This window comes from Amblyomma maculatum, chromosome 4 (assembly GCF_055883805.1).
Source record: "Amblyomma maculatum isolate TAMU_Amacu chromosome 4, ASM5588380v1, whole genome shotgun sequence".
Classification (NCBI taxonomy): Eukaryota; Metazoa; Arthropoda; class Arachnida; order Ixodida; family Ixodidae; genus Amblyomma; species Amblyomma maculatum.
The window spans coordinates 180,448,389-180,520,477 of NC_139347.1; the positions used below are offsets into that span (position 1 = coordinate 180,448,389).

The 72,089-nt window shown below is 46.0% G+C and overlaps 1 long non-coding RNA gene across 1 annotated transcript; it reads left to right on the top strand.

Moving 5' to 3' along the window:
• The first annotated feature begins 21,913 nt into the window (after positions 1-21,913).
• LOC146193758 (uncharacterized) lies at positions 21,914-52,979 on the top strand. The gene is made up of 4 exons (XR_014706472.1): positions 21,914-21,991; positions 29,495-29,605; positions 45,406-45,495; positions 52,783-52,979. It is a non-coding gene; the product is annotated as an uncharacterized LOC146193758 (long non-coding RNA).
• The last annotated feature ends 19,110 nt before the right edge of the window (positions 52,980-72,089 follow it).

Below are 72,089 nucleotides of genomic sequence, written 5' to 3' on the forward strand. Positions count from 1 at the left end.
AGGAAAAACGGGGTGTAACCTGTGATCCGCTGTACAGCCGTATTGTGGGCGAACGTAACAAAAGGAAGTATTGCGTCCCAGTTTCGGTGGTCCTAGTCGAAGTACATAGACAACATGTCAGAAGGGTGCGGTGGAACTCCTCAGTCAACCCATTGGTCTGCGGGTGATAGCTGGAGGTCACTTTGTGATGTGTGGTTGAGGCCTCAAGAACTTCGGCTACAATCGTCGACAGAAATGTTCAACCACGATCGCTGAGAAGCACTTGAGGGACCCCATGGCGCAGTACGAGCGATTTCAAAAAGAAAGTCGCGACCTCATGTGCTGAGCCATTAGGCAGGACAGCGGTCTCAGCGTAGCGTGGTAGGCGGTCGATGGCGGTGACGATCCAGCATTACCTCGTGCGGACAATGGAAGTGGCCCGTATAAGTCTATGTCAACAACCTGCGAAAGGAGTAGCAGGGCAAGGTAGTAGGCCAGCAGGAGGAGAAGTCAGCCGTTTGCGGCGCTGGCATTGCAAACAAGAGGCGACGTATTTTGCCACGCTTGAGGCGAGGCCTGGCCAGAAGAAACGGGTTTTCACGCGGTGGTAAGTTTTATGAAAGCTATAAGTGACCGGCTGTAGCATCATAGTGGAAAGCCTCCAGGATACTGGTACGAAGCGCTCTCGTAATAACGGAGAGCCAACGGGTGCCTTCAGAGTAATAAATATAACGGGAGAGCACGCCGTTGTCAAGTTTGAACTTTTGGAGTTACCTGCGCATCCTAGCGGTAGGAGGGTGAGAAGCACCGGTGAGAAGGCCGATTAGGGAAAGACAGTAGGGCTCTGTTCGGTGGTGTGAAATAATGGCGTAGCGATCTGGATCAGCGGCAGGAGTAGCACAGGTGATGTTTGGAGCTCTGGACGACATTGGGACGTCGAGGGTGCACGCAGAAAGGCACGAAGAAGCACTAGGTGGTGATTCTGGAAGCGGGCAACGGGAAAGAGCATCGGCATCTCGATGTTTGCGATTCGATTTGTATGTGACATCGAAGTGGTATTCCTGCAAACGCAGATTCCAACAGCCAGTCAAATTTTTGAGTGTTGATAACCAACACAGAGCGTGGTGATCGGTAACGATCGTGAAATGGCGGCCGTAGAGGTAGGGGCGGAATTTCTGAACTGCCCAAACGACGGCGAGGCAATCTTGCTCAGTGATGGTTTTGTTGCGTTCCACTTGTGTTAGAGTTCGACTGGCAAACGCAATTACTTTTTCCCGAGAAGTGGTATCACGTTGCAGAAGTACGACGCCGATGCCGAGGCGGCTGGCATCGGTGTGGAGAATGGTGGCAGCAGTGTCGTCGAAGTGAGCGAGAATAGGGTCCGAAGTGAGGGCATTCTTCAGGGTTTGAAAAGTTTTTTCGCATTCTTCGGACCAATTGAAAGTAGTACGGTCGGTAAGGCGGTGGTGGAGCGGTGCAGCAATTGTAGCGAAATTGCGAATGAAACGGCGAAAGTATGAAGATCGGCCAAGGATACTGCGTAGATCCTTAGTCCGCTGAGGGCGTGCAAAGTTCAAAACTGCAGTAAGCTTGTCAGGGTCGGGTCGTATGCCATCGCGGCTGACGAGGTGGCCCAGGATCTTGATTTCTTGGCGAAATTACACTTTTTTGTGTTCAGCTGGAGACCGGCGGATGCCGGGCACGTTAATAGTTGATCAAGGCGGCATAAATGAGCAGAAAAAGTCGCATAGAAAATAACTATGTCGTCCAGGTAGCACGAGCTTGTTTTCCACTTAAGTCCTCTAAGAACAGTGTCAATCATGCGCTCAAACGTAGCGGGGGGGGCATTACAAAGTCCAAAAGGCATGACATTGAATTCGTAAAGCCCCTCGGGAGTAGCGAATGCGGTTTTTTCTTTGTCGGCTTCGTGCATCGGAAGCTGCCAGTAATCGGAACACGAAGGTCGGACTTGGGGGATCAGGTTTCATTGGAGACCTGAAGCCTTGGTCGCACACTGCAGCCAACCACATTCCGCGATGACGATGGGTATTTACAAGAGGGAGCAGGATGAAGATGAATCAGCACGTTCAGCCATGTGGAAGATGAAGCGCCACAGTGTGTTCACAATATGAAAACTTGATAGCTCTATGGAGAGCCTGCAACCCCATTGATAGTACACAGGTGGTCGAGGTATCATAGCTGATGATAAAAATGGCCGAAGAAACAAAAGATTGCAGCCACCATTTGATAGACCTTGGAGTGCAAGAGCGTTAGCTCATGGGTTTTTTTAGTGGTCTGACATTTCTTCAGTCATCTTTTTGAGATCGTCTTGAACGCGCGATTGGCCCATTTTGTTTCAACCACTGCAGTCATGCCTTTCAACACCCGGCAGAGTAAAGCGCAATTTCGGGGCGTCGCAAGAATCTTAATTTTGCCACTCATTCATCTATCGGAGTTATAGTCCACGAATCGTTTGGTACCACACGCATATGTCTACGACCGGTTGTTCCCAAGATGCCTCCTTTGTGATCATTTTGGAGCTTAAAAGGTCGAAGATGCGACTACCGGTTCATAGCGAGAGTATATATAAAATACGTTTACGAACAAACTTATCGTCACACACCGCTGCGGCCCGTAGAGCCACAATTATAGCCGAATGGCATATAAAGCGGTACCGGACGTGGCCTGTGTCGGGAGGAAATATATATACCGGAAAGGATAATAAGTATATATATATTCTCGTAGTAATGGTCGATAATACGCCCCACCTTTTTTTTTTTTTTTTTGGGGGGGGGGGGGGGGGGGAAGCATGGGCTTATGGTGCTTAGGGTGGCCGCCATCATTGGTGGCAGCACGTGGCATCTAGGTGGCATCTAGGATGGACCCTACGACATTGAGTTATTCAACAAACTGTAGAGGGAAATATGCCCGTTCAGCCAATGCATTCGAGTGATGACCGCGTGATTGCCGCCATGCCCATACTGTTTGATGGCCGTTAAATTGAATTATGCTTGCTTATTCTGCTGATTAAACAAGGCTTGAACATGGCAACGTAGATCGTGGGTAGAAGGATAGTAACTGATGTAAACAACGGCAAAATTATCGCGGCTGAAGTATTTCTGATGCTATGTTGCATCGCGTACCTATTGTAACGTCATACAGATGTTAGGATTCTTCTGTGTTGTTATCTTAAGGCCAGTAAGCCCTGTGATTGTTACATGCTTCGCGTGCATTTTGTACGTCGAATACGCACGCACCTCCTGTGTTCCAGATTGTTTGTGGCTTATTCTCTATGACCAGCGCTCTGTACAGCAAATGTCGAAAGATGCCCGCGTTTATTTAGTGTTCCCTTCATTTGCCCTGTGTTCTTTCATAAACGAAGATCGAGACTGCTGCTAGCAGAGAAGCTTGTGCCCTGGTCTAATTGAGATGGTGATAAACCCGCGGCGTTGAAAACCTTGCGCAGCTGTTCCTGTAATGAAATCGGTGAATAAAAATGTTCTGTTTGCTTGGTTTAATTCATCTCAGAAATGGTTTGGCTCACACGCCTTGCAGTCGATATTTCACGCATAGCTGTCGTTGTGAAAGGTAAAACCAACCATGAAATTTGCAAATGTAAGGACACAGATTCTGCGCGAAGTGGAACTAACCACAACAATGGAAGAGGACTTCTCTAAATAGCTCACCGACAACGATAAAAGCAGGAGCGTGCTCCGGTTCCTTACGAAAAATAATTTACATGACTTTTTATAATATGCGTTATGGCAAGCTTGCATAAAATAAAAGTGCAATGCGGCGTGAGGCGATATACCGTATCTTTTTGGAGCTTTTGCCTTGCATATTGTTACGAAGCGGCAAGCCGATGAAGACAGGAGACATAACATGACCGATGGCGATGGTAGATGACGTTTAATGAATGTTCGCGGGCCTAGCGCGAGCGCTCTTTCCCGCGCCACTGCCCGCTTCTTCTTCCTTGTCGTCCGTAACATGACCCGGGGCCACCGAGCGATCGTCCCGATCGTGGACGAGGAAGTTTAGCGATGTTAATGATTTTATGGCATGATGATGGGCGTGTCTGGATGCTTGAAGAAGAAGAGGAAGAAGGAATAATTGAACGGCTTGCCGATACGATGTCTGATGCGTAGGTGATCCGCCTCCCTTGGAGCTGTCAACCATCCGTCACCAGAGTCCATGGGACCGATGGCTCGAGGTCACGTCGGGCAGCTTGGACGGGGGTTGCGTGTTCGTGTCCATCGGTTCCTTTGGGTCATTCGGGTCCTTCATCTCGATTCTGATTGGTATGTCTGTTCTCCTTGTCTTCTGGTCCGGGCTGGGGGCTGGGCTGTGGTAGTTCAGGTCTGGGCTTGAAGGGCTGGGGCGAAGCTGCTCGGCGATGTTCCTGAGCCATCGGTGATGGTTCCGGCTTGAAGATGGCGTCGATGCTACAAGGCGAGGATGGGGATGTCGTACGCCGCACCTCCAACCAAATGTTACGAAGCGGCAAGCCGATGAAGACAGGAGACAGAACATGACCGATGGCGATGGTAGATGACGTTTAATGAATGTTCGCGGGCCTAGCGCGAGCGCTCCTTCCCGCGCCACTGCCCGCTTCTTCTTCCTTGTCGTCCGTAACAATATAACGCATGAGGGTTCCCTCACGATGCATGACAGCGCAAGCGGTTCTTTGTTAGGCATAGTTAGTTCAGGCGTTCAGTCGTGCCCGACTCTTCGTGACCCTATGGACCATGTCACGCCACGCTTTCCGGTCTCTCACTATCTTCTTAACATCACATAGCTTCATCTGCAATGCCTCGAGAATGCCATCTAACCATCGCGTTCGCTGCCTACCCCTTCTCCGGCGACCCTCAACCTTTCCCAACATCAAATCTTTCTCCAGCGACTCCTCTCTTCTCATCAGATGACCAAAGTAGCTGAGTTTTAACTTTAGAATTTGACCCTCCAATGAGCAGTCAGGGTTTATGGTCGACAATATCGACTGATTTGATCTTCTGGCAGTCCAAGGAACTCTTAAGAGTCTTCGCCAGCACCACAATTCAAACGCGTCAATTCTTCGGCGGTCAGCCTTTTTCACAGTCCAACTCTCGCATCCATACATCACAACTGGAAAGACCATAGCACGGGTTATACGGATCTTGGTTGGTAGAGCATCCGCCTCGCATTCGGGAGGTACGGGGTTCGATCCCCAGTACCGCCGGGTACCCACCGGTTTCCAATGGGTACAAGATTTCCCCCGGCCTGGTGCTCGGCTCTTCTGGGGTGAAATGCTTGGGAAAAGGGGCCATGAACCAAACATGTTGGTTCAAGAAAAAAAAAAAAAAGGGCCACATAATGGGCTGTTGCCGCGCAAGGCGGACTTATTGTTGTCCGATGGCGGAACGAATCACTGCCACATCGGCGCAACTATTTGGGCCGTGACCCCTTTTCCCAAGCATTTCACCCCAGAAGAGCCGAGCACCAGGCCGGGGGAAAGCTTGTACCCATTTAAAAACCGGTGGGTAACCGGCGGCACCAGGGATCGAACCTGGTACCTCCCGATTGCGAGGCGGATGCTCTACCACAAGGCCACCGCTTCGGTACCTTGTAAGAAATTCCTCAGGTTGCTGACATTTTAGTGGAAATCAAGAAGAAGAAATGGGCAGAGGCAGGACATATAGTGCGAAGAGAGGATAACCGATAGTCGCTAAAGGTAACAAACTGGATTCCAAGGGAAGGAAAGCGTAGCAGGGGGCGGCAGAACGTTAGGTGAGCGGATGAGGTTAAGAACTTCGCAGGGTTCAAGTGGATGCAGCTAGCTCAGGGCCGAGTTAATTGGCGAAATATGGGAGAGGCCTTCGCCCTGCAGTTGGTATAGTCAGGCTGATGACGAATCAGGTACAGCGTTTTTCACTCACCCGACGAGGACGGAGACAAGACATACGTTAACGCCGCCACACTCACGCACGCTACAAGTCTAGATTTGTGCAAATATCCAGCCGATTAAAGGCAGGTTAACAGAACTGCCTTACTTTGGGTACATGCGTGCTTGGCTCCGACGTCCGGTTTCCGTCAGCCGCAGGTCGACGACTGTTGGCCGTCAGTGACGCTCATCCACGCACCCTACAGTGGGCACTGCCTGGTCTCCAGGGCCGATATTCTCAAGGTTGCAAACTGACAGCCGAGTATATGTCAGGGCTCCTGGGATTCTGGAATCAGCAGGCAGGTGCTTTGGAGGCCACGGATAGGGAAGCGTCAGGCTACTGCAGAGTGGCGGGATGCTGCACGGCAGCCAGACCTCGCAACTTGGTGCCCGACACGTGCTGGCTAACTGGCCTTCAAGAAACGCCGAGTTCTAAACGGACGGGTTGCAGCCTAGGAGACCACTGCCACTCCTTGTCGCCGAGCTCTCACTTTCGAATGCGCTCGTGCACCGGTCCGTCACGCGCACGCGGACACACCTCTTCGTAATGCACTCGTGGTTCTAATGCACCGGCTCGGCCCACACGCGGCCGCACTTCTTTGGTAGCGCCAGGAACCATGCGCTGACAATATACTTCATTCCAATATACAGATGTGTTTTGCGAGGCTGTCATGCAAGGATTGACTATCACTTAAAACATTCCAAGGACGGTTACAATGCTGCTTAATGCAAAATCTGAGAGGAGTAATTTGAGCGTCTTTTGGGAACGTTCTCAAATCAGCATCTCTCAAATTATTTGCCCCAGCGTTTTTTGAAACACTGGCGCAACTAATTTGAGAGATGCTCTATGTACGTATGTGCAGTTACGAAGCATTCTTTAGTTTTCTCACAAGCGAAAGAGCATCTCTCAGAAGATGAAGAAGAAGAGAGAGAGAGAAAAAAAAAAAGCCACGAACAAGCGGCGCAGAACACGAGGCTCTTGTTTTTCTTAATTCTTCTGGGAATTCTCTTGGGCTCGCGACTCCTTTTAGCTCGGTTACACCGGCAGCGGCGTGTGCCGCCGAACAAGTGCGTAAGAGGTGCGCTCAAAAACTAGGTGAATATTAATAACAAGAGAATCACATAAAAATCGCTATTATTACTTCCGCACTGTTATATGTAGGCTGCTGATTTTTATTTAGATATTACAGCCCGGAAGCTCCCAAAAAACATTATTCCTAGAAATTCGAAACCACGATTATAGTCCGGTAGCTACGGCGCTAAACGTCCGACTTCATGCGCACGCATCGAATCACTCACGTCTTGGGTGACACAAGTCAGCACATCTTAATAAATCTGACAAGAACTATCTGTCATTCTGTGACGCATGAGCCACGTAACATCTCTTACCTGTGTACGCTTGAGCGGCCTGCCGAGGCAGCCTTGCTATCGCAGGCAAGAGAGAGCAAATCGTGAGGCACGTAAGCACGGAGTCACACGTAGAGAGGGACGTAGCTTCGAAATTGACGCGTCGTGACTGAATTTTGTTGATCATGGTACCAACAGAATTGGTGGTTTTAAAAACTGACCGAACTATTACTAATGGAGGGCTACAAATCCTCAATTACAATTAGGGACGCAAGCTTAATAAGTATATTTGTACCTTGGAAACAATTTACCAGCCTAATAGTTGCAAAAGTTTTTTTGCTTTTCAGTATCTGCCAAAGTGGCATTGCAAAGCAGCGATCTTGATATATGAAAAGGCGAAATATAAATGTAGTGTTCTGCTTCGCTGAAGGATTCGGTGCGTAGGTTTCACTGAATTCGAGAAAGAACTGACTATATGAAACTCCAGCAGCCATGCCAGCAATAGGGATTCTTGATGCAGAAGAGGCATAAATAACAGTAATGGGAAACATTCTATAAAGGTTGCACATTCTCTATGGGCACTTGTAATTAAAGTAATAAATTCCAGTGGGAACGCCTGTCAAGCAAAGAGCAGCTATATCTTGATTGCTATAATTTTAATAGGAGCTATTGAGAGGCTTGAATTGAGAATGTCGCAGTACACAGTTTAATATTTGAAAACTTTTAAAGAATTAAAATGTCTTGAATTGTAGTTGTTCCCTATTAAAAAAATGAAAAATTGCATGTAGAGGACATAAATGGGCAAAAGGAATGGTTAGTACAAAAAGTACGCCGAAATATAAATGATTTTTAAGAAATCCTTCTTGAAAGGTAATAGTTGTTTTCGTTACTAAACAATGTTGCGCAAGTGGTAAGAAAACGAAACTACTTAGGCTAGGCCTTGTTTGCAGATACGGGCCCCAGTAATAACAGAACAAGAAAAATAAGATTTTTCGAAAACAGCGCAAAAAAGACACGGACAGTACAGAAGTAACGAGACAAGCACTAACTTGTAACTTCATTTTAGGAAAAGCCACCACGTCGAAAATATAGGAGCTGATAATAACCACCATCAGCCAGTGAGCATGCGCAAACAATAGTACTATCAGGATGACAGGGAGTGGAAAAGAAAAGAAAGAAAGGAAATAAAAAATAACTGTTCTGGGAGACGCTGTCATCTCCCCTGAAATACGGTGTATTTTAGAGAAAGAACCGAAGTTTGCATACCAGCCCCCAGTGAAAAGGCAAACATTGATCGCTTTGGTCCGACAAACGGCAGCAAGGGCCACAGAAAAGAACAAAGAGCGGCTTATTGAAGATAGAATAGCCTGCCATACAAATAATGAAAATCACTTCATCACTAAGAAACCTCAGTTTCAAAAAGTGGTCACTTATCTGCAGCGACAGAATCTAGCAGCGTTGCAAATGCGACAAAGAAGGTGGCTTTGCTATCATACCTGCAGGCTCCTTTCGAGAAAAAGCCCTCTGCCGTTCGTAAGAATTTTAACAAAGTTCGACTCGAAGCGGTGTCGACGCGTCGCAATTCGTCTACTTGAAGAACTCGGCCTTGAAACCTAGAAGAAAGGAGTGGAAAAGACAAAGATAGGATCCTTAGAAGGGTTTTACATCCCTAAAACACTCAAAACCTGAATGCCCTTTCAGGGTCATAGTATCCGAGAACGTCACATGGCAAAAGCTCGTGAGCTCTTACTTTCAGCGACACCATAACACATTGAAAACTGAAGATCCGTTCCTCATCCGCAGTTTCAAAGATTTAGTTGACAGTTTCGAATAGAATTCCTACTGTGCAGTGAGTGGTTTTTCAACTGACATAGAAAATCTGTATTAGTCAGTACCTTATGGGGAGTTGTTCAAAGTGCTCCATGATACGATTTCGGAAAGCGGGGAAATAGCCTTCCAGAACGGCGCGGAAACCAGCAGCGATTCGTTCCTTACCCTGTTGGAATTCTACCTTGCATCAACAGCTATCTATTCAGAAGGCCAATTCTATATTAAAAAAAAAGGCATTTGTATCGGTTCTTCGGTTGCACCTATGTTATGCAACATATTTTAATCCGCTGTTGTCAAGCGAATTCAAGCCAACCTTTCTCACCTTCCTTTTGTAAAAGGGCTAAGATACGTAGGCGATTTCTTAATTATTTTAGTAAATGCTATGCGAAAAAATGCGATTCTGTCAAGAAAGTGCTGAGAATTTTTTCTGAGCACGGTGCTGTGTTAAATTTCACTTGAGAAGCACCTACAGATGGCCTCATGCAGTTCTTAGAGATTGAATTTCACCGACAGTAATATGTGCTGGATGTACCATCCACGCACCAAAAAGCGTCTGTAGCGCTTTGACAGCGCGCAATCAAAGACTGTTAAGCGGGGGATCGTGTCTTCCTGTCATCACGGAGCCGTAACTAAATCATGCACGTATCGCTTGGCCGATAGCATTCAAGAGCAGTTTAGACGTCTTCAAGAGGCAGCTTTCCCCGTGAACGTCGTACTAGCAGTTTGTGAAAGTGTTGCAAATCCTGAAAGCTCCAAAGAGCCACTGTATTGAGCAGGGAACAGAAGTTAACAAAAACAAGACTCCTGTTCAAGTAATGCCATATTTTTATAGGTTTTTGCATAATTTCAAAAGGCTGGCAATGTATTATAACTTAAAAGTCGTTTTCTCTGCCCCATGCAAACTAGATAGCGCGATGTCATGGAGGTTGATTTCATAAGAAACACCGGGTGTGTCAGCACGCCTTCTATATATTTACTTGACAGTGAGGTTGAATTCCTGGACGGACATCTGTAGGTGTTAACTATTTCTTCAATGGCGTTTCCCTCAAGAAATTTTCCGGTTGTATTTGAACTAGGATTGTCTTCTTTTTACTTTCTCATATTTAATGCTTTTGTCGCGTTACAATTCATGCTTTATTGCTTTTACATTTCCCCATTGTTCTTAATCTTCTTGAATACGTACCTCATTCGACCCTTGGTGGTTTCGTCCCCTCGGCACCGTTATTTTCTTATTTTCTTGCTTTCCTTTCTTTTCCACGTGCTGTCATTCTGATAGTGCTATTCTTTGCGCATGCTCACTGACTGATGGTGGTCATTATCAGCTCCTATATTTTCGACGCGGTGGCTTTTCCTAAAATGAAGTTAAAAGTTAGCGCCTGTCCCGTTACTTCTACGTCGTCCGTGTCTTTTCTGCGCTATGTTTTATAAAAGTTATTGCCAACTAGTCCAAAGTATGCTTTTGTTGAAAATAAGAATCGGGCGGTGTGCATTAGTCACGTACTCATGTATCCAAAGGCCGTTACTACTTCCCAATAAAAGACTACATAAAACCTGTATCTTACTGGTACTCACATACGGAAAGAAGCGCGGTGGTTGACAAAACGCGTTTACCTTGAATGGAGCAGACGTAATCTAAACAATGGAGAAGAAAAACACGTGGGGGAAAACAAACGCCATGTGAGGAAGACCCAATAAACAATTATTTTAAGTAGCAGGAAGCAGACATAGGTCGGCCTCTAGTCGCGAAGGAAAGATAGCCGACCATTATTGAGGAAGATGGACGTTATTTGAAGGAAAGGCAAGCATAGCTGGGGACCAGAGAGTATCACATGAATGGTTGAGGCGCAGAATACTGCAGGGAGTTCCTAAGTGCATCATTGTTCCGCAGCTCGCGACCAAGTGAAATCTTTTTAGAAGATTTGCATTACAACAGTGAAACCAAATCGAGACAGAAATCGAGCGGAGTGGATTAGAACCCTACAATGTCTCCTATATCTCTGCATGTTTTACGACATTGTGCATTGCATGCCGTTGTTTTAACATATATCAAAGAGCAAAGACACGACATAAGGCAGAAAGGCTAAACATGCATGTCTATTAGCTTTAACTGCATTAAAACCTTATCACAACTATTTTTCTCAGTCGAACACGTTAGGCAGACTGCGAAGAATGGTATGTGGAGTTTACTGTTGCCATCTTTTTGTGCAGCAGAAAGAAAATAGCTCCATATATGCTTGCGACAGCTTTCATTTAAGTAAATGTCTTATTTGACGTGCACAACTAGGAAAATGAAATGAGTTAACTTTTTGAGGCGAGGTACTTTATGTTAAGCATATTGTGGAATGGAACTGGTTTCATTTCATATATTGGGTTTAACAACCACGGACTCAGCATATTGGAACCGCTCTTAAAGTGCAGCTCCGGTGTTGTTTTTTGTCGTTTTGAGTCTTTGACGGCATTACATTCCTCAGTGTGTCCGGACTCCAACACAAAAAATCGTTTTTCAAAATTCCAAGGAGAACAATTTTTAAAAAGGAAAAACAGCAAACTTTAACCGAAACTGCTTTCATGGCCAGAAACGACGTCCCAGTCGACGAAACAGTGACGTCACACAGAGTATTCGGAAAATATTCGCGAGTTGGATGGTGGAATTAAAATACAAAAATCATTAGGGAGTACAGAAGTTGTCTTAGATAGCCCGATACAGGCCCCAAAACTTCATGATCACGCAGGGAGTGGGAAGTAGCGCGGGTGTGTTGTTTGTGACGTGACAGACCTAGTGCTGCCAGCAGAAATCGTTTCAAAAGAAGCCACGAACACTGCACATTTTAAAACCGTGTTCGCGCGAACGAATTATCGCACGGCGCCCAAAACTGGTAGAATGCGTCAGGGCGGATAGGACAACCCATAGTAAACTTTTTATCACAATATTCGAATGTCGAAAAATCTCCGGAGTAGCGCTTTAAGGAGAAAACCCACGTATCATGTTTCAAATAGCCTTATTTTTGAAGATGATAGCACGTCAAAAAAAAAAAAATGCTGATACAGCACATCATATTGCAAAAAGAAAAAAAAGAATGTTGAGACGGAAAACGTACGGACCGTAACTTCTCGAAATGGTGTGAAAGCATCTCCTTTGTTCTGGTGTGTAGGAAGCTGATAGCAAACATAATGCTTTTCAGTTAAAGAACGACGACATAGTTGCTTTTCTCGAATAAAATAAAGTAAATGCAATGTACATTTCATTTATATAATACTTTTTATCAGCCTGTAATAAACAAGCGGTGGAAAATATAAATGAGGAATAATCAGAAATAATAATGGGTGTTTCGCTGTGTTCAACTACTGCCGTTGAAACTGAGCATGGCAAGCATGGTAATGCTTATTGCCATATGTAATACTAACAGGTGTGCTACATATATAGAGCATCAATTTTTCTATGAACCGTAAACTGGTGCAATGCTCGAATGCAGGATGGTTTGTGCCGTCTTTCATAATAAGATACAAGAAAATGCTTGATGAAAGAAAGTGGAAAATTTTGCGAAAAGTTCTTAAATGAGACAAACGCATGGCAGTTGTGATATTTTGTCATGTGGCCATCTCAAATATCTCGTCGATTTCAACAAGCACTCAAACTCAAATGTTTATGTTTTGAGAAAACAGCAAAGCGTATTTCATAGTGCAAAGTGCTTCATCTAAATGCCATCGCGAGCCTTCCTCTGGACGCACGAAGTTATCGCGTGCTTTTTATCTGTGTGGCGGTCAGAATAGACAGGTGGCATTTAAGTGGAATGTCGCCTTATGAATAAATCGAAAATATTTTAGGCTGCGACAGGGAAACATTTTGTAATGCATCTAAATACATAGCTCCTTAACCATGTGATTTACATGCCTGAAATAGAATAAAGAGTAAAGAAGACGAGAGTATTATTCTAACACTGTTGCGGCGTGCTGAGCGACTGGCATTTTTTTTTCAAGCATAAACTTTGTGTGCCCACTAGAAAGAGTGAGCCGAGATGAAAAGTTCAAAGGACAGTGTCCTGTGGGTGCCTCGATATTCAGAGACATTCGCGGCATGTTCATTTCCTTACGTATTGATGTAAAGGTTTGGTTTGTGGGGTTTAACGTCCCAAAGAGACTCAGGCTATGAAAGCCGCCGTAGTGGAGCACTCCGGAAATTTTAACTACCTGGGGCTGTTTCACGTGCACTGACATCGCACAGCACACGGACGTCACACCGTTTCGCCGCCAACGAAACGCAGCCGCCGAGGGCGGAATTTGATCCCGCTTCCTTGGGAGCAGTAGTCGAGCGCCGTAACTGCTGCGCCACCCCGGCGGGGCAATATTGATGTAGAGAGGTCGAGACCAACATGAATATGTGTATAGGCGTAGAGGCCTATTTGCTGGATTCCTTCAATGCGGTAAATAATAATGCTACATCTAGAACACATGTAGCGCAGCTTAAATGACCCTTAACAACTGTCGATTAAAAATTATACAGATTTCTAGTAGTACCCTGCAACGCTACATTCCTGCAATCTCTCCATACCTTTTAATAATTGCAGCACGCCTTACCTTACGGTAGCAACCCTCCGAATGGTCTTGTCGTAACCATCGTATGGTTACACATTATACCGCTATTACTACAACTCTAACTCCATGAAACACAGCGAACGGGCGAGTGATTCCGGTCGCTGTAAAATAGCAGTGCATGCATCCTTTTAATAGAGACCTTTAGCATTGTGCTGCTGCTTACCACTACCGTCAACCCCTACCGCGCTGATCTCTCTCTCTGCGGTCTCTGCGGTCCGAGTCGGCTGGCATTTAACGGGACCGTGGCGCCATCTGTCGTCCTCAAGGTGATGAGCGCATGCGCACCAACGCTCGTGTGATCGCGGCAGACGGTAGCGGTAAGCGGTAGCGCTAAAGTCTTTAAAGCCAGGCTCACACTAGCGGGAAACTTCCCGCAGCGGCGCAACGTTCATGGCGCCGCAGCGTCGCAGCTCCTCGGAAGGACGCTCACACTACGCCCGTTTTCCCGCTGCGTTTGTCGTGGAATGTAGAGGAGGCGAAGGCGAGCGGAGCGAGAAAGAGTAGTCACGTGACAAGAGCGAAGGGAAAGCGCGCGCTTTTCTCGTGCACAAGTGAGCGGGCTACTCAAGCGACACCAGCGATGCTCCCGTCGCCCGCACAGCCGCCGCCGGGAGTCATTGAACTTGGACTGACGTCACGGTCTGCGCTCCGCTCCGATTGGCTACTCCGTTCTGCGGGACGGGAAAAATAGCTCCCGACCCTATCGCTCCGCGGAACGTCAAACAAGTCAGCCTGCGGGAAAAAAAAAAACGGTTTCTGCGGGAAGCGGCGGGCGGAGAGCGTCCAGCGTTGCGCGTTTTCCCGCCAGTGTGGGCGTGCCTTAATAGCTCCGTATCATAACAGGCCAAGGCAAGTTAAAGAATAAGGTGAATTACAGCCGGTGTGAAGCAAGCGCACGCTGTTACTTTCCATCCTGCGCATGTACTGAGAAGACAGTGAATATTGTTCTGTCGCACCGCTGCACTGACCTCGACCAGATGGCTGTAAAGGCCAATCCTTATCCTCTAGGGAGCAAACTATATGAGCCAATATGTTGCGCCGCAGGGCCCGGGTTAGGATGGTGACATCTCATGATAAGGTTTTCTGCATTGGCCAAAAACCGTCGCCAGACTTCGTGGGGCGCCTATAGACCGTTTTCGCGGCGAGGAGGAAAAAAGCCTCGAACCGGAACGCGCTGCGCGGCTCCACCTCTCTGGTATGTGGGGACGCCGGTATATAGCAGCGGGGGCGGCAGGGCATTCTACGGAAAAAGGGCACATGTTGCAGTAGTTTGCACACAGAGTGTCTGGAATAGCCGCAAAGTATATAAGCCAATTAGCTGATATGAGCGATGTGCTTTCTTTCCCTATTCTTTCTTCTTTCGCCCCTTTGTTTCCTTCATTTCCCTGATCGTTTCATTTCCGCGGCCGCAGTTTAGATGCTAAGAGCGGCCACGGTTAGCCCCAATCTTTTTTTTTTTTACTCAGTTGTTTGCATTAAAAAAAATAACAACCAAAAGGAGATGATTAACAGATGATAAAAGATTAGCAGCGGTGGTATGTTCGTGTGTCGCTCTACACTGTTCCACTTGTAGCTCACTAAGTTGGGCGAAGACGAGCAGCTTCTGAATTTCAAGCCCCAATCTAAAATGTTTCGCTTTCGAAGCTTCTCGTGCGAGTTCCAAACACTGTGATTGTAGAGTAGGGACAGGAAAAAGTAAATACCCGTGCAACAAAGGCAGTCTTTTAGCAACAAGCGGATGATATTCCTTGCGGCAAATATTTACGACATGCCGTCAGGTATGAAAATATGAAAGAACCTGTCCCACTTGAAGACAACAATATACTAATAAATTGGTTGTCAGCTTATTTAGTGAAACAGCGCTACCATATTTTTTGAAAACAAGCATCTCGTAACATTTTGCTGCCGATAATAAATGGGAATATGATCATAGGAATAGCAGCGATTGTTTGCAGTAAGCAAACCTTGCGATGAAAAATGGACTATATAATTGTTGATAAAAGCAACTTTCGATGCAGTCATTATGGGACATAATTTAAGGTCACTATTCCATAGGTATCAATGTCCATTTTATCTTGTATTTGGATGTCAGCATGACGGCAGCGTCAGACAAACGCAACTAACACCCAGTCAGAGAAATTGCAGGATAGCAGCTCCCGCCGTTGACAAGCCATCACCACTCCCCGCACATATTGGCAAACAGGTGGTTGAGTCATGTAGGCAACGTTCAAATCCGATTGCCTGGTAGTGGACGCTTAACACCCTGCCTGATTGTCACTCAACAAAAGTAGCCAGGGTAGAGTAAATGGATCCGAAATGGATAATGGATACTTAAGAATAGAACTACAGTGGAGGCGTGGGAACTTCCGCAGTAGCCGCTCAAGCAGTAAAGAGTACATGAATGATCGGTTGATCCAACCAATGTAACGCGATCAGCATTGCTCCTAAACATGACATGAAACGGCTACATTCGCTTTCTTTCTTTCCTGAAATTATTACGTAGGGAACAGCAGTAATTTAAGAATAAGTCATAAATCATTTAAGAATAAAACGTAGATCGAAAGCTGCCCTCGCGGCCAGTGGTGCGCCGCTGCCTATCTGTGCCAAATAAAAGTTACACACTAATTATAATCAGCCTTGTAGCCTTCAGCCGACCTGATCAAGAGCATAATTTTTTGTCATTTCTGACCGAATGGCTTCGCTGCTACTGAACTTTTTTTTTCTTTGAGCTAGGTACTTTCAGAAAGCAAAAATTTGCATGCGAAAGCTCCAAAATGCCGATTTGCGCTACTTGTCACATGTTCCGCGGATGGGACCCCACATACCAGCATGCATGGCGGTTGTTCACAATTCGGCCGCTAGATGGCGCCACATACACAAAATGGCAAAATCGACATTAGAAATAAATCGGAGAGCCGTCGGATGATTAGCACTAGGTGCTCACGGCAAAACCAAAATTGAGACGGTACAGGGAGATATGAGCTGGGCATCTTTCGAAGTACGGAAAGCTCAGAGTAAAATGTTATATGAGGAACGCCTCAGGAAATTGGACAGTAACAGATGGGCAGCTAAAGTATTTAAATACCTAAACTTAAATAGCGTTGACTCACGATGGAGGAAAAGAACTAGGAAACTAACTAGTAAGTATGCTAGTCACAAGGACGGAGAAATAAATAGCGTTAATCGACAGGCGAAAAACACAGAAGGTAAAAATTGGATGAATTCGATGGAAAAGAAACAGGCTGTGGAATTATACCGAAAGTGGAAAAGGCTAATCAGGAAGGAAGCTTTCTTTGATAACTCAAGATGCAGTGCCCTAAGTTTTGAAGCTAGATCAGGGTGCCTTAGAAAACGCAGCTACAAAAAGAAATTTAACAATGAAGATGACGCATGTGCTGTATGTGGTAACTCCAGTGAAACAATTGACCATTTTGTACTCGAATGTAATGGTATCTCTCCAGAAGTTGATGCAGGCGCAGGCACTGTTCCTGAAGCTCTGGGGTTTAGAGATACCAGTGGCCGGGTGAATAAAGCGGCGGTGGAAGCTAGCAAAAAACGGCTGGAAGATTGGTGGCTTAAAAGTAGAGAAGTGACATAATGTTAGTAATGTAGAAACAAAAATTTAATAAATGGAATGATGGTTTAGTTAATCAATCTAAATCAATAATTAGGATATAGGGAGAAAAATGAGCATGATAGCTACTGCTACCACCCCGTTTCAAAGGGGACGCTGCTATATTCCATCCATCCATCTGGCAGCGGCCATGATAAAGCGGTCTATAGGCTGAAAGCCTTTAAGCGTTCATACTCGTGGTTCACCGGTGACCCTCCCCCGCACTGGCGCACACCATCCTCATCCCTCGGCGACAGGTGGCGTCACCGAAGCGCGTGCGTAGCTGCGCATAGCAACATTGACGTCCCTGCACTGGCAGGCGGAACGAGTATGCGACGGCCATGGAGGGCGACGGCGCTCCTTCCCAGGCGTGTCATTGCAGTCGAGTCGGATGGTTCCCGAGCGGCCATGTGATTCCGCACCAAGCAGTTCAGATCAGCGCAGAAAGGTTGATTCCCTCAACGTCAAACGGCGGAAGATAGTGAACGAATGCGTCAACGGCGGCTCTACGCCTCTCCTGGGACTAAGGCGAGAGATGCGGATCGAAAGCGTTTGCGACGGCGCAATGCTTCGCCTGGGACGAAAGCAAGGGAGGCAGAGAGGAAACGGAAACAGACGAAGCATAGCAGACGCCTCCTAGTACCTCAGCGCAATAAACACTAATAAATAAATAAATAAATAAATAAATAAATAAATAAATAAATAAATAAATAAATAAATAAATAAATAAATAAATGGGGTCATAGGCGTAACTGGGAGTCGAAGGGGCGCGGCAAAGGCTTTCGCGTAGTGCACTTGAGGCTGCAAAATTGGCCCACAGTTTTTTGTCCCCCAGCTCACATGTAGCACGCTTCGTTTATTTTTAACCAAGGTGAGGTGAAGAGGAGAATTTTGGGCGTATGACCTGATTTTGAACGTTTTGTAGTTTTTGTGAAAATCATGAATTTTCTAATTAAACAAAAATTGCATTTCTTGTTTATTGAGTAGCATTACTTTGTTGATGAGCGCCGTGTAAAGAATGTGTGTACAGGAAGTGTTCACAGTAGCTGTGTAGTTGTGTTTTATTTTCGGTACAGTTCCACATTTGTTTCTACACTTACTATAATTACTAACTAATCAATAGTTGATTAGTTAAATGCAAATAAAAACGAACTTTATGCTAAAATATTAGGTCATATATTGTAGGATAGCTTGTACAGAGTACACTTGCACTGCGCTAATTGCCTGTTCTAGGTAATAAATGTTAATTAAACAATTGTGATTACGAACTGAACTTTAAGCTAGAACGTGAGACACGCTTTCAGTTAGGAAACTGAACCTGGCTCCGCGCTTCCAGAATTACCTTTACTTTGGCGTGAGTAGGACAAATGCCTTCCGCAATCACTTTTTGACCCAAATACGTCACCCAGTCTTGAAAAAATGGCACTTGTCTGCTTCAGTGTGATGTAGTCACACAATTACTGCAACGCACGTTTAAGTGACTGTTGGCAGTCATCTATGCCCGAGCCTGCCACAATGACGTCATCCATGTAGCATCCAACTCTGGGAATGCCCTTCAATACTTGATCTCATCATGCCTTAGAAAATGTCTGGAGCGTTCGCCACACCGTACGGAAGGCGTTGGAATTCGAAAAGCCCCAAACTAGTTTTTATGGTAAAAAATGGTCTGGCTTCTGGAGCGAACGGCATTTCCTGGTAGGCAGCAGACAGGTCCAACACGCAAAAAATCTTGCTACCTGCTAGTGTTGAATACAAGTCCGCTGGTCTTCGTGACGGATAGTGTTTGGTTTCAACACTGGGTTTACTGTAACTTTATAATCTCCGCATAACCGCAGGCTACCATCTTTCTTCTGGACCGCTACAACTGGCGTTGCCCCCTCGCTGTGTGAAACCTGCCAAAGAATGCCTATCTCTACCATTTGCTTAAGTTGTTTCTTTACTCTTTCACGTAGCGCGAAGGGAACAGGCTGTGCTCAACTAAAAATCGGAGCAGCATTCTGTTTCAGCATCAACCTTGCCTCGGAGTTAACGTGCTATGCCGGGCGTACTCGAGAACAGCGAAGAAAATTTTTCACGCAGTGCTTGAACGCGACTTTCACTCGAAATCTGGCCGATCTGCCGCCACTCCAACTGAAAGCGTTCAAGCCAGCTCCGCCCAACAATGCTGGCAGCTGCCTTCCCTTATCGAGCGTTACAAAAACGGGCAGATTCATGCACTGATTGCCGCACACGACTGATACGTCACACTGGCCTTTCAAAGCTAACTGCTCCCCCGTGTATATGCGTAGTGACGTGCTGGTGGGCACACACTTCACATGCGGGAAGACAGAATTGTACACACTCTCGAGGACCATCGAAACAGCCGCGCCGGTGTCGATCTTCATTGACAATGTCTTGCCTTCCGCTGCAACGGTTACGTCCTAACCTTCCTCGTCTTCGGTACCATCCACTCCATTCAGGCGCTTTGCCTTTGGGCACATTTGCTTTATATGACCGACTTTTAAACAATTATGGCGCTTAAAAGTTTTGTGTCATCACTTCTGTGATTCGTGCTTCCTGCCACATCTTTCACAAGACGTTTTCACTGATACTTTGTCAGGATTGGACTTCGCTAATCTTTCGTTCCTAAGCTGTTGTTCTTATCCTGCAATAAATGCAACAATAAGTATGCTTCTCTCGTTTCAATTATAACGATGTCTTTTGCTGCTAGTTCTCGGTCCAATGAAATTTTGCACGCTCCCTCAAACGTTATTACTCGGCAACGAACAATGCCCGCTGGCTTTCCTCGTTCACAAGCCTGCAACTAATCTGTCCCGTAACGCATCTCGCAGTAATGTGCCAAAGTCACACTTCCTAGCAAAGTGTTTCAGCTCAACAATAAACTCTTCCACTTTTTCATGCTTAGTTGTATGCGGCGCTTATGAACTTGCAACGTTCGGCAATTACAGAGCTTTTCGGAGAGTAATGGCTTTGAAGCAGTCGCTTTACCTCAGCATACGTTTGCTCAGCGGGTGTTTTCGGAACACTCAGGCTTTTAAGGACCTCATACGTTTCCGCGCCAATCACAGTAAAAAATACAGACATATTTTTTCCACGCCGATCTCGTTCGGGCTAACAAACTGTTCAAACCGTTCCACGTATGATTCCAAGTTATGAAATTTGGCATCAAACTCCACAATCTCTCCTTAAGAAGACAGTTTGTAGTACTTATAACACGTTGCGTCCGTAGTGGCCACTTCCCTCCGTCGGTATTCCTGCTGGACTTCAGTCGATGTTTCGTTCGCTGTCGTGCTCCTTGAACAAGTATACGTTCTCGACGGTCAGACGCTCGACGAACATGGCGATGCTCTGGCTGGTCTGGCTGCCGGGCCCACGCGTGGGAGAAGTACCTCGTCGCCAGATGATACGACTGACCCAGGCGTGGACGATGAACAAAGAAATTTTATTAAAAGCACGAGGCCTGCATATAGGCCCAAGCGGCGGGATAACGCAGCACGTCACGGAGCAGCGTCACGTCGTCACAATAGTCAGCATCGTTAAAGTCGTAATATATTGTTTTGGAGAAACATCGAACTTGGCCTTTCTGAACGACTCAGATAGCTGTATTGAAATGCATGAAAATGATATATGCGGTTGGGGTATAGGCGGCGTGCAAAACGGCGGCCATGCTGCTGGTGAGGGAGTTGATACACCCTTGAGTGGAGCCGGACGCGCGCGTCGACTCTTTGCAGTGCGGTCCTATGCTGTCGTCGGGTCATGAATTCGTTTCCCTACCTTCGTTGCATAAACAGCCTCCGCTGACAATGCACTGTGACAAAACTACGGGCATCTTCTGCAATAGTTATTTTTCTAGGGTTAATGTCCAAACGTAAAAAAAGAAACCCGCTGAAACTGGTTTTATTCGTCTCTACTCGGGAAGCAATACAACCGAGAGCGCACGGTTTGAACTCATTTCGCGTTAACAAGTCGCCTAATTTTTCAAACATGAATATAACGAGTGTGAGGTGCGAGATTGAATGAATGAAACACGGGGCTTTGAGTGTATGTTCTATATACGCGGTGCGTTTTGATAGACGTATGTGTAAATATTTTTGGGTTTATACCGAAGCGCTTAGGCTTTACCAAGCGTAGAATTTATTAAATCTTGTAAGCGCTCGCTTTTTCGCGTTTCGTCAACGACGTGAAATATGTCATCGTCGTAATCCAATCAACCGTCTTGGCTGTTCCCATGGGGCCGCTTAATAAAGTTTCACCTTTAAGAGTAGAACGCGACTGCGTTGTCGGGTTCTATTTGCATTGGACGTTGAGTATAGGTCATCTACCTTTATTCACATTGGACCATTCACGCGACCTATGAGCATCGTGTCTGCCTTAAAAAACTCAATTTGTTTAGATCTTCAATTTTGAATTTTTCCTTTAGCTTCACACATTGATTTTATACACCAGAGTCACCTGATAACAGAAGGGCTTTCAGAAGCCCAGCAGCATTGCGCACTAATAAGGTGGAACGTTTGCGTTAACGTTAACGTTATGTTTTACGTGGTTAAAATATAAGGCATCATGGTGTAACCCATTCTATACTGTGGCCTTCTTTTGCATCCGCAGGCTCAATCAAATTTCATACACCAGATCACGCTTTCCTCAAAAGGATACTTTAACCAATGCGATGCGGTTGGCAGCTATCCTAGAAGCCGTGGTTGTTACAATTGGCTGTAAGTACCACGCTACAGATTTTGTGCTAGCTTTCGCATAACCGTAAGGCTCTAAAGCCACAAATAAGATATATGAAAAGCTGTCTTTATTTCGGTCGTCTGTATAGGACGAAGCTTTCACTTTAGCACGAATGTGTCACCCTTTAGTGCTTGTAAAGTTTATGTCTTATTGGAGGGCAGTTGTCTTAGGCTTTTGTGGTGTAGAGTCGAAGGGGTAATGTTTTCTCTTCAGCGACTGAGAAATTTCCGCCACAGAAACAAATACCAGCTATAGTATTCTTATACTTAAATGCAAAAGTTCTCACGAACCGGCTGTTTATGTCAAATTGGAATAATATACAAGACCTTAGATTTACACATTTCTTGCTCTAAAGCGAAAAGCTCGAGTAGCACGGAATGTTTCTCTGAAGTATTCCAAGTAGGGTCATAAGTTAAGGTTCTGCGAAAAAATCTGCTTATTTCCACGGGTCACAGTGTTCCGCACCTTCCTAGACAATGTTAAGCATAATTTAAATATGATTAATGGAGAAGTTTAGTGGGTCTACATCCGATAATTTTCTTCAAAGTAGAGTTTTCTTCACAGTAGCTCCAATAGAGGTTAAAGAAAAGCAGCACGAAAACGAAGATGAGACCACACAACACAGGCGCTGACTAGCATTTGTGTTGTGTGGTCTCGTCTTCGTTTTAGCGCTGCTTTTCTTTAACCTCTATTATGCCCCAACTAGCCAGCCAAAATGCTCTCTTCGAGTAGCTCCAACTCTTATCGTTGGTGAAATAATTTGGCGCAGAAATTACTTTGCTTCCACATAGAGCTCCACTGACGCAGGTAGTGCCCTAATGTGCACAGGGAGCTATGGACTCTATTCGTGTGAAATAAATCATGGCATCCAAAACTTATGATTGGAGTTGTTTATATGAAGTTTTGACTCCGCCTTTTTTTTTTTTCGAAGAGTTTGCCACAAGGCATAAGGTGAGAAAGGGGGAATGGGATGCAGGAGATAGAAAGTTAAAAGAAGGAGTGAAGCCCAGTTGTGCTTATGTATTCGATAAGGTTGGCAGTATAGCATTTGTCCATTGTCCATTTCTCATAATCACTATCGCGATTCCACCGCAGGCCCGCCTTCATGATTATCCGTTGCCTAATGGGCGTCGTTCGGCTTTTCAGCCAGCGGCCGAGGTTATAGTAGCTTGGTTCATATATCGAGTGCTTTTCTAACTCTTTAGAGATGATTATTTTGAACACCACGAAAGATACGTCGATGCGGTTTGCCCGAGTGGTTTGTGGAGCAAGGCGGAGATTATGCCCGAGATATATTTCAATGATGAACCGATTAAATAACTATAATTAATTAATGAACTTTTTACTTTTTTAAGGGCCACCATTATAATAGAACGAAATTGAAGGCTGTCAGCGCAGAGGCTGAGTTCACTTTTGAGATTTTCTTCATAGGCAATCCATTTCGAAATATTTAACATAAAAATACCCATTTTTAGCTCGTAAAATTGGCTTCCCACGGTTATTACCCCTTCGCGCCCACCATTTTATATTTTTTTCTGCTCTCCGTCGCGTTGGCGGTGTGGATACGGTGCTCGACTATTGTACTCAAGGACGTGGAATCAAATCCCGGCCGTTGCGCCTTCCTTTCTGGGCGGGTGAAAAGCAAGGCGCCAGTGTGCTATACGAAATCAGTGCACCACCAGATGGTTTAAAGTTACTGAGCCCTAGAGTGCGGCACCCTTATAGCCTGTCAGTTTCGGACATTAAAGCTGGGTTACCTTTACGTGTATTCTATTTCACACAGGTTAGGGAGGAGGAAGCGCGGGAAGCGCAATCCTCTTTCTTGACTTTTCCTTTTCACGGCAAATTTAGTGGCGCAGTAAATAAATTAATGAATGGGTTTCACTAAATTTTAAGAAATGGAATGTATTATAGGCTATGCAGTTCGCGTTAATGAGACGAAAAGGCCAACCAATTTCTGGTATTTAGCCAAAAATACTACAATTTACGCGAGGAGATTAATGACTTCATATTGAAAGGGAAGAACATTCTGTAGAAATATGCCTGTAACCCAGGCCCAACATTGTTTCAGTTGCCGCGCAGCAGTGAGTCAAATTTTAATTTTATTTTCTTCTAATTTTGCCATAAAGGTCTTTTTGCTGATCTGTTCCTCTGTGCTGAGCAGGCAGTGAACGGCTTTCTCCAGTTATGTAGGTTCCATGATATTTATTTCCCAGAAAATTATCTGAGTACTGGTATTTCAGGGGGTTTTAGTTGTATTTATAATTGCTTAAAATCAATATTTAGACAGATGTTCTGCATACCTAATAGCGTAGGATTAGGAGAGTAGTATTTCTTCATTGCTTTGAAGAATCGCCGCTCGAATATTATTATTACTTGTCTCCTGAGTTGAGGACAATGCAAAAGGCTATGGAACGAAAAATGGAAGGGGTAACGTTAAGAGACAGGAAGTGTCAAGAAACTACGCATGGGCAGGACATGTAGTGCGTAGAAAGGACAACAGATGGTCGCTTAGAGCAACAAACTGGATTCCAAGGGAAGGAAAGCGAAGCAAGGGGCGGCAGAAACTTCGGTGGGCGCATTAAGTTAAGTTCGCAGGAGTCAAGTGGATGCAGCTGGCTCATGGCCAGGTTCACCGGAGGAATAAGGGACAGGTCTTCGCCATAGAGTGAGTATAGTCGGGCTGATGATGATGATGTCTCGTACGGCAAGACTATGTATGGTAGATATATCAGTACAATGACAGTAGCTATGTACACTTTAATACACGGAGATGATTATTAGCGCTTTAATCAGGATGTGCTGGTGGCTAAGTCTCGACGCGCCGTCGGAATCCCTTCCCGGAAATCACATTCTGCAGGACAAAAGGGTTCTCATAAAGGCTACGCGATATCTCTACAAAGTTCACTGCATGCACTGTATGCTACTGATCATTCGCGGTCGGCAACACACTACGAATCTTTGCACTTATGCCCTTCACAACTCGCACTGAAGTCATGTGCATTAAGGATACCGTGGCTCCAAATTTTCGCTTAACACATTATATATTGGCCGCGCTGGCCAGTCATATTGCGTCTTCAGCTAGTGTTTGTGATTTTGCGCTGGTAGCACAGTGAAAGAATGTATTTGCTGGCACACTCGACGTATCTGATTGTTCACATTGCCTGCAAATTTATTTACAACACATATTTGTCTTAGAACTGATCCTTGACACCTTGCATGACATATTTGGCGCGCAAACTAGCGTGTTGGTGTTTATTTATCAATAAAAATATTTTGTGCATAAATAGTCGAATTTTGCCCTGAATTTCTTTTGGTGAAATGTTTCCAAACAGTGCTTGCAGCGCAAACGGATTCTGCAACTGCTAAAGATCCTTGCTTTTATTATTTTGATGGCAATCCATGCAAGGTAAGGAAGTGCTTATGTGTATGCGTGTGTGCATGCAGCGTTATTAAGACTTTTTGCAAGTGGCGACAAATGGATACAAAGGGACAATAATTCCGGGAACCGTAGCATATATACCTTACTACAAATTCAAAAAGCAATCATTTTATAAATTTGTGTTGAAGAAAAGGCAACAAAATTAACTTTTTTCGAACTTCTTTGGCGATTGAGCACATTTTAAAAATGTGCTTGCCTTCGATGACGTTTTTTCATTGCGATATATTATGTTATCCTTTTTAACCAATCGCATAACATTGCTACATAAATTTGATAGTAGACGTCTGAGAACTGAGCCCTATCAACTACAAAGAGAAGGTGAGAAGGCAGGGATGTTAATCAGAAAAGGTGTGCCGGTTGGCTACCCTGCACTGAAGAAGAGGACTGAGGAGATTAAAAAGGGAAAGAGAGAAGGGGCGTCGAACGCAGTCACAATTTGTGAAACAAACCAGCATCTCCTGAGCAAACAGAACAGTGCCTTGTGGACTTATGGGCAGCCGACTGCTGCGACCACAGAGCGAGAATCTTATCTTTTGTTCCCTAATTCCCTTAATCCAACAGCTTCGTGAGCTGGCTCTTTCCCGTACAAGCGGTTTGCCACCTTTACTTCTTTAATTTTCTGTAATTCTTGAAAGATTTCTTTATTTTCGTCTTTAACGAACTAACGAAATGAAAGTGGTGATCGACTAGCGAAGCAGGTTTAATATACATTGAGGACAATACTCAGAGTTATGGAAAGGGAAATGATAGAACGGCACAATATTTGAAATGAATTGCGTGGGTGCGAGAACAAGTGCACATTACTGACACCTAGTAAAAATCAAGAAGAAAAAATGGGCATGGGCAGGACAAGCAGGGCGAAGCTAACATAATTTTTGGTTGCTATAGGTAATTGATTGAATTCCAAGGGAAAACAAACACAGCAGGGTGCGACAGAAAGTTACATTCGACGAACCTTCTCACACTTGTAGGCCGAAGTCTAGGCGCGAGGAGGAAAGCTCTATCCTTCATCTATCTCGCTCTCTGTCTCTTTTCGCATTTTTGGTCTTTTCCTTTTGAATTTTCGACTCGTAAAGCGCCCCCCCCTCCTCCCCCCCGCGCCCGTTGCAAAACGCGATAGCGCGCGCTTCGTTCGCCTCGTTTGAATGGTGTGTGTGTGTGTGTGTCGTGAGCTTCGCCAGCTGCTTTGTCTATGCTGCCTTGGGCACGCAAGCTTTAGGTATCGCTTTGTTTTGTCGTGTTCCTTCATGAGCTCGTTACATCAGCATTCCAGTAGAACAACAGCTGAGCTGAGGCAGTGTTTCATTTTATGACGTCACCTTCGAAATCTGTCCACATCTCGCGACGCCGCCCTAGTTTGGTTTCGTTTCCGTGACTCTAGCGCGACTTGCGTCCTCTCTTCGAACAGTTGATCAAAGCACTAATCAAATTCGACTCTTAGAAGAGCCGATACGTCTTTGAAGACAGTAAACGAGTGCACTCAGTGACCTTTCGCCCGTGATGTACGCATCTATTAAGGCGAAGCCTTTAATGGAATAACTCATTTTCTTCCGGCGTCCTGTCCCACTATATCTGGCAATCAAATGACGTCATCGACCGAAACGCACACAATAATTATCGTTGTCTACCATGAAAAAAATAATTATAAATAAATAATTGCCGTCTCCACCTGAAATCGAACATCCATACCTTGTATCCCCAGCCGAGCGCTTTAACCAATTGCGCACGCCCGGGATCGTGAAACGGATATCATAATTCTCCTTGTCTACCGTGAGAATGACACTAGCGATGACAATGAAGCTGCAATTAGAGATAATGACAATGATGACATTAGGAATAGTAATGACGGTGCATTTTGTTGACATCATAATGAGAGCAAACGTGATGCACCGTGTGCACCAGCAGTGCTTAGGCTTTCTGCTTTGTCCCGTCGTGTGTCACTGTGCTCTCGGAATGCTTTTATGTAGGTATGTTTTACAATATTGTCACGCTCTTTTTAGATCAAAGATTCAGGTTATGTGAAAATTTTATATGAAAGGCATACAAATCTTTATTCGTGTACTTGCGCACTTTCTTATCGCTTCGGTACACACTACCAGTTCTCGAGCAAGGTCGCATGCATCGCACGCATATGCGCGAGAGCTCTCATCAACTCCCTTTAAAGATCTTTGATGTCTAATTTGCCATTGATGCTTCGAGGAGATCATTTCTGGATGTGACACTGCGACCAGCTCACAGCAGAAATGGCAATATGGGACAGGCCTTTATCCTGCAGTGGAAATACTCTGGCTGACAATGACCATGATGATAAGATGCGTTCCATTTTTTTGCGGGGTGCAAGTGGTTGATGTAATAGGTGTGGAGAGACCTGAAACATTAAGAAACCAAATACTTGAGTGACGGCAATTATTGAGGTCGTCCACGCAGAAGAAATCAACAGCCAGTAAGCTCTTCCGAACGTCATATGTAGCTGAAATGCATGTAAAGAACGTGTGTGTGTAAATTCAATAATTAGCAATTGCTTCCATATAATACTATAAGTGTTTTACTTACAAAATATTGCCACCTGGTGTCCCCATATTCTTGCTACGCCTGCAAAAAGAGGACACTGAAGTTGACTCGCGTGCTGTGCGCCGAACTTTGCCTGCTGGTACAGCTTTGTCCCGTCGTGTGTCACGTCTAGCTCTGTTGTCCGTGACATATTTTGGTGTCGGCGCAGGGTATCGATCCCAGTATATGTCCCGCACTCCTCCGCATACCCAGGATTCAGGTCCTGTGCCAACTGACACGCCTGTTCACCGCGCTAGCCGGAGGGTTTGCGCGGGTTTGCTCCAACCCGCAGGTTTGCTCCAACCTATTATTCCACCTCGGACGCCATTTGACCAAGTCGGCATCGACCTACTGGGCCCATTTCCGCTGTCATCGATGGGTAACAAATGGATTATAGTCGCGACCGACTATCTCACACGTTATGCGGAAACCAAGGCAGTGCAGCGGGGCACATCAATTGAGATCGCTCAATTCTTTATGCAGCAAATCGCGTTGCGTCATGGCGCACCGTCCCTAGTCGTAACCGATCGAGGCACCGCGTTTACGGCGCAGCTCATGCACGACGTGCTCGAGCTTAGTCATACCAGCCACCGAAAAACTACTGCATATCACCCGCAGACGAATGGCTTCACGGAAAGACTCAACAAAACCATCGCCGACATGATCGCAATGTACACAGACTCGCAGCACAAAAACTGGGATGAAATTCTTCCCTACATCACATATGCCTACAACACGGCCACCCAAGAGACGACGCGTTTTACACCATTTCGCCTAGTCTACGGACGTGACGTTCAGACGATGTTGGATGCTATGCTTCCGAGCTGCCCAGATGATTATCCACTCACGCCAGACGCCGAGCAGTTTGCTCAGCGCGCTGAGGAAGCACGTCAACTTGCCCGCATACACATTCAGCAACAGAAGGGCACGGATGCACGCCGCTACAACCTCCGTCATCGACACGTCGCCTACCATCCCGGAGAGAAAGTTTGGGTATGGACCCCGGTGCGTCGGCCCGGCTTGTGTTATAAACTCATTTCTCGTTACTTCGGACCTTACGAAGTTCTGCGCCGACTCACGGAAGTAACATACGAAGTTCTTCCAGTGGGTACTGTGCAACCTTCGCGTCGGCAACCACGCTCCGAGGTCGTGCACGTTGTCCGCATGAAGCCTTATTTCACGTGGTAGTGCGCTATGCGCTTGTTTTGTTGTCGCGTAGGACACCTTACCTCGCGCTCCGTCCCTTATTTCTTTTTTTTTAAGAGGGGGAGTAATGCCACCTGGTGTCCCCATGTTCTTGCTGCGCCTGGAAGAAGAGGACACTGAAGTTGACTCGCGTGCTGTGCGCCGAACTTTGCCTGCTGGTACAGTTTCGCCCCGTCGTCTGTCACGTCTAGCTCTGTTGTCCGTGACAATATGCTTCGCATTCCAGTTGCATATGCGTGGGCTAGCGGAGAGTGGTTTTGCATACCACAAAAATTAACTTTTCCAGGTGCGAGCCCTTGGGTACGATGGTGAACCTACAGCAAAGGGCGGCCACTGCATCAACAGGACATGTGTTGTGGATGAAATTCCATTTGGTTGTTCTGGACGACCGAGACAGGTAGGCGTATTTAGCAGTTATTCTTACAAATGTAACTGTTGTATTTCTACTCAACGGTCTTGAGCGCCTCCTGGCGGCAAACGCTTAACAACGTCAAAGGGCAGGAGGCTCGAAATGACTTTTCGTCCCGGTGTTCTTGTTTATCATGCTTCGCTGTATTCCAATGAAGCCAACCTGAGCAACCACTATGCTATCCGCGGATGGTGTGGCTCCCTCACATAGTTGCCGCAGGCGTTGCGGTAACGCATTGTACCAAATTGTATTGCAATTTTCCTATTTAAAGTTTCCTGTGAAGCGGATTAGTCTCATACGCTAGGCAAATACTAGTTCCAATGCACCCACTACTGTTGCTTTGATTAGAAGCAGGCAATGTGCACCGTTTCTGGACATGCCACCGGCTTCCACCTGGCCGGTGGCATGTTGTTGCTAGAAGCACATCAGCGTATTTCTGCCTCACAAACACTAAACCCAATTTTCCCATCTAAGCATCAATATATCCTTCTGTCTGATATTCCGCTCGAGTTGGATGCACAAGGCTTCGACTGAACTAATTAACTGTGTTTTATTCTCAAAAAAAGAAGTTTAGCATGATAACTTAGAGAACGTTAAGTTAGTTACAAACGCTAGTGTAGCCTGGATTTCGCTAACGGTACAGGCACAACGGTGAGGCGGCTCTGAAGCCGCGTGCACAGGATGTCCACACATGAATCCCCGAGCAGCCTACGTTCATTTAGCCCCCCATTCCGAGCATTGCATCCAGTATTCCATCATCACAGGGCAACAGAATGTCATGTTTAGCGAGCATGTTCTTTTTCCCTTCAACGCGGTAAGAACAGCTACGAGCTACGCTTTGCGTAAATTCGAGCTCGTGCGCAGCGAAATCCCGTGCTCGAGAGTTGTGCGCGAGAGTTGTGCGTCGGATCTGTGCATGGGATTTGATGTATGAGGAGGGAAATTAGGATAGCAAAAAAGTTTATTGGTGATTGGTAATGAATAATCTTTATGCAATAGACAGCGCGAGAGTTAATAAGGACAACGAATAAAAATTATCATAACATAACTAAAATAACAACAAACGACCAATGGGTCAAACAACGACTTGAAATGACCGAAACTGTCTGGAAATGAGTAAACTTGCTTACCTATGAGTCCCGTGTGCCAGTGCTGTGCGCGGGATGTGTGCGTGAATCTGGACACTGATGTGTCACTTTTTAATAATGGATGCATGATTAGAGAAATTATGAATGAAAACGATGGATGGTGGTCGGTAATGAATAAAAGTTACGCGATAGATATCAGTAGAGTTAAAGAATATTGAAATGAGTAACTAAACTTACCTATGAGTGGTAATGGCTAGGTAATGCTGAGTTATTCTGAGAAAAGGAATAGGAAAGACCATTATGTCAAACGACGACTTGTAGCGCCAGATTAAATGAATAAATAGTAGAATGAATAAATGTGCTTAGCTATTATTGGTAATGACTAAAATGACAAGGCATGACTCAGCACGACTGCGAAATGACCAATATCTGAAGCGACAATTCCAATGACCACACTGTAAACGAGGGAAAGAGGCATACGACGAGAAGCAAATGATAGGAGATGAAGGGCAGGCATTTGCCGTTCTTTCTAAGAGACCCTCTAATTTTTTATGATAAAGCAACTCGTTTGCCTCGGCTGCTAGAATACAACTTTGAATGCCCTTACGCGCACAAATAATAGATATGAAGAGAATAGCAAAAAAAAAATATACAAACAGATGCAGGTGACATTATGAACATGTATGCTGCAACAGACAATACATCAGGCATGCCAGTCCAATTCGTTATCGTGCCTGTGTGCTTCCTCTACATTAACAAAACATTCATAACAAAATACGTAGTGGTGACTGGTTACTCTCGAGGTATTTTCACGAACTGCAATTGATGACCAAAATCAAACAATAGTTAAGGTGAACTGTAATTGTGTAGCTATGGCTCGTTATCTGTAAGGAGCAGAAGATTACAATGAAATGCTACTTAAGGCCGCGGCACTTATAATCTGTGCCGCACAGCGGTGATGCAGTGTTAGGTCGCTCTATTACTGTGCTCAAGGAAGCAAGATCGAATCCCGGCGCGCTGCGGCCGCTTTTCTATGGAGGCAAAAAACTAGACACCAATGTGCGGGGCGATGTCAGTGCACTCTAAGTACCCCAGGTGAACGATATTTCCAGAGGCATCCGCTACGAACTCTATCATAGTCTGAGTCGCTTTTCGACGTTAAACCCAATCAACAAGACCGTATAATCTACAGTATGGCCATATTCGTCATGCTTGCGCTTCAAGAAGCTAAAATATCTCAAGAACGCAAACATGCAGGTAGTAGGAACATTCCTTGTATATCAATAAAAAAGAAAATAGAAACAGTTTACGCTAATAAGAGACCTAAATGTTTAGAACGGTGGGTTTTCGCCTTATATCATGAGTTGGAAAGTGCAGTGAGCTTTAAAGCACATTTCGTTCTTTCTTGAAGAGAGGTAAGGAATAAATTTTAGAGACATGAGTTAGACGAAGACAAGTCCACCTGTCAAAACGTTTGCTCGACTTGCGAAATGAGGCTTCCCTTATACCCTTGTTCAGAGCTCTTTGATGACATGAGTTGAGAGAAAATGCACAAGTTGGTTTAGCGCATGTTTCGACACAAAGATTAGTCATCATGGCTGTGAACCCCAGTTATTTGTTAGTGAAAGAAGACGACAGTAGCTGTCAGAAAAAGTGACATAGTTTGGGCGTCATTAGGCTTTCAAGTTCATTTAGCGTATATTTCACATCAATAAAAAGCTTGCAACTTTATTTATCTTGGTTTTCTCTCTCACTCTAAATGGCTCCAGTACACGTGAAGACCTACAATTTATATAGGCTATTCGTTCCATAAATCGCCCTATTTCGGGTACGCACGAAGAGGGGCACATACTGGCGACAGGCTTCATTAAAAAAAAAGCACAAATATTCATAGCTTCATGCCTGTAAAAAATAGCTTACAGTGACCACTCCAGGAGTTTTTTTTTTCTGCTCTGTAGGCAATGATGTGGCAGGCATGAAGCTATATATATTGTTACGGGGGAAATGGGTTTAATATTTACAGGATATTCGGGGAATGCATAAAACCTACGTACAGTCTCAACCACAGTCTCAGGAAAGGTTGTCCCCGAACGAGTCTATGCGCCATCACTTCGTTCATTTTTATTTCATTTCCTTAAAGGCCCACTGTCCACCCTCCGGTCGAAAATATTTTGTTCCCCGGTGACTATGAGACTTCGCCCCTATTACGCAAGGCCGCAAAATATTTTTGAAAAGAGTAACTAATAACGCAGTTACAGCCACCGCAATCACGCGATTCTGTCATGCTTCTCTCCATCCGTTCCCTCGCAAAGGTTTTTCACTTTCCTGCCCGAGGTCGTCTATCCTCTGCAAGACAAATTCCCCTTCCTCCTCCGCGTTTGGCGGGAGGTGGGGCGTGGCACTCCGCGAGTGCGAAAAAACAAACGGGCGAGGGAGCGCGCGCCGCTGGATTCAGTCTGGGCGTGGCGAGGGAAAAGCGCGCAGCGAGCGATAGACACCCATCCTTCTCCCGTCAGTCAGCGAGACGGACCAATGAACGTCGTTCGCGGGGAGCACTTCATTACCGTGGCTCGACGGGCCAGCGCAGGAAACGGGGAAGCTGGCTTCCCGAAGGAGAGCATGAGAGAGCTTCGATTTGTATTTTCGTTGCTTTGCGGCGCGCGTGTCACTGCAGCATTTTGCACAGACTATCTCCGGCACCTGATCGAAACACTGGGCTCCTTCGCCTAAAAGGTCCTTCCCTGGACAGTGGCCCTTTAAAGGCCCCAGGAAGGGGTGTTACATAAGGGGTGGGAAACAGTATCAAAACATTGTTATTGTACATATTTTTTTACAATTTCAAAGAACTTTGATGAGCAGGTGATAACAGCGGTGTCAGCGATGTCACCTTCGTTTTAAGTAGCGCAGCCGTCAACTTTGTCCTTTACTTGCACGTGAGCCACACCGTGCTGCGCAGCGTAATTGACGTAACAGTTTTCCCCGGGGCAGATGAAGCTCGTCCTCGAGCGAGTCAACCTGATTGGGGATAGCAGCGTTTCAGTCATGCCACTTGAGCCAGCTGAGTCGTCCGCGAGCATCGATTTGTCGATGTTACTTTAGCGATGACGTAAGTTACTTCACTTAAACGAATTACAACAACGAAGGGTCCGGCGTATTGCCACAAGAACTTGTGGTACAGTCTGCGGCGTCGCATTGGCGTCCAAAGCCAAACCAAATATCTGGGTTCTTAAGTTATTGCAGCATGAGCCGCATCATAGTAAACCTTCGTGCGGTCTTGGGAGGCGATAGTTCGCAAATGAGCAAGACGACGCGCTTCTTTAGCAAGACAAAAATGCTGCGACACGGATGGGTCATCGTGCATCGATAATGGAAGAATGGTATTCAGGAAGGTTGATGGTGAGCGCACGTAAAGAAGGAAAAAAGGAGAATATTCGGTCACTTCATGCTTAGCTGTGTTATAAGCGTGATTTACAAATGGCAAGACAGCGTTCCAGTTCTTGTGATTTGATGTTACGTACATTGACATCATGCTAATGAGAGTCCTGTTTAGACGCTCGGTATGGCTGTTTGTCTGAGGGTGGAATGACGGTATTCGGAGCAACAGAGCCGTAAACGTTCTTCCACGATATGTGCAGTGAACTGCCGACCGCGATCACTGATGATCAATTGGGGGTCGCTGTGGCGAAGTACGATTTGGTGCAATGAAAAGTTCGACACATCGGTTGCTTTGGCAGAAACGAGTGCAGACGTCTCCACATACCGGATCAAATAATCAATAGCTAAGATAATCCAGCTGAAACGTGGAGGCTAACCAAGAGAGTTCTACTTAAGTTGAGGACAACCCAGAGACTATGGAACGAAAAATGGTAGGGGTAACATTGGAAGCGTGCAAAGTGGGTCAGAGAAATAACTCAAGTTACCGACATTCTAGTGGAAATTAAGAAGAAGACATGGACATGGGCAGGACATGTAGTGCGAAGAGAGGATAACCGATGGTCGCTTAGGGTAACAAACTGAATTCTAAGGGAAGGAATGCGTAGCAGGGAGCGGCAGAAAGTTAGGTGGGCGGATGAGGTTAGGAAGTTCGCAGGGGTCAAGTGGATGCAGCTAGCACAGAACCGGGTTAACTGGAGATATATGGGAGACGCCTTTGCCTTGCACTGGGTATAGTCAGGCTGATGATGAGGATGATGATGATGATGATAATCCAGCGATGGGCCTCAGACGAATTGGAGAAAGGACCAATCAGATCAATCCCAATTTTCTCGAAAGTCAACTTAGGGGGCTTTACTGGTTGAAGAAGGCCAGCAGGTGGCATGGTGCTTTGTTTGAGGCGTTGGCAAGGGATACAACTTCCTACATAGCGCTTCATTGTCGTGTACAGCCTTGGCCAATAAAATCATTGTCGGATCCTCGCGAGAGTGCGCGCAAAACCAAGATGACCTGAAGTGATGTCGTCATGCATCAGATATAGGACAGCATTGCGGAGAGAATCCGGGACAACAAGCAGAAGACGGGCACTATCAGTTCAGTAGTTCCTTTTGAAGAGTAGACCATCTTGAATAATAAAAGGTGTAGATGCAGCATTGCGCGCCTTATCAAACAACGGAGTAAGTTCATGGTCTTGACTTTGCTCTTGCCGGAACTTTACGAGGTCTGGGAATGTTTAGCTCACAGGCGCTAGGCAGTCGTCCAGATCATCTTCACCGACTGCCATGCAAAGAAGAGGAAATCGGGACGAACAGTCAGCATCGGCGTGGCGGCGACCACTCTTATAGGACACAGAAAAGTTATATTCCTGTAGACGTAATGCCCAGCGGGCCAATCGACCGGAGGGGTCGCGCAGGCCAACAAGCCAACACAGGGAGTGATGGTAGGTAATTACATTGAAGTGACGGCCGTATAAATATGGGCGGAACTTGATAACGGCGAAGATGACGACGAGACGTTCTATTTATGTCACTGTGTAGTTGCGTTCTGCTTTCGTTAAAGTGCGGCTTGCATATGCGACGAAATGCTGGGCACCGTTCTGGAGCTGGATGAAAACCGCACCAACGCCCACGCCGCTCGGATCGGTGTGAACCTCGGTGGTAGCAGCCGGATCGACATGGCTTAACACAGGACCAGATGTGAGCAGAAATTTCAGCTGTCGGAACGATGACTCGCATTCGAAGGACCAAACAAACGGAGCATCTTTTTGCAGAAGGGAATTGAGCGGATGGGCAATTAAGGCGAATCCTTGGATGAAACGGCGGAAATATGAACAAAGCCCCAGAAAGCTTCTCAAATGCTTCACGTTTTGAGGTTTTGCAAAGCCTCGCACAGCAGCAATCTTTTGGGGATCAGGCCGAATACCTTCCTGATCCACTAAAAATCCAAGCACCAAGGTCTGGCGTTCACCGAAGTGACACATTTTACAGTTCAAAATTCGTCTGGCGTTTCGGATACAGTCCTGCACAATATTAAGTCGCTGATTATACTCTTGTAATGTTCTTCCATAGATGATGACGTCATCTAGGTAGCATATGCAAACCTCCCATTTTAAACCATGCAGAATTGTGTCCATAAATCTTTCGAATGTCGCTGGTGCATTGCACAGTCCAAAGGGCATCACGGTAAATTCATAAATTCCACCGGAAGTCACAAAGGCTGTCTTTTCTCGGTCCGACGGATGCATCGAGATCTGCCAATAGCCAGACCGGAGATCTACTGACGAGCAATAGGACGCAGATTAAAGACAATCTAAGGCATCGTCAATACGTGGAGGAGGATAAACGTCCTTTTTTGTAATTGCATTTAACCGATGATAGTCCAGACAAAATCTCAACGAACAGAAAAATCGGCTTCTTAAGCAAAGTCAAGCACAGAGGCGTAAGAGGCCAGAAGTTCACATAACTATTGCTGGTCGGATACCGAAAGCGATTTGTTTATCATCCGGGTTATATTCGCGCTGTATTCAGCATCCACACGATGGTGCGGATGAGGAGACAAATACCGAATATGTAGCCCACCTGAGGCCGGATGGTAAACCAACTGGTTCTGACAAAATGTTTACAGTCCACAAGAGGGCACACCCATCTATGACGTCGAAGACCGCCACGGGGCACTAGTATATTTTTCTTCACGGCATTGTTCATGTCAGCTTCAACAAACACAGAGTGGGTGCCTGCTCGAGCTGTGAACCGGCACAAACATTCTAGCCTTAGAATGTAACACTACATCGTTGGCGGCATAAAATGCGCCATCACTAGAGCTGGGCATCTCCTCTACAAAAGCAGAAAGAATATTGCGGCGCAGAGAAATTTCGCTGGCTGCGCAATCGACCGTTGCTCCATAATTGCGCAGAAAATCAATTCCGAGAATAACATCATGGTTAGCTATTGCTAAAGCTACAAATTCAACTCGAAACGTTTCCCTAGCATTGACCACTGACACGCAGCAGAGACCCACTGTACACAAATGTTCTCTCCCAATACCGCGAAAGATGGCACTTCGGTCCCAACCTAACATTATTGTCGGTCCAAGGTGATTTTTAAAACTGAGTCTCATCAGGGAAATTGTGGCACCAGTATCCACTAAAGCTAACGTATTTACACCGTTTACAGTAACATGCACGTTGTTCTTCAACATCACAGTAGGCAAAAGAATGGGCGGAGATGACCGTTTCGCGACCTCACCTCCATCAGACGCTCCTGCTAGTTTCCCGATGGTGGCGTAGATGAGCGTCGACGTGGGGACGGGGACCGTACTCGGCGCGGGGGTGGTAGTGTGAAGCTGCGGTCAGAAGTGGGAGAAGCAATGCGAAAGACGCCCGGGCGAGGCTGTAGTGGATGAGGTTGACGCCACTCAATGTTGTCGTGATCACGGAAACCTGCCCAAGGGCGGGTCCAAGAGCACGAAGACTGCTGTCGCTGGCGTTGACGAAACCGCGCTATGTGCCCGCGGCGGCCGGAGTTGTAACAAATGGGCGACTCACGAAAAGCGTAGGCGCTGGATCCGGAGCAATTCGACGGTGCTTGAGAGACGATGGGAGCTGTATGACGCACGTTTGAATATGGAGGAAAGCGGCTGGTCAGAGGCGAATCATCATCATCATCAGCCTGATTATACCCACTGCAGGGCGAAGGCCTCTCCCATATTTCTCCACTTAACCCGGTTCTGTGCTAGCTGCATCCACTTGACCCCTGCGAACTTCTTAATCTCATCCGCCCACCTAACTTTCTGCCGCCCCCTGCTACGCTTTCCTCCCCTTGGAATCCAGTTTGTTACCCTGAGCGACCATCGGTTATCCTCCCTTCGCACTACATGTCCTGCCCATGTCCATTTCGTCTTCTTAATTTCCACTAGAATGTCAGAGACTTGAGTTATTTCTCTGACCCACTCTGCAAGCTTTCTATCTCTTAATGTTGCCCCTACCATTTTCGTTCCATAGCCCTCTGAGTTGTCCTCAACTTAAGTAGAACTGTCTTGGTTAGCCTCCACGTTTCAGCCCCATGGGTGAGTACAGGCAAGATGCAACTGTTGTATACTTTCCTCTTGAGCGATACCGGTAAGCTGCTAGTCATAATCTGCGAGTGCTTGCCAAATGTGCTCCATCCCAATCTTATTCTTCTTGTTATTTCCTTTTCATGGTCCGGATCTGCGGTTACTACCTGTCCTAAGCGGAGATATTCGCCATCTACTTCCAGTATTTCGCTACCTAATGTTAACTGCTGTTCCTTCCCGAGGCTGTTGAACATTACCTTAGTCTTCTGCATATTGATTTTCAAGCCTACCTTTCTACTTTTCCTGTCTAGGTCATCAATCATTATTTGCAGTTCATCCCCCGAGTTGCTTTGCAAGGCAATGTCATCAGCAAATCGCAGATTACTGAGGTATTCTCCATCTACCATTATCCCTAACTGCTCCCATTCCAAGTCTCTGAATACTTCCCTAAACAAGCTGTGAATAGTACTGGGGAGATTGTGACTCTTTGCCTAACTGCTTTCTTTATGGAAATTTTGTTACTTTCTTTATGCAGAATTATGGTTGCTGTGCAGCCGCTATAAATATCTTCCAGCACATTCACGTACGGCTCGTCTACCCCCTGATTTCGCAATGCCTGCATCACCGCCGTTTCAACTGAGTCAAATACTTTTTCGTAATCAATGAATGCTATGTACAAGGGCTGGTTATATTCCGAGCATTTTTCTATCACCTGATTGATGGTATGGATATGATCGATAGTAGAGTACCGTTTCCGAAACCCTGCTTGATCCTTTGCTTGATGCAGTCTAAGGTTGTCCTGATTCTATTAGCGATTACCTTAGTAAATACCTTATACGTAGCAGACAGTAAGCTGACTGGTCTGTAATTTTTAAGGTCCTTAGAGTCCCCTTTCTTGTGAATGAGGATGATGTTTGCATTCTTCCATGGTTCCGGTACCGTCGATAACACCAGGCACTGCGTATACAGGGTGACCAGTTTTTATAGCACGATATCCCCCCCGTCCTTCAGCAAATCTGTAGTTATCTGATCCTCTCCAGCTGATTTCCCCCTTTTCATAGTTTCTAGCGCTTTCTTGACCTCGTCCTTCGTCGCTGGTGCAACGTCTGACTCTTTTTCCCTACCGCCAATCTCATTACTGCCCTGACTACTTTGGCTACGGTAGAGATCTGTATAGAACTCCTCGGCTACTTTGACTATCTTGTCCATATTAGTGATGACGTTGCCCGCCTTGTCCCTTATCGCATACATCTGGTTTTTGCCTATGCCCAATTTCTTCTTTAGCGCTTTAAGGCTTCCCCCGTTCTTTACAGCATGCTCAATTTTCTCCACGTTATACTTCATTATATCGGCCACCTTGCGCTTATTGATTAGCTTTGATATCTCGGCCAATTCGATCTGGTCTGTTGGATTGAAAGCTTTCATGCTCTGGCGTTTCTTAATCAAATCTTTCGTCTCCTTAGACAGCTTACCGGTATCCTCTCTAACTATCCTACCGCCTACTTCGACTTGCGCACGCAGTAATGATATCTCTGAAATTAATGTTCTTTGCCTCTAGGGTAATGTCGCCATCCTCAGTTAGAGCTGAATACCTATTCTGTAGCGAGATCCTGATCTCTTCTGCCCTCCCCCTCACCGCTAATTCGTTGATGGGTTTCTTTCCTACTAATCTGTTGCGTTCCTTCTTCAGATTTAGGCTAATTCGGGACCTCACCATCTTGTGGTCACTGCATCGCACTTTCCCGGTTACCTCTACATCTTTTATAATGGCGGGGGTTGAACACATTATGAAGTCGATTTCATTTTTGTCTCTCCGTTAGGACTTTTCCATGTCCATTTCTAGTTCTACCGTTTGCTGAAGAAGGTATTCATGATTCGTAAGTTATTGCGCTCTGCAAACTCAACTAGTAACTCCCCTGTGCTATTCCTAGAACCAATGCAATAGTCACCTATTGCCTTGTCTCCTGCCTGCTTTTTCCCTACCTTGGCATGGAAGTCGCCCATTAGTACAGTATACTGCGTCTTTACTTTTCGCATTGCCGATTCTACATCTACATAGAAGCTTTCAACTGCCTGGTCATCATAACTACACCTAGGTGCAAAGGCCTGTACATCCTTCAGTTTATACCGCTTATTAAGCCTAATTACGATGCCTGCAACCCTCTCATTATTACTATAGAATTCATCTATATCACCCGCTATATAGCTATTGACAAGAAAACCTACTCCTGGTTGTCGCCTCTCTAGTAAACCTCAATAACACAGTACATGCCCATCCTTCAGTACAGTTTATGCCTCATTCGGCCTCCTAACCTCACTAAGCCCTATGACATCCCATTTCATACCCTCTAGTTCCTCTAACAGCACTGCTAAACTAGCTTCACTAGCTAGGGTTCTAGCATTAAACGTTGTCAGGGTCAGTTTCCAATGGCGGCCTGTCCAGCGGAGCCAGGAATTCTTAGCACCCCTTGCTGCATCACAGGTCTGACCGCCGACGTGGTCAGTTGTTCCGTAGCCGCTGGTGACTGAGGGCCGGTGTTTTAATGAGCTTATCATAGGAGCTTATTATCAGAGGCGTATAGGCGCACTCATTGTCGCAGGAGTAGCGCGGAAGTTTGGGTTGACACGTCCACGAGGCTGGATATTCAGCCTGCTGTGGCTGAACTGCGTATTCCCAGTGCGCAGGCCCCACGTCGGCACCTTGCAGGTGTTTGGCCAGCTCTTTACTCACAACTCTGCCCACAAGAGAGGCGAGTTCGTCGTGAACAGTATAGTCAACGCAGGCAACTGATCAGACGCTGGAGAGGCGTCTAACTGTGGGCGCAATACGCCGCATTTTTAGACTCAAATGTACGGCAGTACTGGATAACGTCCGAAGTACTGGCTAGAGTTTCTTTGGCGAGAAGGAAATTATAAACATCTACGGCGAATCCTTTTAAGAGATGGCCAACCTTGTCTTCTTCGGACATGCGTCTATTAACAATGCGACAGAGCTTTAGGACTTCCTCTATGCATGTTGTGCAAGTCTCTCCAGGTAACCGTGCTCGATGGGAAAGGGTTTGCTCAGCCTTGGAGTCTCCAAAACAGTTGGTTATCTCTTCCACAAACCTGTCTCTGGTAGAAAGGTCGTCTTCGTGGTTCTCAAACCACAGCAGCGCCGTGCCGGCCAGAAAGAATACCACGTTCGCGAGTTGCATGGCCGAGTCCCAGCGATTGTATTTTCTGACACGTTTATAGTGTGTCAGCCAGTCCTCGACATCCTCATCGGCCAGACGAGAAAATGTTCTGGGACCCCGCTGATGCGGCCACGAGCCGACGGTACTTGGTGCTCCTGGCCTGAATTAGAAGCAGCTCCAGTTGAGCGGGAAGAGTGACCGTCTCTGTCATGGTCGTGGTTTGCCATGGCTGTGAAGTCAGGAGGGAGCCCGACCAAGCGTCTGCTTCGTTGATGATGTTCGAAACGTTCCAGGAAACACCCCACACCTCCACCAAATCGTTACGGGGGAAATGGGTTTAATATTTACAGGATATTCGGGGAATGCGTAAAAGCTACGCACAGTCTCAAGCACAGTTTTAGTAAAGCTTGTCCCCGAACGCGTCTAAGCGCCACCACTTCGTTCTTCTTTTAGACAAACGCAACCGTCCACTGTGTCCTTTTCTTGCACATGCGCCACATCGCGTGGCGCAGCCTAATTGACGTAACAATATATATATATATATATATATATATATATATATATATATATATTTATTTATATACGCGCGTTGTTTTCTGAATAAAGCCAGCCGCGAGTATGGGCCGGGCTCTTCTCGCCCGTGTCTTTCTTTGCGCATTTCCATTGTTTAAGAATGTATGACTGGTTTGACTAACAACGTGCACTCCTAAATAAGCGTGTGTTAGAAACATATAGTATCACAGTAATGAAGGGCAAGTGATTTAACAACATCCGCAAGATATATTAGTTTGTTTGGTTTATGGGGTTTACGTCGCAAAACAATTTTGGTTACTAGGGACGCCATAGTTATAGGCTCGTTTTAGTACAAGCCCAATCAATACTGGGAACAATTCGATGGCGAAATCTCTTTCATAGGAAAGAGTTATAAAGGAAGGTGCACTCTATAAGGACGAACTAAATGTAATAGGCATACACCTGATTCATTCGCCCAATAAAAGTCCTTATTAATGTAAACAATCAATGTCGTCCTGAATGGTAAATCCATCTGGAGTCAGGCTTTTACGATTAGGTTTTATTACAGTTTTTCATTGCTGTCATGAGCGCTGGAAAGCGCGCGGAGCCTTGGGTTCTGGCAACGCTGGCCCAGAGGCTATGGCATTGCCCTCGAAGAATAGGAATTGCATGTAGGTATTCTGTTATGTACGAGATAGAGCAAGTCGGTTAGTGATACCTTTGCTGTGGCGTTGTACTAGCCCTAGAAGGTTTTTTTTGAAGTTGACCTTCAGCAGTTCCAGTTCTTATTATGGTGACAGTACCAGAGCACACATAGTTTGTATAAAACATTACGCTATTTGATTGTGCCGTTTAGTGTATCAATGGGTAGGTATTGATATTAATTGGCACATATCCCCGAAATCTGACAGCAGAATCTTCACTTTGCGATCTAAAATATTAAGCGCCAAAGCTTTTTGCTTTAAGTTGTTGATTAGCTCTTTACTCTATTGAAGCTGTATTGTTACGAGTAAAAACAATGTCACCGCCGCGGCGAAAAACACTCCGCGCAGTTGGCCGGCTGTGAGTTTTGTTTTATCTGTCGCTTCACAAACATGCACTGTATTTCAATGAAACCGACAGTAATGCAAGCAAATATTCTTAAAAATACACTTAGAATGGTATGCCGAGATATTTATTATTTAATTGCAAAATACTGAGGACATGTTTCTTGTCAAAGGAGTGCGAAAATTCACGAATGCCAGTATTCGTGACATGAGGAGGCACGGAATATAAACTGTGAGAAGTCTCGATACCATTCTTACTGTGAGTGAAGACAAATCTCATAACAGACGACTAGAAGTAAAGTCCACTCTTGAGTCCGCGGGGAAGAAAACCGTCACAAAAAGAACGGGGCGAAATCAGTGCCGAATGGTTGATATGAGAAATTAACAATAGCGAATGTGCAGTGTATATTGTCTGCGGAATTACGTGTAATGTATATCGTCTATGGAATTACGCTATATGCACTGTATATGCAAAAGCCAAGGTTGTGGATGCTCTGTACCTGTTTTAAAAATATTATAGTTAGAAATGTTTACACATCCCGGTAATAGACAAAATGTGCATGGAGCGGCCTATCAGGCAATTACGAGGCTTGCTGGATATTACGCAGCAAGAAACATTAGAAAGGCTAGCAAGAGGCTGGACGCCCTTTTCGTGAACGAGCCATAGACGACGTTAGATGACGATGGAGGAGGTTATCCGCCACGTGAGGTAGACAACCTTCTCTAGGTGTGGCGCAAAATATTTTAAACTGTTATGGCGGAGCGTAATGCCAGAAATATTGTTACGGGGCGGCCAACCAATGGACGAAGACATAGAGAACAGAGAGAATGATGACCGATAACCCAGAGATGATTTTTATGAATCGTGGCGGGCCTAGCGCGAGTGCTGTTACCCACGCCACCGCCCACTTATTCCTCGTTCGTAACACTACCCGGGCCCACCGAGCGATTGTCCCGATCGTGGACGAGGAAGATTTTCGACATCGATGATATCCATGGCATGACAATAGGCGTGGCGATTGGCAAAGATAGAAGAAGAAGGGATGAAGAAAAAGGCTTGCCGCCATGATGATGCCCAGATGAAGCCTGATCCAGGTAGCTTTCGGGCGACAGGACGCCAAGATCCGATGGCCGAAGTCTGAGCACACAATGCATGACATGGACAGTTGTGATGTCTTCATGTGTGCGCGGCGTCTTGGGTTGTTGGGGTCTTCAGTTGACAGATAAGGTAAGTGAGGTCATATGGGTGTTCGGCTATCTCGTCGTGTCTTGTGGTCGTGTTGCTGTCATGTCGGGCCAGTGGGGTAATTAGGCTGCGTCTTTCCGTCGTGTATAGTCGTAGGGGCTGAGGGATGGGGCGGTGGTAAGTCGAGATTGCGTCGGGGTCGGCAGGCTGGGGTCCAGCCAAGCGATGCATCCCATGAACTCGCTGCCGGCGTCGAAAGCAGACGTGGGGCGCCAAATCTCCGGGTCAGGATGAGGAGAAATCATTTACCTCGCACCTCCAATCAAAATGTTGCGGGGCGGCAAGCCGAAGAACACAGGCGAACAAAAAAGAGATGAATAAGGATGACTCTGAGATGATTTTAATGGATCGCGGTGGACCCAGCGCGAACGCTCCTGCCCGTGCCACTGCCCGCTTCTTCTTACTAGTCCGTAACACTATATATGTAGCTGTTCTGTTCTCAAACATACAGGCCGCACATAAATATTTATGTTGTTATGAATTGCGCCAAATAAAGATTAACGTATGCCATCTTGTCCTTTCGTTTCAGATTGGCGTTCAGTAGCGTTGACTTACTCTTTAGTTAAAAACAATTTTGAAGCCGTCATAGTGTAGGCGATTTCGAAACAAAACGATGTTTTCGGAACACGGTTACAAGGAGCGCATGTCATGTCGATGAAAGCATTGGCAAAACGAGATGAATTCTTTGTACCAGGTATAGGGCTGTGGTGTTCTAAAGTAATGTGATATACAGGGACATCGCCGTGTGAGCGCTTGCAAAGTGCGTCCAATGTCCGTTGTTGCTATGTGCAGGAACGAGCAATCGAGTAGCCACTGCTATTGTGCTTTGTGAATCGGTTTGCTTGTGTGATGTGTGATTTGCAGCTGTTGGCTACTCTCTCTTCATTTGTTTTCAGTAAAACATTTTTTGCCAGGCATTGTTGACAAATGCCGTTTTAATAGAAATGTCATAATTTGTTTTTTCCTCCCTTCATTGGCATATAATAATTAAATGACTTCATTAGTGCGAATTATGCTGTTTCTCTAGGCATGGGGATTTCGTACAATCTGCTGCATGACTGTTGCAGTTTTAGTGTATGCGAGACGTTTGCAAGGCTTTCGAAAACTGTATTGCTAGTTCTACTTTAGTGCATACTTGCGAAAAAGGCTAAAAAGGCTAAAAATATTCGTACTGTTTGTGCGAGCTAGTTTGTTTTCTTTCTCTAAAGGTAACTCAAAAACATCTTTATTACAGCAACGTGGCTCCAGAATTGGTTGCGCCTACACCTGCTGGAAGAATAATAAGCTACACTTTGGATACAAGGAAGTTGGAGAGACTTGCGTGGTAATAATCGTGAACGGAGAATACCTTAGTAATCTACGATTCACTGATAACATTGCCTTGCTAACTAAGGAGAAGAATTGCAAATAATAATAAGTGACCTATACAGGAATACAATTATGGTAGGGCTAAAATTAGCAGTCAGAAGTGGGAGGTAGTTTGAACAATCTCGGAAGGTACAGTGGTCTACAATGAATAGCGAAGCACTGGAAGTGGCAGGCGAATATGTCTACTTAGGACAAGTAGTAACGGTTGATCCGAACCACGAAAGGGAAATAACTAGGAGAATAAGATTTGGATGGAGATCATTTGGCAAGTATTCGCAGATTGACTAGAAGCTTACAGGTACCGCTAAAGAGGAAAATTTGTTACAGTTGCAAGTGACCGCTGCTCACGCAAGAGGCTGGAACGTTTAGGCTAAGGAAATTGGTTCTACTTAAGTTGAGGGCCATGAAGAGGGCTATTGAACGAAAAATGGTAGGTTTAACATTAAGAGTAAGGAAGCGCTCATAGAGGGCAAGCGAAATAACTCAAGTTAATCAAAGCTTAGTTAAAATGAACAGAAAATAAGCATGGAAAGGACATGTACTACAAAGAGAGGACAACCGATTGTCGCCAACGGTAACAAATAAGATTGTAAGGCGAGGAAAACGTAGGAGGTGACGGCAGAAAATTAGATGACAGCATGAGCTTAGAAAAATTGTTTACAGGGGTCAAATAAAGGTCGGTAGCATCAGACCGAGGTAATTCGGGAGTATGGGAGAAGCCTTCGTTCTGCAGTGAGTATAGCTCGACTGATGATTAGGGAAGATGCGTCCTCGCACATGACGTTGGCACGCCTCTTGTGAGTCTTGGTCGTTTGGTTGTCTTGAAGGCAGCCTCTGATGAAAGAGGCATTCTTCATTGCATTCTTCCGTTTCTGGGTTGTCATTGCCTAGTAATGCAGCGGATGGCACTGGCTCTCCCCTGTAGCGAGCCACTGCTTTTAACCTTGCATTTGTAGCTTTAGCCGGGTCTTAGTCCTCACCTTACAGCTGCAGATGGGGTTCTCGTGTGCATATTTCGCATGCTACTGAAATCAAAGTAGAGATTCACTGTCCTAATGTGTCACGAGCGTGACATAGAGAGTGCGCAAGCTTACGAGTTCGTCCTCAGATGGAGCAAAATCTTTGGAAAACTGAAGCAATAATGCCAGCTTTGCAAACGACAGATAGGGGTTCGCCAGAGAAGCTTGTGGAGAGAACGTTCATTCCTATCGGAGACATGTTTGCAGCCTCATGCAAAAATGCAACATTGCGACTTCCAGGCATATAACAGATCAACTAGCAACAGCACAGTAAGGATGCAGCTTATCTCTGGCCTCGATGAGTTTTCATATATGAGTTGAGGTGCTGTAACCCATCGGACAGCGGCCGTCTTTACGAAGCTTTCTCAGCGACTATATCAAAGAACAATGTCTTCACTCGCTGTTAAGAATGGGGAGGTCTTTATGGAAGAAGGCGAAAACGTGCATGGCGTTTAACAAGAAGTATAGGTGAGCGATGCGGCCCATCAGATCACGCGCGCCAACTTAGATATAAATTTATTTACTTTGTCTTCAGACAACTGAACCCTTAGCCAATATCTTGAAGCTTTTGCGAAGTCATTTGCCTGTCCACGTGAGTTGCCAGGCAGGAACGTGCATGCTACATAATAACAGGGGTCGGTGGGTAAGATCAACGATAGATAAGGTTGGACCCCACAACATACCACAGTGGAATACCATGCTGGCAAGTTCCAGCAATTCTGTCTGAACATGAATATACGGATGCAATGAGCTGTGGTAAACAAAGAGGCTGACAAACAAAGGATTAGGAAACATGAGGTGCTATCCATCAAACACGATCGACAGCCTCTGCATGGGTAGTTCAGCACGGTTCGCAAGTGTTATTTTAGATTTGCTCTTGCCAGTAAGAGGAGAGGAGAGCCAGTTACGCGAGGATGGTGAGGAACTGCTCTCAGAGAGGGGTTCTTGAGGGGTTCATGACAGCTAACATTTCAGCATAAACTTATTATTGCATTTAATTACACACGCGACCAATTATAAAACTTCGAAATTTGAGCTCATTCGGTGCCGTAGATAGTTTTAAAATGAAGTTTTATTATTGATATCGAAAGCAGCTGCTTTCTGGTCTGGCAACCAACGGCTGCTGACGTCATAACGCGATACCATCTCCAGGTCGTCTGGCATTCGTGGTGTCGGCTGTAGTCTTGCATGCTTACCGTGGATGGTGGACACAGAATTTTTTTTTCAGCGAAAACCTTTCATTCCAATATTCTCTTTCTTTTTTAGAAACCTTGGCTACAAAATGTGATTTTAGTGATCCTCGAACTTGTTTTGGGCTCCATCTAGAGATTTTTGAGGAGACCGAAAGCGATGGGTTCATGGTGTATTATTTAAGCATACAATAAGAAGCATATTATTCTTATGCTGTGAGAGTTACATTGCTTTAGAAACAAGCGCTCCCGCATATAAAAAGGCACATGTCCAAAATTTCTTTCCGCCGTGTACATGCGCCGCGAAAGCGGAAGGGGTTGGTGGTGTTGATGATTGCGGTCGCTATTTCGGTCGAAAACCTAAGATTAAAACCCAACAAACAAGCATACGTTGAGGCGCGAGCACACCTTGCGACATTAGAGGAGCAGACAGAATTTTTGAACTAAGCGGTATACCTCTTGACTTGTTATTATATGCGTGTGATAGTCTAACTTAATTATTCTCGGCTGGTAAAGCAATTTTGCAAAAATATGTTCAGTATGGCCGTGGCCACCACACGAAAGCAGGCGCCGCCGCCACCGCTTCAGTTCCGTCATCGCAAAACCTAACGCGATTCGAATGCGCTTCACTGCCTGCACCGAAAAGGATCCTGCCATCCGCCGCCGTCTCTGTCTCGCCTCCCCAGCAGCACCATGCGCGACTGCGACTGACTCCCGAGCCTAACGTACCTTGAATTTTTCTAATGCTCGCTCAGCAAATGACTCGTGTTTGCTTCCACGTAAATATGCACCATTTAGTATTTATTGTGTGAGCCCTAAATAGCCGCCACAATACGCCGATTCGGGGTTTACGACGGCGCCCCCAGTGTGTTTTTACTTACCGTTTATAAAACTGGATAAATCTTGCACGTTTGCACAGCATAAAATGCAAGCTGATCTAGCAGTACGAAAACGGTCCAATTTTTGTTTCACCGGTTACAGCTTTATTTGTTCAAAAACTATAACTGCGCTGCAAGAAGCCCCATGGAACTATACGTACTCTGCCTGCACCGGGTAACCAAGTGGCACCGACAACTGCCGGCAGTGCTCGCCAGACAGGATCACACCGACGCTTTCCCCTCAATGTGCACTCACTTTGTGACGCAAGCAGTCGTCAATTTGGGGTTACTACTGTAAGAACTACACTCGATGGGCCCATTCAACCGCTAAAGGTTGTTAATGCGCGCTCCGTAATCGCCGAAATTGCAGACCCACACCCCGCGTACTCGCAATAGGCCTACTCGCCGCGGAACGGGCCGGCAGTTCGGGGCCAACTAATATTTCTAGCTAATATTATTACTGATGAGAAGGGGGAACATATAAAGAGTAGCTGATTGTTTTCTTTTTTCCAGCACTGTTAAGCTACAGACAAGCGCAGCTGTTCAGGCCGTTAACTCATCAGGTGTCAAGTTCTCGCTCGGCCTCCGATCCAACCAAAACAGATCGGGCGACCGTCCGCTGATCTGTTCCCTCTGCGTTGTGGGGCCGAAAACCTCACACAATGGTAATAGGTGACCGTTGGTCATGCTGGAATCGTCGCCGGTGTAATGCGACAGATCAGTGACCCGATAAGCTAAGAAACCTAACGACCTAACCCAGCAGCCTGCTGACTGTGACCGTGCCTTATCCTGAAGAAAAGATGCCTTACTCTATATCGCTTTTATGTGGCAACATCTTCCTCACGCGCTTATGCATGAGGGACGACCACTGTGTCAATCGTCCACAAAAGAAAAAAAAAACAGCCGTGTCCTTTAATATTGCAACTAGCATTGCAGACGACGCTCCGCGGCGTATTCTCTTCCGGCGCCCCACGAACAATCCAAAATTGCGGTCACTGTCGGTGGGACGAGCTTCCCGATTACGATTTCTGTCGCGTTTTTTTTTTAGTCTGCACCGCGCTCTAGGTACCTAAAGCTTTGCGAATAGAATCACAGACCTGTATATAATTCACAGATGTATAAAACGGCAATACGTCGAACGACCCTAAACTATATACCTTCTAGCCCTTAGAAGCTTTTTGGCGTTGGTTGCATTCAGTATTTTGCTTTGAATGTTCATTTTGGCATTTTATTGGTTTTAATTTTTATTCTCATTTTAACGTTTTTTTACTTTAATTGCCTTTTGTCTTCTAGTCATAGCATTGTGTTACGGGTTACTTTTTTCCTATTGCCAACACTCTTTAATCGCCCATCCGTTTTCAAGCTTTATTGTCTCGCTATTATGTTCCGCTCTGTTATCTCGCGTCTTTTCAACATTTTTTATCTTTCTGTAGCTTGCAAACACAGCAGCTGTTCCCCATGCGTTCCCGCCACCTTTAAAACATACATTATTTGTGTCGCTCTGCAATAAAATAACCAGTTGAAGTCAGCGCTATTTTCGTTTCTTTTTGTGCGCTGTTTTATTTTCCTATCATCCATGCCTGGCATCCTTTTTTTCCTAGTCAGTTCCAAAGGAGGAACCACAGTCGTAAGAACCACAGTACACCGAGACATCGTGTAGAGTCGTTGATAAGAAAGATGATTTCAAGAAGAGTGACTGTCATACTGTGTGACATACCATTGAAAGAAACATACTGCAAAGGCACCGATCCAGACGGGGCTCTACCAGAGTAAGCGCAACTTTGAGCCAGTTACGAATGCTGAAAGTCCGACGAAAGATTGCGAATGAGCGCAACATGTTGATCCAGCGCCTGTCAACATACACATGGGCGACCATATAATAAAATCGACCTTATCGGCCTGGGGAGGTACAAGACTCGCAAGGAGGAGCTTATAGGATGTAGCGAGGATAACCTCACTCATTTCCCCGTGAATCTTTCAACAGGGGATGATAAATGTGTACGCAGTGGCTGTAAACAAGATGGGGAAGGCAGCAAACAGCAGAGATGCTCAGCGCCCCTCGTAGAGCTCACGACTGCAACTGTGTACATGTGAGAGGAAGACGCCACAGCAGTTATTCGAGCTGACACGGCGACTTCTGTACATCCTACGAAAGAGGCAGAGCTGGAAAACGAAGAGCTTATTTTTGGTGTCATTAAACAACTGGAAGAACTGTATACTGTAACGCAGCGAGCACGTATGCAGCTCCCGCGCTCGTAAAGAAAAGAGGGCTGCCCATCGAAAACCCTGGGGAAATGGTGGCTGCTGTTTCAGATACAAAGCAAGAAACAAAGGCTAGTGAGCAGAAAAAGAACACGGTGAAAACCGAGTGTTGTGTCTAAGTGTTGTGCTGTGATGTGCTAGAGTGTATGCGTCAGTACTGTCAGCGTTGAAATCAAGGACGTGCGTCTAGGACATTTAGCTGCGCTATGAAATTCCACCGTTTAGATCGCAGTATCATTATTTCCCTTGTCGTAAGAAAGAAGTCGAGCACACTCTTGCTGAAACTATCAGTGCTTTGGGAATCGAGACTGTCAATATTCCAGGAAGCGCGGAGCAGCTTTGACCTTTTTAGTCAGAGTAGGTTGTCACCTGAAGCACAGTACGTGGGGTCACAGCTGATACAGTAGGGATGGTGCTCTGGTTTCCGTTAACAGAACTGGAACCCCTGGGCGTCGTGCTATGCTTCCACAAGCAAGGGGTGCCACAGGGTTCGGGAAAACTGCCGATGTGCCACAGTACATACTGGACTCCGACATTAATGAAGGAATTGATGTTGAGTTTTGTATTGTGGCCACTCATCTCGACTAATCAGCGCAGTCTGTTGGTGGTCGTACAGCACAAGAATGTTCGGAAGAATTTGGACAGAGTGTGGGCTACAGTGCGCGATTCTAAACTACACTGCCACGCCCTACGGATCCAATTTGTTCGGCGCTGTTGGGATTCTGTTGCGAAAGTTGGAAGCCGGTCTTCGTGGAGTATTCTCCTGTCATCATTGAGAGACTCACGAGTGAGATGTCAGCACCGACTTTATTATGGTGGTCTTCAGAGACCGATGATGTGACACTGTTCTACCTTGGAGCTACGTCTCACCTCAGAGCGCCAACCATGTTGAAGATTAATGCAGGAATCTGCAAGAATGATGAGGAGAAAGATGAAATTTTGGACAGAGCGCTCGCGGTAGAGATGGAGCTCCATTTTGACATGTCGGTAGCCTGGGATTAAATTATTCAGAGGCCTCCTGACGGCTGCCCTCCTTCTTGTACACGTGTGTCAGACTTCAAAATGCTATCCTGCATTATTAGTATCCCCTCAAGCTATTTCATAGACAAGCGTAGAAATGTAAGCAAATATTCAAAACGCATTGGGAATATTATGAATAAAATTTTTGGGTAATTTCAAAAACTTTCATGTCAGTCAGGTTTAGGTAACCTAGTGGTAGGTAGCCAATCGCTACATAATATGTTATCATCTCCTCTGTGGAAGTCGCATACCCCCTCAGTATAATCGCTCATTAGACATAAACATAGAAGTAGGCGGGAGGTGTGTGGACTTGTGCACTAGTGGATGAAAAGGGGGGAGATAAGAAATGAGGGAGTTAATGTGATAAGTTTTTGTTAGACTTGCTTTGTGTTTATTGTGTGCGTCGGGTTTATTCCATGAATAGCAATACGCCGACACGTTGGGACTCAGAAATTGCAGCTGTGATTGGACATCTTTATATTCTTGACAGCGTACCATTTTAATATCGTGCATGTGTGAGACGTCAACATGCCATCCTGCTTTGTAAATATCGCCGCTGTTCGTCAAGCCATTTCATAGACAAACGCAGAAATGTAAGCAAATATACAAACCGAAATGGGAACATAATGCAAATCTATTTTGTTAAATTTTAAAATATTTTAGTTACTTCTGCCGTGCAAAATGTTTATCAAGTTTAAATAATCTAGTGGTTACTGCACCACCATCGCTACATAATGTTACCATCGCCTGGACCATTTTCGCAGTAAATTCAGCAGGGATGGACAATTTTCATATTAATGTGCTCGCCGTTATAAATCTAAAAAGCATGCTGCAAATCACCAAGGATTTTTTCTGCCATTTTCTTCTCTTCCAGCATATGGACTCTTTTTCAGCTGTTACGACAACGTGCAAAAGAGCTGGAAACAAGGTACTTTGCCGGGAAAGTATAACGGACGCTGATATGCATGGCTGCTGAAGTCTGCTTTACTCCAAATGCTGAAAGCACTGCTGTAACATCATCTTTTGTAAATTAGAATTAAATTACAGGTTTGCAAATTACACTTTTGTGACAATGTAGAGAACGTGGAGACACATGCGCAGGCAAAATAAATTTAGATGCCAAAACTCTGCTGCTTATTCTTTCTTATTCTTCACAACGAAATAAAGAACAGTGAGATGAAATATTTTGACGTTAATACCAACGACACATCTAGACACCGCCAGAGCATGCATATTCCTCCTTTAGCAACTCGTAATGATACATTCAAGTATAGTTTCTTCCCCAGAACGATAAAAGACGGTAACATGCTTCCAGATTTTGTAGTTCGGCCTACTTCTCCTAATGCTTTTCTGGATAGTTTAGATTGTGTTGTTTATTCTGATACTGCAGTGTGTTAAATATAGGTTCATTATGTTATTTTTAATACATGATTATAATGGTTATAATCCTGTAATGTCCCTCCCACAAGGCTGATAGTATCAATAACGACAGAACAAAAAAAAAAAGATCTAACCGGGTTTAAGGAATTGTGCGTCCCCACCACTTAAACGAGTCAGCAGGATATGGAAACTCGGGCTACCAGTTTTGAGGCGGAGACTGTACATCTGGGGACCAAAGTTTACATTACAAGACAAAAACAAATTTTGCATACAAGCGCCAGAATCTTTGGCGATCTCTTGATTTCCCTAGCTTATGTCATAACATGAGAGTCCAACTTTCAGATCTTTAAGTCTGGTCTCCGGACATCGGTAAACAAAAGAGCTATTGGCTACGATACCTGATGACGGGTCTCGGAAACTGGTTCCCGATAGTGCTTCCCTGGAACTACTATTTGCGGATGTATATCTGATATCTGCTGGCAGAAATTCGATGAAGCTGGCAAATTGGCTAACAACACTGAAATGAGGGCTGAACTCATAATGACCCGAGTCACAGGCGCTACTCCTAGACCATGGAGGAATTTCCTTGGGTTCGGTTACAAAGAGAGGCTTTACATCTATGAAGCACTGGCAAACTTACATTTATTTCACGTTTCACCACAAGAGTATGCTTCTGGCAGGTGGTAGGCGGCAGGCGACATGTCCGGGTGGTGCATGGGGTGACTCAAAACCGACTTGGCCTGCACTGGTAATTTAGGTGTTCTACCGAGAAAATAAAGTCAGAGAGTAGAAGGGTTGGCAAGAGTTAAACGCATTTGCAAGGTACGGATTTTGCTTTATTGCTATACTTTGACACAACGCTAGAAATTGGACGCGGAAATTCACCAAATGCGTGTTAGTCTGCGGATTGAAACCGTCTTTTATTTTTTTTTAGATCTCTGCTATATTCCTTATGGATTTCTCAGTGTTGAAGTTATTCGCAGGTGTTCGCCAAGGCTTGTAAGCGATCTCTAATCGGGCTACGAGCTTCCGCTCCCAAGAAAACGTCTATGCGCTTGGAGTGCAGGTAGCGGGAAAGAGGCAGAATGCAAAACAATATTCTTGAAGGGGAATGACACAGATTGGGGAGGTGAAAGAGAGAGGTACTCTAAGCTAAAACTAGCTCAATGTCTACGCCCTTCTTTTTATTTCAGCGTAAAGCCTCCAAAGCGCGTAACATGGTTTTACATGGCCTGTTTAAACAATTACAGTGATTACAGCTATCACAGGCTGCAATTACTAAACCTGGTTTGGGTAGGGCCATTTAAATGCTCATTAAATAGTGGTGCTGCTGCAGGGTCGGCATAAGCTCTACCCTTTGTGAGTTTAGTCCGAGCGAACTTCATTTGCTTCACGTGGCTTCGTTTCCAAGTCTCCATATGCAAAGTGTACAGGGACCGCGTGAGGAGATTGATTCGCTAGGCATTCTGAAGCGCTCTTCCTATCAAGCTTCTATAGAATGTGTTCTTATATATCTGAATTGCTTGTCAGTCAGCCACCTTCATGCTTCATCTCCTTTGCCTCTTCTACGTGGGGGTTCCGGCTATGTTTACTGGGTACATGCAAGAAAGCATGAAGCAGCACGCAGGGGCTATCGCAGTGACAGCGTTTGAGATGACAGTGCGGAATGCTGCATTTGGCAAAATCAGATCTGCAAGGGACAGTCCATTCGGCAGCTTTAGGACGTCAGCACGAACGACTCAATCATCTTGTTTATTCAACAATCGAAGGAGGTGCTGATTTTTTCGCCTCTGTCCACGGGCTGGAGCCGCGCATTCTACGCTTCGAAAGCTGAACATCTTGACAGTATTGCATGTCTGGTTGGGTTTCGTAACGATCCTTAAGAATGCCAACCGCACAAGAGGCAACCTTCATTCTGTGCATCTAGAGGGTCTTCGCTCTCTTAGTAGCCGCACTACAAAGAAAAAAATCCCAGCGCGCACTCCCACACGTGCGGACACTGTGACTCAACAAAGGCTTTAAATCGCCCCCATCCCACCCCATTTGTATCCTTCTCAACATCTATTGTTCTCCACCTTCCCCTCCTCATCACCTTACCCTCACTGTAGAATTACATAAAAGATTTTCTGTCAGACAAGCGTCTGCATAAAGTTCAAAGACATAGAGTCCTCCACAGTGGAGCTATGAAGCAATAGCACGTCACAAGACTCCGTCCTATCGCCTTTTCTCTTCAACGTGGCCATGAGACGAATCCCCATGGTCCTCAAGAAAATTAAGGGTCTAAAATTCAGCATATACGTGGATGACTTCAACCTATGGAGTACCCGTAGGAACGACGCGAGCATAGAAGAGCGCTTGAAGGAGGCAGCGGCCAGAGTAGCGGCCAACGCCGCCAAAAGGGGTTTCTCAAGTTCATCCTAGAAATCGGAACTGTTATTCTACAATCCTGAGTCACGTAGGAGAAACAGACTCAAAATTAGAAATTAAACTGGAAGGTATAACCTTCCTAAAGTAGAAAAAATCAGCCAAGGAAGCGGGATCGAATCCCGGCCTCGGCAGCCGCTTTTGGATGGAGGCGAAAAGAAGACGACCGTGTGCTGTGCGATGTCAGTGAACGTTAAAGAACCCCAGGTGATTGAAATTTCCGGAGTCCTTCACTATGGCGTCTCTCATAGCCTGAGTCGCTTTGGGACGTTAAACCCCCAAACCAACCAACAAGTTGAGTAAATCAGAATCCTAGGATTCTTTATCCAGGAAAGCAGATACAATGACGGTGTTATAAAAAGCCAGACGACTACGCGTCGCAAGTTCTAAGCATATTTAGGAGAATCTCTTTTGGGGGCAGAGGCCTTAAACAAAGAAATCCAGTGAAATTAGTATAGGTCTACGTCTTTTGTCGAGTGTGCTACGCCAGGTTTTTCCTAAATCGTAGAGTGGATGAAGAGTGGAAATTAGACTCATCCGAAGTTGTGTCGATATAGCCCTAGGACCCCGATGTGCACCTATGCCGAGAAACTCCAGTCCATGGCGGTGCATAATAGCTGGGAAGGATACGTAGAGGCAGTTCGCATGTCTCAGCTAGAAAGACTTAGCAGCACCACCACGGGCAGAGACATCCTGCAGATTGCAGGCTTGCAGACTGACCGAGGGCTGCACCATTAAGCTAACCTCCCCTTAAATGTCGAGAGAAAATAACGACACCCCACTCTGAACAATATGCATTTGGGTCATAATACCGAGAGGAGGAATAAGAAAGCCGAAGCGTTTACAAAACACTTCGAAAAAAATGGAGCCCGATGAGATCTCGGGCTTGGACGCGGCTAGAGGGAATTCAGACGCTGCGCTGCGGTTGCCTAGTAGTCAACGAAATATGAGCCCCCAGGTGGACACACATCCATCCATCCATCCATCCATCCATCCATCCATCCATCCATCCATCCATCCATCCATCCATCCATCCATCCATCCATCCATCCATCCATCCATCCATCCATCCATCCATCCATCCATCCATCCATCCGTCCATCCATCCATCCGTCCGTCCATCCGTCCGTCCGTCCATCCGTCCGTCCGTCCATCCTCCCGTCCGTCCATCCGTCCGTCCCGTCCATCCATCCATCCATCCATCCATCCATCCATCCATCCATCCATCCATCCATCCATCCATCCGTCCGTCCGTCCGTCCGTCCGTCCGTCCGTCCGTCCGTCCGTCCGTCCGTCCGTCCGTCCGTCCGTCCGTCCGTCCGTCCGTCCGTCCGTCCGTCCGTCCGTCCGTCCGTCCGTCCGTCCGTCCGTCCGTCCGTCCGTCCGTCCGTCCGTCCGTCCGTCCGTCCGTCCGTCCGTCCGTCCGTCCGTCCGTCCGTCCGTCCGTCCGTCCGTCCGTCCGTCCGTCCGTCCGTCCGTCCGTCCGTCCGTCCGTCCGTCCGTCCGTCCGTCCGTCCATCCATCCATCCATCCATCCATCCATCCATCCATCCATCCATCCATCCATCCATCCATCCATCCATCCATCCATCCATCCATCCATCCATCCATCCATCCATCCATCCATCCATCCATCCATCCATCCATCCATCCATCAATCCGCGGAGACCTGCGATATGTACCGGTACGAAAGAAGTGCCAGTTGTGTGAAGAAGCAGGTGTGCGATGTAGCGAGAGGGAGCGAAACTTTATAACTCCAAAAAAGCATTATAGACCTCTCGTGGTTGGGTCCTTATTCCCCTCTGTCCACAACATGTGGCAGAATAAGGGTGCGGTGAGCAGGCCGGGTGGATTTGGCTAAAGGTAGCCTGAAGGTCAAACTGTGGCGTACGCGAAGCGTGCCGCATAAAACCCAGTAAGCTGCCGTTTGAAAAGATTCCCCTGGCAGTTTACAAGAACATACATTTTAACGCTATAGGGCAAAAGCTCCAGTCTCCAGAAGAGCCGGAGCTTGCGTTGTGATCGAACAATCACGGGCATAATTTTGGTAGGCAGCCGCTCGCAGTTGACATGACCAGGTACTGCTCACAGGGTTTTGACATGCTGGCTACATCAGGTACCATATAGCCCTTCTAATTTTAGATGCCAGTGTGGTAGAAATGATCCACCGAGAACCCTTGCAGTGCGAGACAGACGTGCGACCACTACGCCAAACAGGCAGATTCGTAGGGCCTGGTTAAGCGCAGCGTAAAGTATTTCACATAATGTGGAATACGGCTTACATCTGCGTGGTAAACTGGACATTCTGATAGCAGAGCCACAAAGTAAGCAATTAGTGAGCGATTTTTGAATTACAAAGTGCATGTCCGCAATGGGAGTCAAGGACGACCCGGTATCCCTAGACAAAGCAGGCACTTTGGCATGCTGGATAAAAAAGCAGTGATTTAAGTCTACGTCGGTAGGCCGCTTACTACTGCTAAGTCGATAACGTGGGCGCTATCACTAGCTATAAAGAATGTGAGAGGCATTGAAGGCTTAAATAAGGTCTTGGTAAATAGCGAGCATAGGCTAAATGTACAGTCGTTAGTACGCTTAACCCTAAAACATGAGTGTATGGCCTGGACTGAAGGCAGCATGGTGAAGCGTTGCTTACTGGAGCCGAGGAAATTGCGTTGGCATGTTTCCGTTTGCTAAAGATAGCTCGAAGCCAGCTTGACATGACTGCTCTTTCACCGTCTGAGTGGGCGCAGTCGTCAATTGTCACAGCGCGTTTTGACTTTTCCAGTGGCCGAATAAAAGTGCACAGAAAGCACTTTGCAGGTTTCTTTACACCGCAATATGCCATGGCATATGCGACTGCTCACGCGTATTTCAGTTTGGGCCCCAAAGCTGCAGATTTAAAATAAAAAGGTTAAAGGTAGAATAAACACGAGTTCGTCGCGTTTGTAAGGTAGGATGATAAATGCGCCGGTTACTGTTTTTCAGATTCCTGAGCTCATACGCTTCCACATATAATTTGACAGTTAATTATGCTCGTGCACGTTTGTAGAGGGCATTAAATTATTGAATGTAATTGATAAGATTAAAAATTAACTATCAACGTACTCAATGTCTACGCGCTCATGAATTAACACTGAAAAACTAAGATTCTCTAAGGTAAGAAATCTAAAATACCTTCCTTTACGTACGCCCAGCATCGACTCACCCGCGGCTCTTTTGATCGTGACATTGGTAGAGTTGCCATTGTGCTCCCTCTTGGCAGAGAAAACAAGACCCACCTATCTCTGATGATCAGTCGTGGGCATCGTACAAGCTGTAGGCTTCATGGCTTGTCATCCGAGGTCTTTCCTTTTGAGGGAACGCCCCCGCAGACCCTTCCAGCAGACATGGCAACGTCACCGCCTGACCATACCGCGGTGCTCCTCTTGCTTCTCCCGCCTACGACACACTACAGACCCCTCGGATCCCAACGCCGTCCCATGGTGACCAATTTGAGGATGCCGAAGACTACCTGGCTCACTTCAAATGGGCCGCCGCAATCAACAACTGGGACGAGACGGCAAAACTTTGGAATGTTATTTCAACCTTGGGGACGCTGCCCGTACATGGTTCGAGAAGCGAATGGCCACATTGTCTACCTAGCCGGGCTTTCGACGTCGGTTTCTGAGTACGTACACCAGCAGCGACCGCCAGGAGAATGAAGAGCGGGCTTTGAAATTGCACATCCAACTCCAAAATGAGGGAGTAACAATGTATGTCAAAGATGTCACGCGTCTCTGCTATCGCGCGGACTCCACGATGCCAGAAGACAAGAACCTGCGAGATTTATGCGTGAAGTGAGAGAACAGTTCTTTTGTAGCCTCATCTGGTATCCACCTACCCCTGGCGCGGCGTTCTTGACTGACGCCGTCCTTACAAAGAACTGCTGCAGCAGCTGTCCAGTCAGTACGCCCGCCAAACGGCCGCCGTGTCTACGTTATCCACCTTGAACCAATTTGACTGTGACGCTCGGAACAATCCAAGCTCTCTTCATGAGCTATTCCACATCCCAGTCCGCGAGGAGATCCAGAAACTTCGTTTTTTCCGCTTCTGTGGATTCCTTGAGTAGCGTAATCCGCGAGGAAGTCCATAACGCATTCAAGGCAGCAGTCGTTCTGGTCAGTCAACCAACACCCGTCCAGCCGGTGACCTATGCGGACATACTGCGCTGTCCTGTCCCACTTCTTGCCCCATCAACGTACACTCCTCCGGTGGTTGCGGTACATTCTGCTAAACCAGTGCCCTGCTGGGCGGAACGGCGGGTTTTCCCCCGACAGTCCTCGTCCACAGCCTGGCGAGCTGCCATATGAAATTGCAAAGTACGTCACCTGCCAGGCCTGTCCGCCATCTTCGCCACGCCGCCAATCGCGGTCACCGTCGCCTCGGCACTCTTCACCTTCCGGAACCCTTTATGCCACTGCACAACATGGGTCCTCCGGCCTCCGTCGGGAAAACTAGGCCCAATGACCTTCAGAGGCAAGGCCGCCGAACACCGATTCACCAAATAGCGTCCACCACCACCCCGATTTGCATCGCCCCACAATTCGCCGTACCACCGACCACCATTCTCATCCGACCATGGGAATCACTCCGAAGCGGACCACCGCATCCTCGAACATCTCTCCCCACCGCATCGACTGAATTACACCGAAACCGACCGTAAAATTGCCCAATATCTCCCATCTCCGCACCGGGTGAATCCCTCCGAAGCCGACCACCGCACCGGCGAACAGCTCTAGCCGCCGCACCGAGTGAGTTACTTTAACCCCAGTTCGACATCGGCGGGCTGTGCAAACGACCGGATCTCCATCCTTGTTCCATGGATATCCTTGTTCTCGTCGACACGCAGGACGTCAGCGCGTTATTCGACACAGGTGCGGATTATTCTATTCTTAGCGGCCGACTGGCGATGGCCCTGAAAAAAATGTCGACGCTGTGGGCAAACGCACAGCCGGAGGTCATGTTGTCGTACTACGCGGTATGTGTAGGCTTTAGTTACTGTGCGTGGCTGCGCGCTGATTGTTACTTTTTTCTTTTCGCGCGAACGCTCTCGCGAAGTCATCCTGGCCATCGACTTTCTCCGCGAGCGTGGTACCGCGAATGATTTGCCGAATTCGTTTTGGAACATTATTCGCTGAGATGAAGACAGAAAATCCTAAGCTCAGTGGGTTTCAATCTGCTCTCCGTATCGCCGACGATAACGCCAATGTGCCCCCCCCCCCTTTGCCAGTATCTTCGTGAGTTATCTGCGACAAGCCGCACGGGGACACACAGTTGTCGGCCCTAATGTATATCTCCTACTTGCTCTAGGCATTTCTGTAGCAAGCGGCACCATTCATGGCGATAACACAGAAGCGCTCATAACGAATTGGAGCAATGAGCATCGCCACCGGTTCCGTTGAACAGCCGTAGTGTTTATAGATCTGGTACAGTAAGTTTTCGACTGCTTTACGTGTGAGGCAACAGCATCCAATGTACAAGAGAATCCTGTCAATGGCGTTGGCATAAATCCATATCTTCCGCACGCTGAAAGAAGGGAGCTGCAGGACCTCTGGCTAAGTTTGGTGCGTATCACACATTGTCCTCTAAAGTGCGGCAAACGTCCATCGTGAAACGCAGAATTATTACGCATGAAGGCGCTCGACTCATCCATCAGCAGCCGTATCGTGTGTCTCCTTGCGAGCGAGATGCTATCCAAAGGCAAGTTCAGGGTATGCTCAATGACGAAGTTATCCAACCATCAAGCCGTCCATGGTCCTCTGCTCCTGTCGCCCTTGTCAAGAAAAAGGACGGCACACTGCTCTTCTGCGTCGACTACAGAAAGTTTAATAGGGTGACAAATAACGACGTTTACTCACTACCGCGCATAGACGACTCTCTTGACTGACTTCGGCAAGAACGACGTTTACCCACTGCCGCACATTGATGACTCTCAAGACAGACTTCAGCATGCTAAGTACTTTTCTTCAGTCCACCTCAGAAGTTGCTATTGGCAGATTGAATTTGATGGAAGGGACCAGATGAAAATTGCCTTCGTGACACCGGATGGGCTTTAAGAATATCGTGTCTTCTCCTTTTTTCTTTTCGGCAACTTTCAAGGAACCTCTGCAGAGTCTCAGAGCTGTCCTCGGAGCCGTTCGATCTGCCAAACTCTCCAAGAAACCTGAACAGTGCCATTTTATACACTGAATTGAAGTTTTTCGACAAGTCGTGTGGGCTGGCGGCATCCGGTCTGACCCAGAGAATCTTGCGACTGTTGCGGCTTTTCCAGATCCCAGAGACAAAAAAGCAGTCCGGCGATTCCTGGGATTCTCCTCCTACTACAGTTGCTTCATTAAAAATTTAGATTAGTTCACTAGCCCTCTCATGATCGTAACTCAGGATGATGCAGCATATTCCTGGGGCAGTGAACAGCAGAGAACTTTCGACGAGCTACGGCGCTGTCTCCAAGCTCTCTCGATACTCGCACATTTAGACGACGATGCCGACACCGAGGTGAGCACAGATTCAAGCAATGTCGGCCTTGGTGCTGGCGTTGTTCAGCGGCAAGACGTGTCGACAGGCTATTCACCCATGCCAACCGCGCCCTTTCGCGTGCTGAGTAGAACTACTCTACCCCTGAAAACGATTCTTTGGCGGTAGGGGAGGCCGCAGTTAAGTTTCGACCGTACATGCATGGAGACAATTTCTTGTTGTAATCGATCACCATTTCTGTTCTTTTAAGACTTTGAAAGAACCTTGCAGGCGCCTAGCGCGTTCGGCATTACGGCTGCAAGATACCGATTTCGTCATAACTTACAAATCTGCTCGGAAGCACTCGTGCACACGCGCACCCGTCAAACTTCCTCCGTAATGCACCGCGAACGACGATTGCTTCCTTGGAGCAGTTAGCACGCCCGAAATGATGTCCAGACAACGTGAAGACCTCGAGCAACGACTGCTTATTGACCATCTTGAAGGGGGGCCCCCGGTTATGCACCGGCACCTAGCTCGTGGACATTCGTCATTCTGTCTCCGAAGTAGTGTCCTTTGCAAAACTCTGCTTCCAGTGCAAAAACGTACTTTCTTGTCGCGCCATCCGATCTACGAGATGAAGTCCTTCTTGCATGTCATGACAAACCGACGTCCGGCCATATTGGTTTTATGCGGACTCTCTGGAGTCCGGTAAATTTATTACTGGCCACAGCTCGCGTCCAACGTCAAGCATTATGAACGTGCCGCCGGCAACGCCAGAGGCTCAAATACCCTGCCCCTCCACCCCCCGGCATGCTTCAGTCTGTCGAGCTCCTAAAAATACTATTCGACAAAGGGAGCATAGACCTCCTTGGATCCTTTTCTCTGTCATCGATTGGTCACAAGTGGCTGGTAGTTGCCACGGACTACATGATCCACTTCGCTCAGATCAATGCCCTTGCGCACGCCACTGCAGCCGAAGTGGCTCAGGTTTTTATGCACAACGTCGTTCTTCGGCATGGCGTGCATGTTGAGCGTGGATGTTCAACAGGAGACGTGGGATAACGTTCCGACTTACATCATCTTCGCTGACAATACTGCGAGACAGGAAACAACCCGCTTTACCAAGTTCCGCCTCGGGTATGGTAGGGAGCTGCGCATGATGTTTGACGCCATGCTACCATGCGGGATGACATCGCATCATACGCTGACGAATACGTAAAACAAGCGGAATAAGCACAGCTAGCCCGGAGAGCACATCAAGGGACAACAAGCTACCGATGGCGGACAGTGCAGCCTTCACCAAAGGACGTGCACTAAGAACCGGGTAACCACTTGTGGGTGTGGACGCCCGTGCGTCGCAAGGGCCCCTGTATGAAAAGCTCCTGCAAAAGTATTTTGGACCGCACAAAGTCCTCCTTCACGTAGATAGTGCTAAACTACGAAGTTTTGCCTGACGAAACTGCGACAGTGGGCCATCAGTGTCAGCGGCCTGAAGTCGTACACGTGTTGAAGCTGAAGTTTGAATTTTTGCCTGACTGAGTGTCATCGACGCTGTGTTCACCACCTATCCCTCCGTTGCCGTTGTGTAATGCTTCGTTGTATACCGATGATGTGCTTAGTTTTCGTTTCGCTTTTTTTTTTGTACATAACTCTTTTCATATCGAGATGATGTCTATTTTATGCAGGAGAACAAATTCAAATGCCTAGCACAACACGGCCTCCGCGCTGGGCCGCAACGATGACGAAGTGGTTGTTGAGGAGTGGAGAGCACCCGAGCCGGACCGGGTTCGTAGATTGGAATAACGCTTCCTGGGTCGGCCTGCATGTCACTGTACTTCTGCACAGCGCTTACTCGTACGTATGTGTCTCTTTCAGTCGTAACAATGTATCCCTTGGAAACTGATACTTTGTAATATGAGTGAAAGCCCGTTATACTTTGTGGTACGGGCCGAGGCTCTTTATTTCTATTTCCTTTTGCATGCCTCAGCATAATATAAGTATTATGCGTGGGTGATTAATTTGCTGAGGTGCCGTGGAAATGAAGTATGTCCAGAAGGGTACCCCACATATTTCACACCAGAGTATACATCTCTAGATGTGACATATGTCTATAGACAAGTTTGAGATATATAGGCTGTCCCCATTCGAAAAAGACAAAAAAAATTTCTGTAGTACTACAGACATTTATATCGCGCTACAGAAAAGTTTGTTGTTACTATAGATATTTCTGTAACGACAACAGAATTTTCTTGTTACATACGAACTTTGTGTCATTACGACAAAATATTGCGCTGTAACAGCAGAACCTTGATTTGTTACGTCAGAGAAGTTGGTTGTTGCGACGTAACAACACAACATCTGTCTGTTGCGACATTATAACGTTGTGTCGTCGCAACAGACAGCATAATGTTTGATGCAACAAAAATACTATGTGTTTTTTCGTTTTTTATAGATACTGTAAGCCTTTGCACTCTCATACAGGATTGAGTCACACGGCAAACAATCCAGAATGAAAGAAAAGCAAAATAACGGAGCAAAGAACAAAATGGAAGTGGAACAGCGCAAGAAACAATCCACAGTACAATTGAAAAAAAAAAATTATATATATATATATATATATATATATATATATATATATATATATATATATATATATATATAAGAAGAAAAACACGCAAACGATACTCGTAATGAACAGCAGCATATTCAGTCAGTCCTATTCACACAGAAGTGCCTTGATTTTAGTGTGATATAAATCAACAGAATCGTCATGCACAATTTCTTCTGGGAGGTAGTTCTATGCTTCAATAGCAGAAGGAAATAATGACCATTTAAATGCGTCAGAACGCGACGGAAAGGATATGATGCATCTGTGATGATTAATTCTGTGTGAATGCTCTAATGGTGTCATGGGGATGTACTTCGTTTTATCTATGTTTAAACGCCCATGATAAAGAAGAAAAAGAAACTTCATGACAGACGCACGTCGTGCTGATATTAAAGTCGGAAAGTTTGCTTGATTACGTAGTGCAGTGACGCTGTCGTACGGCGAGTATCTGGAGTAAATAAAACGGAGTGTCATGCGCTGTATTTTCTCTAGTTTATCAACGAGATAGGATTGGTGCGGGGACCGCACGTAATCGGCATACTCAAGTATCGGCTGAACAAAGTTTTTAAAAGCAGTTAGTTTGACACGAGGTGGGGCTGTAGCCAATTTCCGACGCAAGAAATTCAGGGGGCCTATTCTCGACAATTCGCCATTTTGTTCTGATTGTGACGTACGCGTGACTTGTCTAGTAGGATGGTGCCAGGTTACCTAAGCACACAATCGGGATACGCATTTAAGAAAAGGAGAAATAAAGTGACAGAATAAAGTGCGCGGTCGTCTGCTACTATATATTGGCGCCAAGTATGAAAAACCATGGTGCTCCTGCAGGAACCGATACTCTGCGGTGCATTCCGTGATTCGGAAGCTTCGGGTTGTAGTGAGGCGAGTGAAGTACGTTGTGGCGTTGCGGTATTAGTGTGTCATGACATACTTGCGGTCGAACATTAAGCTTCAGCTACGCACGGAAAGGCTGCGCGAGTTTCAGCTGAAGAGCAAGAACGGCAATGGGATATTCGCAGTGGTGCAAAATGGGAGCGGAAAGTAGAATTGCTGTTCGTAGGCGCCGATGACCTATCACGTTCACTTATCAGCGCATTTTAAATGCAGGAACTAAAGCGTTTAAGGACTTGGTCGTAGACAGAAGGAATCGACAGATTTCAGAAGTAGCTCCAGCACTGATGAAGAGGCTCCGGTGCAGCCGGTAATGTCCATCTCTGAGGACAACACTCGCAGTCTCACAGTCTCAAAGTATCAATTACTGTTAGATACTGGCTTTGCCACCTTTTTCGAAAAGCCGCGTTATGACTAGCTACCATCAGGTGACCAAGTCTGCTTAATGTTCTAACATATTGTGTCGGCTCGAGTTGTGTAGAGCGCGGAAAGTAGCGCAGAGAGAGAAAGAGTGTTCCACACACACACGAGGTGGAAGGCATACGCTGGGCCTTACACTTAGTCGGGGAAATTTTCTTGCGCTGGCGTTCGATAAGCTCTTGCGAAACGCAAAAGATGTCCTAGAAAGAGAACGAAACAGAATAACAGGAAAGATAATTAGGCGATTCTTAGCTTACCGTACAATGAAGAGGTGGATAAACGGACAAAAAGGAAAGGAAGCGAAAGATGACTGCAGAAATCATTGTATAAAGCTAGGGTGGCGCCGCGCGCTCGTATTCCTTACTGTCGAAACGGTAAAATGCAATTAAATAAAGGGATGATATTTTCAGGCCGGTTTAAGAAAGCCATCAACACAAAATGTCACTCAACTACATCATATGATTACAGCGTACCGTCATAACGTGGTCCGGAGTACTTATTTTTTTCTAAACAACGAGCAAATGGTCAGCCCGCATGCATATTAAAAGAAAACTCTATATATGAAACACATCACATGTGACAAGCACAAATGGGCCATGTACATGAAACATACATCCCTTTAATAAAGTGTCAGTTGTGAGTATTTTTGCTTGCTTTGCCCAGCGTGAAAAGGCTGTTCAATTCATTAACATTGCAGTGAGTGCATAGTGCAAGGCAAAACAGGCAGTGTTTTGGGCCGGCGTTTAAGAAATGTTTTGGTGATCCCTCGTTGCCTATCGCACGAAGTTCCTGGATAACCATCGAATCATATGACCTCTCAGGTTGTATTCAGGAACCGATCAGACAGATAATCAGAAAGCATCGCGGTGCTCTCTGAAATTCATGATGGTTTGGCGGCCGCTCTTTACCACAGAGACAAAGAGAAGAAAACACGGAACGGATGCCTTTATTTCTCTTCTTTTATTTGTCTCTGTGCTGAAGCGCGCCCACGAAGCCATCATGAACAGCCCACAATTCGCCCAACTTCGCATTCTGTTGCTCTCTGAAATGCCTCATCTCGCGCAGATCAAGCACTTGAGTTAGCGGGCCGCATTGCTGCACTTGGCAACGACGGCGCGGATCGATGGTTTCTCTATGAGAACAAAGCATTTGCGACGGGAGGGTAGGTACGACCCTCGGTGAGGCTGTAAATCTGCGTCTTCATTATTAATCCTCTAAAAAATGACACAGCTGAAAAGTTCCCTTATAACGTCGTTTCAGTGCTTTATGCAATTGCAGCAAGATGTGTCAGCTTACTTCACCACCCACCAAACTGTCTGCCAAACTGCGGTGAGCTAATAGCAGTCTTCACTGCACGTCAAATTTGTCATGATTTTTTCGCGGCCGTCTCAAGTGGTTCAAAATGCGGCGCCCAACTTTGGCCATTTACAGCAATGCCAGATCATCCTTTACGTAATGAAACGTTATTTTGACGCCATCATTAAATGTTTATGCATGACGTATTTCCCGTCACACAACATCAGCCAATCAGATTTCAGCAGTCGGCTCTTGACAGTGGGCGGTTCATTTCAGCCCATTCGTAATACAAGCGTAAGTGCTTCCCTTTCTATCTTATATACCTCTGTTTTCCCTCCACAATTACTTATAAATACCATCCAGACATTATGAATACCACTGCCAAATCTGTTTTCACCCTCACGGCATTTTTACGTCAACGCAAAAAGCCAAGCCATTTCGTCACACCGAAAATTCGCGCCACAAATTTGAAACACGTGACTGTTCTGAGAACCAATCAGAGAAACAAACAGGCGCCGAATGGCGACCATGTCTGTCGAGAATAAGGCCCCAGCTGCCTGAATGCTTTTGTGCATGTGTTCTCAATGTGAGTAGCGCAGTTGAGTTTGCTTGAAAACGTGACACCTAAATATTTCACAGTGTCTGACCTTGTTTAGCTGTGCCTCCTGAAGTATAAGTGTATTGGTTCGGTATTCTTTTATGAGTAAAGCTGTAGCATGTTGTTTTGTTGACACTGAACTTCATACTCCATTTTTTACACAAATTCGCGATGTTGTTCAGTGAGAGGTTTAGTCTGATTTGATCGTCCAGGGACCGAATAGTTGTGCACACAACACAATCGTCTGCGAAAAGTCGTCCTTTTACGTTAGGCTCCACACATGATGGGATGCCATTAATATACACCAGGAGAAGAAATGGATCAAAACAGACCTCTGCGGAGGTCTGTTTTGAGTCCGGAAAACACCTCAAGGCTGTCTGACTCACTATTGTCAACTGACAGGTGTTGTGATCGGAGGGAACGATACGACGATATCCACGCAAAAGTGTTAAGGTTTATGCCAATAAGTTTAAGTTTATAACAGTTTGGGACCCTGTCAAAAGCTTTTCAAAAATCTACAATTATTGCGCTGGTTTTAAGTCCTAAATTAATTGTTTCTGCGAAATCATGGGCAATTTTCAGAAGCTGTGTTGTCCTAGATAGGCCTTTCCTGAAGCCATGTTATTTAGAGTATATAAGGTGGTAGTGCTCTAAATAGGTAAATATTGATTTGGTATTAATAGGTTCCATTAATTTGCAACAGCAGCTAGTAAGAGAAATTGGTCGGTATGTATCAATGTGTAACCTGTTACCAACTTTGTGAACCGGGATTACTTTTGCAATGGGCCAGTCTGAAGCAGTGCAGCTGATTTAAGTGACGCCGTAAATATCCTGTGTAAGAACGGATCTAGCTGCTCCGCATTACGCTTCAGGAACGTATTAGGAATGTTATCTGGACCGAGAGTGTTTTTTTTTTTTTGTGTCGATGTTCAAGAGGAGATTTAGTATACCTGGCTCGGTTATAACAACATCGGGCATGACTGAATCAGGTGGAGATAAAGCATCACTTGGACGAGAATAACGTGTAAACACAGACTGGAAATGGGCGTTGAAAGCATTAGCAAAAGCGTGTGCGTCATTTGTGACAGATCCAGCTAGTTCAATTTGCGCTATTGGGTTTTCTTGCTTTGACAGATAGCGTCATAACTTTTGCAGCTGTTCGCGCATGAAGTTTTTTAGAGTGTCGGAATAAAAGCTATCACTTGCTTTCTTCAATTCCAATTTCAATGTAGCGGATAGGTGAGCGATAGCCAGAGGATTCTCTTTTTTCCTGAGCATTTTTTGCTATTTCTTTTTCAGGCGGACGGTACTGCGGGTGATCCACGGTGTTTTCCAGTTTGTTCTTTTACGTATTGTGGAAACAAAATTAGCATTACAATGCTTTATGGCTCCCTTAAACTTTCCCTATAGACCCTTAACACCATACGAAGGTATCTGGGAAAAATCCTCAAACGCTGTTTCTAAATAGTCTATGGTGCTTATTTATTTATTTATTTATTTCAGAATACTGTCAATCCCGATTGGGATTATTACAGGAGTGGGAATATGGTAGTCTTAAACACAGGTACAATGCAGGCCAGACAACCCATACAGGGACCAAACATACATAAAACACAGTCGATGTCATCTGCTCTGTTTTTTTTTTATATATACCCAGGGCGGTTTTTGTTGCATGCATGTGAAGTTAGTCCGTAGAAGGTCAATAAAATCATTTTGTGATCCGAAATATCATCTTCCACTCTAATTTCCGGTTTAAGAGTGTTCGAGACAAAGGCCAGGTCCAGCACTGATGCGGTGCCCCCATGCTGTCTTGTTGGATGAGTAACTAGCTGAGTTAACGAAGACCGAAACATAAGGCTGATCAATCGATCGCAGCTTTTTTTTCTCTAGAGCCAAACGTATGTTTATCCCAGTCTATTCCCGGAAGCTTAAAATCGCCGGTTAATTACAGTTTATTGCTGGCATTTACCTTGGTATGTAAGAAATCATGCAATTGCATAAGGTATTCGCCGGGAGCGTTAGATCGCCTGTACACACCACCTATCAGAACTGACGTGCCGTACGCGTTAAGGGTGCACCAGACGCTTTCGTGGCCAGATATGCTTACATGGTTTATAAATGAAATACCTTTTATGATTACAAGGGCTACGCCCCCAGCGCGACCATCACGATGTGCACGAAGAATTCTATAAGACACTGGACCTAGTTCAGAGTCATGGATATCAGGGTGCAGCCAGGTTTCCGTAATTACCATGATGTCAGGGGAGTATAGCAGCAAAGGTTCTTCCAGTTTTTTTCTTTTGTTTACGATTCTGCGTGCATTAAGACACAACAAGGTCAAGGAGCTGCTGGTTTGGTGTCATTCTTCAGCTCTGCTCGAGCCAGCTTCATGTTTCCGTGTACGTTTAAGTAAAGTTCTTTTATTTTTCGCGTCGTCCCAAGCGTACAAGCTATCGCCAATTTTCAGTTTATTAAACCGAAGACTCACTCTTTCTCCGTTCGCACGATTAACTTTCGATGACTGCCACAATTTTTTTCGCACTTCCCGAACAGCTGGCGCCAAATCCTTAGAAACGGATATGGTATCGGGTTTCAGTTTGAAACACTTTCGAAGTACGGCAGCTTTTTCAGAGAAATCATACAAGCGGAGCATTATGGGCCGTTCTTTGTTCCTGGTTTTTCTTCCAATACCATGAATGAGTCTCCTTGAATATGCTGTCTGTTACATGTTTGGCCAAAGATATGTTTTCTTCGTCGTCTTCCTTTAGACCAAAGATAACGAGGTTATGCGGCGGCTGCGATTTTCTAGGCCGTCCAGATTTTTTTGCCAAGTTTGATGTTTATTTTTGTACGGCAGCAATTGCTACCTCACACTATTCTACCTTCTCCTGGTAAACTTTACATGATGCTCCTTCGATAACTGTTAGCCTTGCTTGCACATCTTGTAATCCACTTCGAAGTAGAGTTTGAGAGGCCCGAATTTCTGTAACCACCTTAAGAACTTCATCAATATTAGGCCCAGGATTTTCTTCAACATCACCACTGAATTGCAAAAGCAATCGCACGACACGAAATCATTCACATCAGCAAGAGAATAAACCCCGGGGACTCGGTAGCACCACTAACCCAACATAGCTAGTTCTCAGACATTTAGAAAAGGACCATTTCTCACCAACCTATACGAAGACAAGCACATGGCTGAGCATTGCTTCTCGGATGGTGCCGCCGAGCCCACATATGACATTAGACAGTTTTAGTACTGCGTACGTAAGCATACGCAGAACCCTTGTGTACGCAGGCGGCCTGCGTGCTGCTTACTGCGCAAGCGTCATACGCAGCACGCTTCTTGCGTACTGCGTATACGCACTTGGGTACGCAGAAATCCCTACCTCTGCGTGTGTTCGCTGAATCGTCTGCGTGTTGCTCTCGTATATGATAAAGCCCGGAAGACAGGTTTGGCTATATGCCACGCATGCTAAGCAGCAAACACGCAGCGCGTTCGTTTCTTTTCTTTTTTATTGCAAACAATTTGGCATTTCGTGAGAAGTAAAAACTTCAAATTCATTTGTTGCTCCGCACCGGAGCGCGCGAATTGCAAATTGTGCTTTGTGCGACGCACGAATTGTTTTAAATGAATGCACTGTGCGAATGCTCCAACTTCTAGCTGCTATATTTCGTCGCCAGGATCGCTGAAACCCGAAGCAGGGGCTAAAGGATGTCTGAAATGGTGACGCTGCAGGAATGATGGAAAGTTTAGCTAAGGGCGTTGACGATATCAGGGAGATAACACAGCAAGCAAAGATAGCTGTATGCACAGTACCGGAGGTGCTAGGATCGAACGGAAAGTTGGAAAAGGACGTGGTGGCGATTAATCAAGACATAAGAAAGTTAAGCCTGGAGAAGCGTTTCGAACTGGTTGAGGTAAACAGGGAGGTGCATAAAGCAGGTTTTGGCAGGGCTTTTCAGCGAGGTGGCATTCATTTTAACTGAAAGGTGGGAGCAGAGATCGGCTGGCGCCTAGCAGGCAGTGCTGTAGCTTTTTTAGGGGGTCCGCGAGGACTCCGTGCAC